The 70,640-nt window shown below is 47.6% G+C and overlaps 3 protein-coding genes across 8 annotated transcripts in view; 1 reads left to right on the top strand and 2 right to left on the bottom strand.

The window, feature by feature from the left end:
- CHMP4B (charged multivesicular body protein 4B) overlaps positions 1-13,064 on the bottom strand; it is a 24,857-nt gene extending 11,793 nt beyond the window's left edge. The window contains exon 1 of the mRNA XM_075901516.1: positions 12,792-13,064. Coding sequence (XP_075757631.1) covers positions 12,792-12,981 — 190 coding nt within the window. The 5' untranslated portion in view covers positions 12,982-13,064. The remainder of the gene's footprint in view (positions 1-12,791) is intronic.
- Positions 13,065-17,506: 4,442 nt separating this feature from the next.
- ZNF341 (zinc finger protein 341) lies at positions 17,507-52,407 on the bottom strand. Of its 5 annotated transcripts, XR_012896581.1 has the most exons (16): positions 52,297-52,407; positions 43,992-44,102; positions 42,203-42,390; positions 37,584-37,736; positions 36,595-36,834; positions 34,643-34,838; positions 34,183-34,267; positions 31,604-31,794; positions 30,146-30,339; positions 29,063-29,271; positions 26,835-26,931; positions 24,165-24,297; positions 22,589-22,700; positions 21,851-21,921; positions 19,628-20,465; positions 17,507-18,039 (listed from the first exon to the last, which is right to left on the bottom strand). XR_012896581.1 is itself a non-coding variant. In XM_075901512.1 (15 exons), the coding sequence occupies exons 1-15, from the start codon at positions 52,325-52,327 to the stop codon at positions 19,954-19,956; spliced, it is 2,523 nt and encodes an 840-aa protein (XP_075757627.1). In that variant the 5' UTR covers positions 52,328-52,407; the 3' UTR covers positions 19,436-19,953. The 5 variants fall into 5 exon arrangements, 4 of the variants coding, with proteins under 4 accessions (XP_075757627.1, XP_025040582.2, XP_075757628.1 ...); XM_075901512.1 differs by lacking the exon at positions 17,507-18,039 and having other exon boundaries at positions 19,436-20,465; XM_025184797.2 differs by lacking the exons at positions 17,507-18,039; positions 52,297-52,407 and adding an exon at positions 50,190-51,007 and having other exon boundaries at positions 19,436-20,465.
- A 3,899-nt stretch (positions 52,408-56,306) lies between these two features.
- PXMP4 (peroxisomal membrane protein 4) lies at positions 56,307-61,800 on the top strand. Of its 2 annotated transcripts, none has more exons than XM_006123323.3 (4): positions 56,307-56,530; positions 58,420-58,482; positions 59,351-59,549; positions 60,214-61,800. In XM_006123323.3, exons 1-4 carry the CDS (start codon positions 56,322-56,324, stop codon positions 60,475-60,477), a joined length of 735 nt encoding a protein of 244 aa, XP_006123385.3. In that variant the 5' UTR covers positions 56,307-56,321; the 3' UTR covers positions 60,478-61,800. The 2 variants fall into 2 exon arrangements, with proteins under 2 accessions (XP_006123385.3, XP_006123386.1); XM_006123324.3 differs by lacking the exon at positions 56,307-56,530 and adding an exon at positions 56,542-57,192.
- Positions 61,801-70,640: the final 8,840 nt, after the last annotated feature.

Genomic DNA, 70,640 nt, shown 5'->3' with positions numbered 1-70,640 from the left:
TACTGTGAATAGGAAAACCTGACTTAGCCAAACAATTAGCCTCATTTGCTGCCTATCACTTCTAACTCATGTCACAGTAACTGCACAGAGTTACAGGATATTAATACCAAGAAAGGAGACTATTTGTTAAATGAGTAAAAACTGGGTATAATCAGAAGCAATTAGAAAGAAGTCTGCAGATGAGAAAAAAAGTTTGTAACACGTCTATAGACCTTAACGTTAGGAGAGTTTTCTAAGGGAACTAATAGAAAAAGGCCTTTCTCTTGTGTGTGGTAAAACTAGATTTTCTAAAATACTAAAATGTTAACTGGTCTTTTCTGCTTCAAACTTCTAATTCTATGATTCACTCCCCACCAGTGACCATCCTCTACCTAACCAAAAAAGTGTTCCTCTTGTCCATTTTTAATACAGACTTCTAATCCGCAGCCCCCTTATGGTTCTATGAACTACCACTGATCATAAACAACTCAAGTTCTCCTACACGTCATGCCAGAGTGAGAATCCATGACATTTCAAACTCTGATCTGCCACATATTCCCAAGCCAACACTCCACTGTAAGCAAGAACGTCAAAATTAGCCCATTCAATCTCTAATACATATTTCTAGAGCCACAAAGGGAATTTAGTTGCCAACTGGATTAAGCAGCAGCTGAACGGGTTTTGCAGATCTAAGTTTTGGACTCAGGCACCAAAAATCTCATAATTCCTTGTCTTTCATTTTTAAGATGGTTCAGAAACTGCATCACTGGCAATTGTATGACTTGTAACTCTCTGAAATAATAGAGAAACCACACCATGAGTTTATGCATTTGTAGCCACAAGTATGTTGGTGAAACAGTGGTGACAAAGTCAATATATTTCGCCAGGGTTATCAAACGAGGGCATAGTAGATTAGCTCTCTTTTCCCAATAAAACAAAATGTCTGGTATATGGATATGATGCTAGTAGTTAGAACTGTAAATGCTAACCAATGTATCAGATATGAAAGCCAAGGATATGGGGCCAGTTAAGGTTGTTAACAGATCTTCACTTATGAATTTCCTTGATCTCAATTTTTCATTTTTTTAGAAAGCTGCTTTAGATTATTGTATTAAAATGTCAAGAAAAAAATGCTGGTCCCACAGCTACTTGTACCCCAAGGCTCAACCCTACAAATGCACCAGCAACACTCCACTACACCAATTCACCTTCAGGACTGGAACCCAATATGGCAACTAGACTAGACCGGAGATGACAGCTGTGTTAGAGGTTACCACCAAAGGATGAAAATTTAAAAGATTTTGATGATCTATGAAAGGGGAGGCTGGCGGGAGAGGAGTTTTGTTTTTTAATTTCCAAGTTTTTTCTTCAAACGTCAAGTCTTTTTTAAGGTTTATTACATCGGATAAAAGGAAGTGGTATTTATTTGGATGATTTTTTGACCAGTGTTGAAGGCCAACCAAAGTTATAGGAAGCCACACACCACCCATTCAGTTAAAAACTGCTTCTGAAAGGTTTTCAGTATACTCAGTGTACTGGTATGAGGCACTGCCATGCAGCCTCAACTGAGTTAACAAAATTTTGGGGCGGTAACAAATGAGCGTACTTGTGTTTGTGGCGGAGCAGAAAGGGGAGAAAGCTGAGATGAAATCTTTCAGATTTCCTTTACACATGACCCAAAGCAAGGCATGGTACAAAGCCAGTGTTTCCTCTTTACAGACTCTCTTTTACTTCAAGTGTGCTGAATCTATTCTAAGCTATTCCCACACAAAGTACCAAAAGTCCTTCAGGCAGAATAGCCCTAGTTCATACATGGCAGAGAGCTCCGACTTCAGTGAAAAACATTCATGTTAGGAATACAACTCTCTCTCTCTCTCATCTGAATGCCCTGTTTCACATGAGCACACCACAAAACTTCAAATCAAAAGAATAAGCTGTCATATATAAATTAAACCACGCCAGCACCAAAAACCCTAATTTCTCTCATTCTCACGTCTACCAGTGTCTTGGAAAGCTAGTCAGAAATATTTTGAAAAAATATCCTCTGGCAAATACCACACACAAAAATCTGCAGGGAATGGGAGAAAAAAAGAATACTGTTTACATGGGGAAAATTTCAGTTTAAAATGGGAAATTAGTCTTTATTACAACAATTGTTGTTGCAGCAAGCTTTTCATCTATTACATTCAGTGCTTTAGAATCACCACAATAATGCCTCCAAGGTATCTATTCAAGATGTTTTTGTCCAAGTTTACAGCTATTCTATATGAACTCAGCTACAATATTTAATTTGGAAGACTGATGAGAAGTTCTGCCATCTTTTTCTAGAGCCTATAGAACAGTCCTTGCTATCTGCATATTTTAAGATGTGAGGTGCTATTATAATACATAACGGTATTAAATTCAGTGAAGCCAAAATTTCCCCCACAAATCCACTACCATAACGTCATATAAATATTTAAATAACAGACTCCTATGAATTTTTCCTCTAGCATCTCATTATTTCACACACCCAAAATAAAGCAGAATGTTTATCCAAATATAAAAACAGCCATCTTTGTTCTTTATGAAGGCTGATATTACATTAGGCAGTTATGAGGGAGGCAGCCCTTGGGATCTGCATATTTAATTATGCCTTTGCTATTTCCAAGATAGTAATTACAGAGGCAGACAACATAACCTAATACCCAATTTTATTTCCCATGGAATTGCTTAAGCAAAAACAACTGTAACCATATTACATTTAAACAGTTATTCTCTACGCTAACCTGACAAATTTCTATATAACAAAAAATAATTGAAGCTAGACTAGCCACTAGTTCAGTTACCCAGAGAGAACACAGATTTACGTGTTCTCATCAAAGCACCAATTTCTTCCATCAGTCTCGATCTTTTAGGGGGAGAAGCTGTATATGTGGGGCTGCCAGGTGTCTGATTTTCAACTGGAACACCCAGTCAAAAGGAGATGCTGGTGGCTCCAGTCAGCCTGCTGACCAGGCTATTAAAGTCCAGTTGGTTGCCCACAAAAGAGGGCCCTGCCCAGGTCCTGGGAAGCTGCCAGCATCACTCCTAGGCAGGGGTGGCCACAAACACTGTGTTGCCCTCATCCTGAGCTCCCTCTCCGCAGCTCCCATGGGCAAGGAACTGTGGCCAATGTGAGCTGAGGGGGCAGCGCATGGAGCCACCTGGCTGTGCCTTCACCTAGGAACCAAAGGGAGATATTGCTGCTTCCAGGAGCTGCCTGAGGTCAGCGCTGCCTGGAGCCTGCACGCTAAACACTCTCCAGCACCCCAACCCTCTGACCCAGCCCTGAGCATCCTCCTGCACTCTGTGCCCCTTGGCACCAGCATGGCCCCCCTCCTATACCTCCAACCCATGCCAGTACTCACATCTAAGTGGGATCCCTCATCTCGTCCTGTACCCCCACTTGGAGCTGCCGCCCACACTCTAAACTCATCTCTGGCATCAGTCCAGAGCCTGCCCCCCCACCCCGAGCCCTCACCCTCTCCTACACACTTATCCCAGCCCAGGGAAAATAAGCGAGTGAGCGAGAGCAAAGGTCGGAGAAAGGGGGAATGGAGTGAGCAGGGCAGGGCCTCAGAAGGAGAGAGGCAGAGCAAGAAAGTTGTTTTCAGCAAATTGAAAGTGGGCAACGCTATGTATATAAGAAGCTCTTTGAGGTAGGGACCCGCTGTGTTTTCTGGGAAGTGCTTGGTACACGTGGGTTCTATAATATAGGTAATATTGACAGTTGCTTGCCAGATTTCAGTATGCAGAATAAAGACATTTTTATAGAGCGTCATGGTATATACTTGTGAGCACACAACTGCGTTAATACAGCCGCTAGCACCTGCAGACATTAATGCAAGATTAAACCGGTTTGTAAATCTAGCTGGTTTGGGAACCACATGCTGGAGCAGAGGGTGTGTCTATTAAGGACTACCCAGAGTGGTTTTGCTTCTGTGCAAAGAAAATTGATATTTGCATTTAACACAATGCTTCCGTCCCTCTGCATACAGAGGTTCTATGCACGGATGGACCCTGGGAACAGGCTTAGATAGATGCTCTAACACAAATGTGCTCAATCACATAGATAGCTCTGACAGATTTCCATATCCTCCTGCAGAAACAGACCCAGGCTGCTCTGGGCTGATAAAAGGAGACATGGCCACCAAGAGGTTTAGAACTTTGCTGTTTATACAAAAATAACAAAAATGGACTGAGGTCAAAGACTCATTCACAAGACCAGGATCTCTCTCCTCACTGAGGGTACGTCTACACTACAGCGCTAATTCGAACTAACTTAGTTAATTAGTTAATTCGAACTAAGCTAATTCGAGCTAACGCGTCTAGAACTAAAAACTAGTTTGAATTAGCGTTTTGCTAATTCGAACTAGCATGTCCACATTAAGTGGACCCTGAACAGGGCTTAAGGATGGCCGGAAGCAGTGCCGGCAGGGCATCAGAGGAGGACTTAGAGCGTGGAGATGCTGTCTCAGGCTAGCCGAAGGCTGTGCTTAAAGGGACCCGACCCCCACCCCGGACAGACAGTTCTCAGGGGTGCCGCGCTTGAAAACCAGTCCTGGCTTGGAGTGCCCACACTGGGCACATCACACCACTCGGCCATCAGACCGGCTGCACTTGCCGCAGGCTGCCATCTGGGAAGAGGGTGCAATTGGGGGGCTGCAGGAGAGCTTCCACCCCCAGAAGCCCACAGAGCCAGCCCAGTCCTCCCCATCGGGGGCTCGTGCCCCATTCCTCCCTCACCTCCTTCCACTTACCCTTCCCTAGCCCCTTTTCTTGATGTACAAAATAAAGGACAATTGTGTTCAAAAATGGAATCTGTCTTTATTGAACAAAACTGGGGGAGACTGGAAAAAGGAGGTGGGAGAGGGGAAGAGAAAGGCTGGGAGAGGGGAGGGCAACTAACATGATCAGGGGTTGGGAACAGGTCCCATATGAAGAGAGGCTAAAGAGACTGGGACTTTTCCGCTTAGAAAAGAGGAGACAGAGGGGGGACAGGATAGAGGTCTCTAAAAGCAGGAGTTGGGTGGAGAGGGTGCATACAGAAAAGTTCTTCATTAGTTCCCATAAAGAAGGACTAGAGGACACCAAAGGAAAGGAATGGGTAGCAGGCTTCAAACTAGTAACAGAAAGTTGTTCTTCACAAAGCAAAGAGTCAACCTGTGGAACTCCTTGCTGCAGGAGGCTGTGAAGGCTACAACTAGAACAGAGTTGAAAGGGAAGTGAGATCAAGTCATGGAGGTTGGGTCCATGGAGTGGTATTAGCCAGGGGGTAGGAGTGGTGTCCCTGCCCAAAGTTTGTGGAAGGCTGGAGAAGGATGGAACGAGACAAATGGCTTGGTCACTGTCTCCGGTCCATCCCCTCCAGGGTCCCTAGGGTTGGCCGCTGTCGGTAGACAGGCTACTGGGCTAGATGGACCTTTGGTCTGACCCAGGACGGCCATTGTAAGCTCAGGGCTCAGGGTCAGGGGTCTCAGTGGACCAACTTGATTTTCATGCACACCTGCTCCTGGGTGGCCAGGCTGGCAGCTCTCCTGCCCTAGACGGCCACTTTCCTGTGCCTAGTGCGGAGGTCGTGGACGAGGTCCACGATGTCTGCACTAGCCCAGGCGGGTGCCCGCCTCTTGCGGTCCCGGGCAAGCTCCCGGGAGCCGCCAGCCTGGTCCCGGGAAGAGGGAGAGGGCTGGGGGGGCATCGGGTGGCTGGCTCGATCCGTGCCAGGTGCAGGGTCTGCTGGCTGGGTGCTGGCAGGCTTGCACCTGGCACGGGCACCGTAGCCAGCCCGTGCCCCTTTAAGGGGTCCGGGGCCAGGAGGGGGGCATAGAGTTTACCTGGTGTTGGCCAGAGTGGCCACCAGGGAAACCTGGGAAGCCTTAGCCTCCCACTAGTTCGAATTAAGGGTCTACACAGCCCTTAATTCGAACTAGCTAGCTCGAACTAGGCTTAATCCTTGTAAAATGAGGTTTACCTAGTTCGAACTAAGCGCTCCGCTAGTTCGAATTAAATTCGAACTAGCGGAGCGCTAGTGTAGCGCCTATTAAAGTTAGTTCGAGCTAACGTCCGTTAGTTCGAACTAACTCTGTAGTGTAGACATACCCTGAGAGACTTAAACCAAAGAACAGCAAAAATAATCTAATGCTACATCACACAAGAATCACCATAAAGGACCATAGCAACAGTCCATCTACAACAGTACAGGTTGGACCTCTCTGGTCCAGCAGCCGTGGGACCCAGCCGGTTTCAAACAAGGGATTTTCCCAGACCAAGGAGGTCAACTCCAGTCCCTCAGATGATGGACTCCAAGCTCTCCACAGGTCCATCAGCAGACCCCGCCGGGCTCCCCACCTGGCTTCGCTGCTGCTGCACCGGGATCCTGCAGGTACCCAGACCATGGATGTTGCCGCCCCCCTTAGCCACATGTTTGTTCACCTCCTCAAAGAACTCTAGATTAATAAGTCATGATTTCCCATTACAGAAACCATATTGACTTTCCCTCAACAAATTATGTTCAATTTTTTATTCTTTACTATAGTTTCAACTAACTTTCCCGGTACCAACATTAGACGTACCGGTCTGTAATAGCCAGGATCACCTCTACAGCCCTATTTAACTATAGGCGTCATGTTAGCCATCTTTCGGTCACTAGTACAGAAGCTGATTTAAAGGTTACAAACTAGTTTGCAGAACTACTATTTCCCATTTGAGTTCTTTCAGAACAGTGCAGTTCAATAACCAACAGTTACTTCAGTCAGTAGCAGATTCTAGAGAAAAGTTTTATCGTCTCTAAAATTAATTATGCACCAACATGCTTACAAGATATTCTTAACCTTTGGCAGTTTGTGATTTGGCTTTGGACCTAACCCAGGAGGATATTGGTCCACTGTAAAGCTATCCTATATAATGGCAGATAGAATTCAACTAAATGTTTTTGTCATTCATAGTAAAATAGAAAAGAATTGGGTAAGTTCTTTGGTTCAGTAAAACTTTACAGCAGCAAGTGCCACTGGTTAATTATGCAGTTAAAAAAGCATTTGTTTTTTATCTGTTTAAAATCCGTTGCCTTTAATGTAACTGGCTGACTCCTTGCTCTTATTATGCTACACAGTCAACAGGAGCAATGACTTCCCTATGCCATTATTTTAACATGCCTGTTATCCTGTCACCTCTCCAAACTGAGAACACTAAGAGCCTGATTTTCACTCCCAAGGGCTCATCTACACTGTTCTCCCAGAGGGGAGGCAAAACCAATAAAAAGGAACTGGGGCAGAAGCAGCTAGATTTGCTCTGTCAGCTGCAATTGCTTGAAAGAACAGTAATTTTAAAAAAGGTCTTTAGCCCAAACGTCAGGCTTGTTAGTATATCACTCCTTCTTTCCTTTTCGGGGCCTTACACTGCAAGTACACTTGTTTCTTTAGTTTCCCACCTCTTGACAGAACTACAGTTTTAATAAGCATATGACTGGCTTCCCCTCCCGTCCCCTTGCAGCCACAGTGTCCTGGAGCTGGTGTGAAGTGAGACTATGAACTGCAGAGGCTCTTACTACATTTAAAATGCAGAGCCACAGCTGGGGTTAGCTCCTGGGTCCAGCACGAGCCGGGACTAAGCAGTCCCGGTTCATGCCACCCTGGGGAGCTACCCCTGCTGCACCTCCAGTTTAAATGTAGTATGAGCTGGGCTGCTGCATGCCCAGTTCCTATTACCTGCAGAGCCGCAGCGGGGATACCGAGCGCCCCTCCCCCCCCACTGACTAATTTAGGAGTTGATGGAAATTCCATTGACTACTCGATTAGCTGATTAACCGCAATTTAACATCCATAGTCAGGCCTCAAGAGTGCCGGGTCAGGGAGGTCCAGCCTGTACCACAAGACTGATAAGCATACAGTCGTACCCTCTCTGCAGCTGCCACCCCCACTCCTTCAATACAGGAACTGCCACAAGACGAGAAGATGGGAAAGGTTTCCATCAGGCTACCCTCCTCCACCATGGTTTGTAGTCTGAAGTCAATGCAACAGGCACTCCTCAGACATGCAGGTGCTTTTGAAAAATCCCACTTTAATTAGAGTTGTATTTGAAATATTTGGCCCACGTATAAGTTCACAAAAACGCTTTATTAACATAATAGAAGTCTGATATTTTGCAGCAATTTTTTTCAGTGAAAAAGAAAAGATTCTGATACAAACACAATTTGAGCCTCAGATGCTGCAAACATCTATTGCCCATTTATCTTTAAGTGGTGTTTCACTGTGCATGGAAGTTAGGGACCTGCTTTAGTGCCTGTCAACTCAGGGCCTTAGCATTTAATATTTTATTTTTTTAAGTACAGCAGTTTAAAAGGTACCTTATTAGAATTTTATGAAATGCCCTTATTGGTAGTATATTACAAGTGTTAAAGAAAACCTGGAAAACCCAAGAACATACAGGGTTCCACATACCCATAAATCCAATGTTGATATTTGAAGTGAAAATGTGTCAGGTTTGGCAACAGAAAACCTGTCTAAATTAAGTACTATGTAAAGTCTGGAATAAAATTCTGATATTTTAATACAGAAACAGACACTCTGTAAAGATGAGTACAAACGTGAATGTACAGGATACCCCCTCACCCGATCCTTCATGATTCTCTCTCTCTCCCCTTCTCTCCCTGCAGCTACATTCTTTATCACAGAAGACAGGCTGACATACTTGATACAAAAACTGAAAGACATGTGGTCCAGCAGAAACCAAAGGTATAACAGCTCTGCTCAGCAAGACTGAAGAGAAACTGAAATCCCAACCCACGCATTACTTTACTCTAGCATAACAACTTGAGCCAGTATCCTATCAGAAGCAGACATCCCATTAAAACAAAGGAAGGAAATTATATGGATATGGAAGGAAAACATTCTAGAAGCAACCTCAATAAGGGTGTATCAATTGTCATCCTTACAGAAAGAGGAATACTAAATGATTCATTTATGAAACTATTTATCCTATTTGCCTGACTCTTCTGGACAGATCCCGCTAGTTTCTATAATCCGCATAGTAAGACCCAGCACCAGAGTAACGTATACTTGAAAAACACGTGAAAATGAATAGTTTGCTATTCTATGGCTGCCTTCCACACAGATACTTAACAATCAGACAACTGAAGCCAAAGAGTACATTAATGTAGCTGTTTCAGCTCACATTTGAGCCCACACTCCTGCTGCTCACCTCACAGCCAAGAGACTGAATCATCAACAGAATCTCATTTCAAAGGCAGCAAGGACAAGTGTTAGAAATACAGTGGTGGTTCTGCTGATGTAAGCAGCCTGCTACATCAACCTAAGGGCACAGCTGAACTCATAAAGGGAGTTCAGTTGATGCAGTTAAGGTGACAATGTCTGTGTAGGGGTTGTCAATTATTGTTTCCCTCAAGATCCAGACTCTCACCCAGCTCCCCTCTCCTAATAGGCTGATTGGGCTGCCAGCTCCTCTCCTGCTTTGCTTGGGGCTGTTAGGTGGCCTTTTTCCCCAAACTGAGCACAGGATGCATAGGGCAGGCCACAGCCACCTGGCATTGCTGCTCACCCCTTCCAAATGTTCCACGTGCTCCCAGAGGAGATGAGAAGGGGAAGGAATGAGTATGGGCTGGGATCTGGGCAGCCAACAGGGTGTAAATGTGTGTGAGTACTTTTGAGCTCAGAGCCAGATGTACCGGGCGATACTTACCAGTAACTGGTTAACTGTCCAGAGCAGCCCCCACCTCCACTGCTGAGTGGGGGGTTCTGCCTGGCAGCCCCCTGTAGCAGGCCAGTTAACTGGTTAAACATATAGTTTAACCCATGAGTGGGCAATAATTTTTGATGGGGGGGCACTTCAAGATCTTGGAAAGTGGTTAAAGGCGACACTTCTCTATGGAAGGGGCGTGGGGTGCAGAAGGCATGAAGGTTGAATGCAGACAGCAGCTGGGAGTAAGGGATTGTGGCACCCTCCCAACTCCTTTTTGGGTCAGGACCCCCCCACAATTACAACACAACATGTAGCATACCTCACCCAGTGCATTCAATGCCCCCAAAACAACTATGTGGATGAAACCAGACTATCACCATGCTCTGGAAAGAATTCACACAGAAAAATAACAAAAACACCATGTCAGCTGAAGGTGACCTTAAGGATACTGGAATTTTGACTTCCTATAACACTCTGGAATCTAGTTACACACACCCCTTTTGTCCTATGACTGCAGGCCACTTCAGCTTGAATGGCCCCTCACAATGTGTGTTCACTTATTTTCAACAACGTGTTCCACCTTGCATTTAGCGATAACTCTGAGTACTTTTCCCAAAGAAGAGCTCTGCATAGCTCAGAGCTTGTCTCTCCACCAACAGAAGTTGGACCAATAAGAGATGTTGCCTTTACCTAAGACAACTGCTTTTATTAGCAGTTTAATTTCCTCTAGGAACATTTATCTGCAGTTTAAAATAGAAATATGCTAACATCTGTAAATGTATTGTTCTCCAAGAACACATAATCCCACTTAGCCAACGCCAAATTATAGCCACTTACATGCAAAGAAGTATTACAATGTACAGTGTCCCATTAGAATGTAATGTTAATCCAAAAGAAGCAACAGATATCTGCAACTGATTTTATTTAACCTGGATTTTTAAATCTGTTCTAAACTAGCAGGAACCTTTAAATGAGGCAGCTTTTGTACTTTTCAAGTTACTTAAGTTTCCTAGCTATAGGACACTGCCAGTAATTCATCCAAGCTCAAACTCTGCATTATCTTTCTTACATTCCAATAAGCTATCCTCTTACAAGGAAATGGAAGTCATTATTAAACCAGCCACGCTCACCCATCATGACATAATCATCATGTGATCAAGTGTATACTTTAGAACAACTTCCTAACATAAAACCTGCCCCTCCCTAATTGCCGTTACAGATGAAAATTTGCTAATTCAGAATAAGTTTTACACTTTCAGATTCTCCCCTCTCCCCCAAATCAGACAGAACAATGGCTAATTTATCTCCCCCTCCCTTAAACTCACATATGGGGGTCTTTTACGGCTTTATTTGTCTACTACAGCGTTATAAACTCCTAGTTACACAGCTATTAAAACAAGTCGCAAAGTGATCAATACCTATTCAAGGACATACATGGTGTCTTCTATCCCAGAATCTCTCCTCACAAGTGTAAAGTTTCACAATGTTCTCTTTAGGTCCTATCCCCATTTTTAAGACAGAAGCAAAAAGGAGAAGTTACTTGATCAGGATCATTCAACAAAAGAAAGTCAGAACCAGGACTAGAACCAAGGTCTGACAACCAGTCCCACAGCAAAACCAATAGATCATGCTGCCTATAATGTGTTTTACACCTACACTGTCCAAAAGGAACACTTACACTTTGAAAATGACAACTTTAGAGAACAGCAATCAGTGGTAGGCAACCATCCCCTGAGAGATTAGCAGAGCACCAACTGCTAGCAGCATGTGATACTACTGATGGTGTACATCTGCACATGCCTTGGTGTACAAAACGTATTCAGAACATGGATGGAAAAAATAGAGGGAACACTAGAGGTTATTCTCATTGCACAAAAGCGGAAGACAATTTTGTTTCATTCATTTCACCACAGGATAATGTTTGCAGAATCAAGTGCTGGGAGAGCCACTGCTTGCTGATACCTTGTGTCAGCAACAGGTCCTCTGTCAGAGTATAAGCCTAAATATTGGCCTAATATTGATGCACATATGGAATGCTAATTAAAATGTACTGAATGCAGAAAGTGCTGTCTGGCCCACGAAAGCTCATCACCTAATAAACTATCTTGTTAGTCTTTACAGTGCTACATAGTTCTGTCTTTTGTTTCTGCTGCAAACAATGTATAACTAACTTACACTGTACAGAGACTGGATCCAGAGAACTCAAGTTAGACTGTGGTATGTTTTGCTCTGTCTCCGGCCACTGATGATAGGGAAAACAACCAATATAAATGCAACTTAAACTGCAGCTTCACAACACTAAGCTAGGAACCTAGCCTTACAAGTCAAATACCTCAAATGGCTGCCCTGTCAGGTAAGTTACAGGAGCACTTCAACACCAATAGCTTGTGGAACCTAATCCTAGAACACACAAGCAAGCTAGATTATTCAAGGGTCCAAGATTCAAGTTAAAACTAAGTAAGAAAGCAACAAAGCTACTCTGGACTCCTTCCCTCCCCAATACAGATCCAAACACACTCCCACAGGCGCCCAGGGCTGTGGCACTGAGGAAGCAGAGGGCTGAGCCTTGGCCAGAAGGAAGGGCCGTTCTGGGCAGGGTGTCAAGCCATGCCTGGGACCTCGGGACCCAAGCGCCTCACCAGCCCAGCCCATCCCGCTCCACAGCCCGTCCTCACGGCCTGGGTGCTGAAGGAGAGCAGAGCACAGCCAAGGGTCGGGGCTGAAGGCCCAGAGCGGGGCTCGAAAGGAGAGGCAGAGAGAGCAGCCAGCCCGCCCCACGGCTCCACCCCGCTGCGCGGCGGGCCAACATCAGTCCCCCCCCGCGGACCCCCCCCCGCCCGGCCCCTCACCTCGCGGATCGGCCCCCCCCCCCCGCCCGGCCCCTCACCTCGCGGATCGGCCCCCCCCCCCGCCCGGCCCCTCACCTCGCGGATCGGCCCCCCCCCCCCCCGCCCGGCCCCTCACCTCGCGGATCGGCCCCCCCCCCCCCCGCCCGGCCCCTCACCTCGCGGATCGGCCCCCCCCGCCCGGCCCCTCACCTCGCGGATCGCCCCCCCCCGCCCGGCCCCTCACCCCACCCCGCGGATCGCCCCCCTCACCCCGCTTGTTCTTGGTGCCGTGCTTGCGGGCCGCCACCAGCTCCTGCTCGATCTTCTTCTCCAGGAACTCCTGCTTCTTGCTGAGCATCTCCTCGGTGTCGCGCAGCCGCTGGATGGCCTCCTGCGGGGACGGGCCCTTGCCGGCGCCCTTGCCGCCCGCCCCGAACAGCTTGCCCAGCATCCCCGCCATGGCCGGGCCGACACCTCGCTCGAGCCGCGCCTGACTCACCGCCGCGCCCGTCACCCCGCACCACGGCAACGGCGGCGCCCCGCCCCGCCACGTCGCCCCGCCCCGCCCCAGCCGAGCGGTGCATGCTGGGAGCGGTAGTCCTCCCGCCTGCAGGCAGCGGTGCATGCTGGGAGCGGTAGTCCCCCCCCTCGGCTCCCGCCTGCAGGCAGCGGTGCATGCTGGGAGTTAAAGTCTCCGGCTCAGCTTAGCCGAGAGAGCCGAGTTTCACCCACCATGACATCATCGTCACGTGATGAACCCGCCGTAGAAACCTCGTGACGTCAGCGGCAGAGTCATAGCGACCGTCACGGGACAGACGCTTTCGCCCCGGCCCTGGCCCGGCGGAGCCCCCCGTGGGCCGTAGGGTGGCCCGTGGCTGGGGGTCGGCAGCGGGCCAAGGGGGCTGGGACTTGCACAGCTGGGGGGGGCAGAGGGGTCTATTCAGACCAGACACCGGGCTGTGTCCGAACTGGCACTCCAGGAGAATGAGGCAGGGGCAGACTTGGCCTTGCCCCACTTCCTGGCCGGTGCATCCCTGCCAGGGCTGTCCCCTCACCACACACTGAACACGTCTCTGGAAGTTCTCCTCGTTTTTCACACCTGCTTTAGGTGGGGAAGGGGCAGGCAATTCTTCATAAACAAAAGTTTGTTTTCATTCTGATATTGCCATAGAAACAGCAAACATGCAAGAGTGAGACCACCTACATCTGTGCTGTTGGACAGCACAAGGGATTGGGGCTAAGTTAATACCATGGGAAACTTCCTAGAAATATGGCAGTGCTACAAAAAGTGGTCCAGGAAGATCTTTGTGAGTTACTATTGAATTAATTCCCAAAGATGGTGTTAGGGAACGTTGGTAGTAGAGGAGGGGACCATCCTTCACCTGTGACATAACACTGATACCCTGAGTATAATCATTTTTCAAGAGGGGGACTAACACCAGTTTTGTGATTTAATTTCAATTTTTCTGGGTCCTTCAACTCCCCTAACATTCATTATACATAGTACTATCAGTGCTTTACCTAAATTATATTATACTGCTAAACAGCGGCCATGTTCCACACTAGAGGCAGCTGCATTTCAATGACAGATGACACAATTCTTATGCAGAATTGACATTGCACTTTGTTTAGTGTCTTTGGGACAAAAGGCACACTATAAATAATATTTGCATCTGCCAGTGCTTACACACAATACAGTCATTAATCAGATCCTCGCCCTAGGCCTGTGAGGTAAGTATTGGCTCCATTTTGCAGATGGAAAGTTGACAAAATGGCTCATTCTCATACTTGCTAACCCCAGTGAAGTGTGAAGGCTCTGTTTAAGAAACTTGAGCATGGCCACATGCCAAATGATAGAACTGGAACTGACAGCATGTTGACTATAGCATTGTTTTCTTGTACTTTCCCTTCAGTCTGTGTGTAGCCATCTGTTATCGGCTCCTTTTACACTTAGACTGTAAGCTGCTGGAGACAGAGACCAGCTCTTTGTACAGCAACTAGCACAATGGGATCCAGGCCATGACTAGGGCTTTAAAATGCCATGGTTATGCACTGCTCTGTGCTCACCTACCTGCTCCTATGCATATCTGTAGAATATTATTCAAACTAAAGGCAATTATGGCTCTCACATTTTCCCTGTAGCTGCAGGAGACTTTTCTAAGCTAAGCCCTAGATCTCTTCCTGGCAGACCTATTTCAATGTCTGAGTTTAAACTTCAGGCAGCGGAGCTGGAGGCACATGAGAAACTTTTTTTAAAAATTACAAATCAATCATCTTTCAATAGGATTCATCCATATCTGCCTATTGAGGGATTCTCAACAGGACAGTACAGCAGCTTGAGAAACCAGCTGTCCTAGCTCCTGTTTGCAACTGTGCAGCCTGAGAGATGAGCCACACTGCCACTCCTGAGAGGCGCTGGGATCTCGTAGTCTCCACCAGCCATGATCAGAGCTTCCACGACAGAAGATCCACCATAAATACAGCTTGGTTTCTCTCTTGTTCCTAGACCGCTATAAACCCCATTCTCTTTTTTGGCATTCAGACTTTCCTTCTGGAATAGCAATCATGCCAGCTAGGTTGGGTGGGAGCTGGGACATGGAAGCCAGTGCTAGTTTTTGGATGTAAATGTAATAAGACCGCTTTCCAAAGCACAGTCAAGTGAAAAACAATGAAGACCCCTTCAGCCTCTGACTTTTCAAAATCATATTGCTTGAAGTCCTGTTTTTATTCTAAGATCTGGATTACTTTCAGCTACAGGCAGACTGGGCAAAATGCTTTTATCATCTCGTTGGACATGACAGGCTACCTAGATTGGAAGACCATCTCCTTGATGCCCTAATATACATAGGAAGAATGATGAGTAGTCCTGTGGCACCTTTGGGCATGCAAAATTATTTCAAAATAACTAAATCTGAAATAATTCCTGAATAACAAAATTGAACTAGCGTACCCCGCTATGGGGGAACCTCAAAATTAGTCTGAGGTAGGCTCCATTACTGTGGACACACTATCTCAACTTTACTCCCCAGAGCTTCCTGGAGCTCTATTTCTTTGAATGACTCTGGCAAATAGCATTAGCATGGACATGCCGCTGCTGCTATTTTGAAATAAGTGTTATTCCCCAAGGAAAGCAGTAGTACAGATTTCGAAATAACCATACCATTATTTCGAAACAACAGGCTTGGTAGTATGGATGCACCACTTGTTATTTCAAAATAAGGGGAGTAATTTCGAAATAACTCCCTAATATAGACCAGGACTTAGAGACTAACAAAAATATATCTAGTATCATGAGCTTTCGTGGGCAAAACCCACTTCATCCTATGATAAGCTGGAAAGGAATAAATGGGTCTACTGGGTTTCTGTTATTCCTCTCCAGTTCATCATCTAAAGCTCATAATATTAGATATAATTTTGTTAGTCTATAACTTGTTTTAGTCCTGTGGCACCATAGAAACTAACACGGCTCCCCCTATGAGAGGGGAAGAATGAGCCACTCACATACCAGTCTCAAACCATGGGTGACGGTAATGCTGCAGTAGGTGCTAGCAGCCACATAATTACATCCTGCAATTTGGGAAGGTAGAGACAGAAAGCAGGAGAAGTATATTTAGCAAACCATTTCCTGATGGTTGTTCTGCTATTTGCAATGCTGGGGATTTCAAACAAACATTTAGGCAAATAAAATAACCTCTGAAATGGATGAAAAGTTTCATACAAAATGCTTGAAGGCAGCAGAACAAAAGCAGCAGAAATACTGAAAAGGTGGTATGGGAGGACTACAGGAGGATGAAAGTGAGCAAAGGGGATGGGAAGCAGGAAACAGTTGGACAGGAGATGCATTAGACCAATGGTCCCCAACACGGTGCCTGCAGGTGCCTTGGTGCCTGCCGAGGCATTTATGTGCGCCCGCCTAGTGACCAGGGCTGGCCCGAGCCATTCTTGCGCCCCAGGCACCTGGCGCATGCACGGCCCTGTCCTCCCTCCCCCGGGCGCACAGCACATGTACGGCCCCGCCCCCGGGCGCCCGGCAGCCCCAAAATGTTGAGGACCACTGCATTAGACCGTGCAGTAGTCTGCCAAGGGAAGAGGTAGAAGTCACATCATCTTGTTACCCAGCCCTGGAGGGGCTGTGAGGGAACAACCTTGCCAGGGCTGCCCTGAGATGAACAAGATACCTGTGTTCTATCTCTGAGGCCTGTGCATTACTGCCTCTGGATTAGAAGAACATACCACAGGCGACAGGAAGGATATCTCTGAACCATGTGCTGTGAGCAAGCTGCTACACACAGGACAGGATGCTGGTCAGCCAGGTCACTGCATTATAGCATTATTACTACTGCTCTGGTTGCCAGAAACTTGTGCACAATTTCAGCACATTTTCTACAAGCTTTCTCATGTATAAGGCAAGAAGGGGACAGGGGAACCAGAGTTTCTGAACACTGGACATCCCCAAAATAAGACTGCAACACCCCACCCTTCCTATAGACAATGTAACAGTGATCAGCTCCAGGAAATGTAATATCTCAGGGTATGTCTACACTACCCTGCTAGTTTGAACTAGCGGGGTAATGTAGGCATACCGCAATTGCAAATGAAGCCCGGGATTTGAATTTCCCGGGCTTCATTTGCATAAGCGGGGCGCCGCCATTTTTAAATCCCCGCTCGTTCGAACCCCATGCCGCGCGGCTACACGCGGCACGGACTAGGTAGTTCGAACTAGGCTTCCTAGTTCGAACTACCGTTACTCCTCATTCCATGAGTATGGAGTAACGGTAGTTCGTACTAGGAAGCCTAATTCGAACTACCTAGTTCGTGCCGCGTGTAGCCGCGCGGCACGGGGTTCGAACGAGCGGGGATTTAAAAATGGCGGCGCCCCGCTTATGCAAATGAAGCCCGGGAAATTCAAATCCCGGGCTTCATTTGCAATTGCGGTATGCTTACATTACCCTCCTATTTCGAAATAGTAGGGTAGTGTAGACATACCCTCTGGTTCTTAAGTTCACAGCAGCACTAGCAAGGGTCAAGTCTTCCTGCTGGAAATGCTGACCATTGTCCAGTTCACTTTTACTCTGAATCCAGGGCCCAGCACAGAAAAGATACCCAAGAAGGAAGCTCCAGCACCACTGTAATTTACAATGGCATTAGACAAAGTAATGGAGAAGCCAGTGTTGGCACTAATCCCAAAGGAGGCCAGGTAGGAGGTGAGAGGGTGCTCTCATTCAAGTTGCCCCTTCTAATGATCAAGCAGCTGTTTCAGGCATGTGCCACTGTTGTCTGCACAAGAAGGCTGAAGTGTGGCTGGGCTACAGAAGATCCTCCAGCAGGTCAGAAAGGAAGGAGTCGCAGCTCTTGCTGCCCACATCCTACCTGCTCTATGGAGGCCAAACCGTCTGCTGCACTCTCCACGCGTCTCTCTTCAGCAGCACTAAATGAAGTTCATTTTAAATTAATGTTCCATGTAGGGTTGCCAGGTATCTGGTATTGATCCGGACTGTCCGGTATTTGTGTCTTCTGTCTGGTAAAAAAAAAAAAAAAAGCAGAAAATACCCGACATGTAAAATGTCCAGTATTTTCTGTTTTTCTTGGACGGAAGACTGCTTGAGACATTCTTTCCCTGCTGCATCTAGTGTGGATGGGGAAGCATGAGGATTTAAAGGGGCCAAGACATTTTTTCTGTGCAGTGGTTTTTTCTGTTTGGGGGGTTTTTGTTGCTCAACCATTTTTTTTCTGCCATGGTCGGTATTTTTTGTGAAACTATCTGGCAACTTATTTCCACCTGCATGCACGGAGCTTCTCTGTGTCAGGGAAAGATTGACTGGGGAGTCCCGCTGATGCCCATCAATCCCAATACACAGCATCTGACAGAGGGCTGGGAAAAGCTCTCGCCACATGGACTGAAGAGCTCCACTGGTGCAGGAGCAGGAGCCAGCGCAGGCACCTGAACATGGTCTCCCATGGCTGCATGGTAGGGCTGCGAATGTTTAACCGCTTAACTGGTGGTGGCTGGATCAACTCCCCACTAGTCCTGGGAAGGGAATTGCTTCAGCCTCAGGGGCGGGGGACCCGCCACAGACAGGGGCTGCTCTGGCCGGGCTACAGCAGCCTGTCTGGCGGGCCTGCGCTGGCCGAAGTATCCTCTGGCTACAGCAGACCCAGGTGCCCCGCAGCCCCTACCTGCAGCACATGGGGGGGGGGGGGGGGTGCTGCTTCAGCCCTCCCATTTAATCAGTTAACAGGTTAAACAATACTTAACCGGTTAACCAATTAAATGGGATTTTAATCCCCGTTAATCAGTTAAATGCTAGGTCAACATAACATTTAACCTGTTAACCAACTAGCGGGATCTCATGACTCCAGCCCCCAGCCTATGGGGCTCCTGCTTCCTCATGTGGTTTGGCCAGTTTGGCAACATCAGTGAATCTTGCGACTCTAACAGTTAGCGGGAAGGGAAAGGAAAGGTGCTGGGACAATTTTACAGTGGGGTGCTGAGAATCATTGAACCAAACTCTCACAGAAACCACTTCAAGCCATGGTCCGTATCCCGAGTTCCAGCACACGAGAGAAAGCGTGGAGAAGCCCGGGGTGGCATTAGACCAGCAGACAATCTGGCTTCAAGCCCGAGCTCTGCACTTCCTGTGTGAGCTGCGACAGGTCACTCACTCGCTATGCTGTGGTTCCCCGCTAGACAAGGGAAGAAATATTTAGCTGCCGTGAAGATTAACTCATTTGTGTCCATGGCATTTTGAGTCCCTTGGCTAAAGAGTGACACAGACTGTGGGAACAAAGCTGCAGATGCTGGTCACCCCAATTTCATGCAGACCAGCTGCAGCACCAAAGCCACTGTGTTTGCACACACACAGTATAGACAGTACAGCCTTTCTGCTAACGTAGAGATGAGAGAGAGAGATTGGCAGTTTCTATTAGGATTTTTATGAACAATGTTCCCTAAGGATATCAAGAGGAACTTGCTTCCAGTAGAAAGGACCATGTGTTTGCACTTGGACGTGTCCCTCCCCATATAAGGGGCAATATGCATTTTAAAATAAAAACATGAATGGGGCAGAGGGTGATTTGCAAAGCCTTCTGCTCACGGAAGCATTTACCATTTGCTCTGAAGATCTTCACCAGTCTTTCTATTCTGATTCAGGGCTCGTCATCACCCCTCCCCTGCACAGAAAAGTGCTGAACAGAGGCAAGAAAATGTAACCATTCCCCTCCAGGCAAGCTGGCCATCACTGGGTTCTATGCAGTCACGTACCCAGGTGGGTGGAGATGAAAGCCACTATCTCCATACCCAAGAGTTTTGGTCTCTGTATCACTGCGATCCAGACACTTTAGCCCATCTCGCCTTGAGTCTGGCAACACCAGAAGTGCACGAAGAAAATGTGGATCCCCTACCAGTCACCAAACACACAAAGGTCACATATCATCAGTCTGTAGTCTGAATGTAAACGGGCACAGCCAGCATTGCACATGGCACATCAGAACCAGTCTGCAACTCTGCCAGGGCAAGACTGGATGCAATGCTGCTGGGCTGACCAGGAACTACCAGGTCCGAATCTGCAGCTGCCGACCCACCAACCACGATGGACAGGACTGCATCTGACTCCTGAAACTGTTCTTTGTTGGGGTCACTCTCCCGGGGGTTCTCTCCCTCTGCACTGTCCTTCAGCTCTGCCAGTGCCAGCTGGCTGGGAAGAGGAAGGCCCACCTTCCGCCGAGCTCCCCGCTTTTTCTGGGCCTTCCTGATCTGCATCTCTTTGTCCTTGGGGGAGTTCAGCCGACACTTGTGGTCCTTCATGTACTTCTGACGCGTGAAGCCCTTGCTGCATGTGGGGCAGCGGTACTTGTAGTTCCCAGTGTGCGAGCGCTGGTGTTCCACCATGTGAGCCCGCCGACTGAAGGACTTGTTACAGTACTGGCACTTGTGGATCTTCATTCCTAAGTCGGGCCCAAGATGAGAAAAAGCTTAGTTTCTGGTCCCTACAGGGTGGGTGGACCCGTTAATCACACTGCAATGGGACTGGATGGCTGTACCTGCTCTTCAAAGCAGAGCCATTTTTTAACTATTGCTTGGACAAAAAAAGACAAAAATCCACACCCAAAGCACTTTTTTTGGTGCTGTTTTACTGCTTAGAATAATTAATCAACCTCCTCCCCCAAGAAAACAGATTTTTTTCATTTTCTATTTTTAAAAATGTGCGCACAAGCAGAGAATGTGTGTGGCAGGCTGGAGCCGGAAGTTATTTGGAACCCTAATTTCAGGTTTGTTCCTGCCCCTATAGGGAATTCTTAAAAGCTGAGTGATACACCATGAAAGCAGTTACAGGAAAGCACAGTGACAAGTGAAACGCGTGCTCTTAAACTTAAGATAGTTCTGGTTTAGGAACCATAAAGACAGTGAACTGATTTTTTGAAACTCTTTATTTTCATTGGAGGAACAAAGTGATGTCCCCCATCAATTGCATCTTCGGTGCATACTCCATCTCGCTGCTCTGCTCAGGGCTCTGCACATGACAGAGACAGGGGTGCTACTTGTCAGATAAGAACTGCAGAGCTCCTGGGAGTTTGTTTCTAAGAGTGTGGCTGGGGAACTTGGACAAACGCTCATCTGAATCCCAAGAGGTTACTTTTGACATAGCAACATTATTGGGTGTGAGGCAGACAGAACATTCTAGCTATTAATATGCAAATGAGCACACCTAATCTCCTGGCTTTGCTTCCGAATGCCTATACCCTAACCTGGCCACACTGTTTATTATTTATAGAGCTTCAAATGTGCATGGATCGGACACAGCTACAAACTGAACAAGGGCCAAGGGCTGATTGCAGAGTCAGTGAGTTATGCTATTAGTTTTACTGCACAGGGAACTTCTCATACCAGATTATGGAAAATCTCCTGTGGGAAGCGGTGGATGCCTCATCACTTAAGTGATAGCCAGACAAAGCAGGAGAGTATCCTTCAGGGAAGAATCCTGCAGTGTCAGGGGAACGGAGCGGATTGATTTCACAAGGGCTTTGGCATCTCTTGCTTCTATGGATTCTAGGACAATGTACTTAGGGGGTGGAATCAATGTAGACACGTGTTATCCAGCAACAGTGCTGAAAAGGATAAGAGTCCTATTTATCACAGCCATAAAGGGGGGCTAGCAGTCCACTCACTTGACAGTTCTTAGGCATCTTACCCCCTACTACTGCTCTATTTGGAAAATAAAGCCAGAGATGCCTGCTGGTCTCCTTCCTGTCCAACAGCACTTTGGTTGAACTGAAGCACCATTTTCATTCACAAATACGGGCAGCAAGGGAAAACCCACAGCGCCACTTACCCGAATGGGAGAGTATATGAGCTTTCAGCTTGTCTGGCCTGTTGAACTCTTTATTGCAGCCTGTGTGGTTTCTGTAAGAATAAACATCCATGTAACCAGACTGAATTGGTTGGGGGATGGTGAGGACAGAAAGAAGTACATACATTTGCTCAGACACCATCCCTTACCACCCACATGCCACAGAGAGCTCTGGGTGTCTCCACTGGGTGTCATGACAAGGGCCCTACAATTTCAGCCTCCCGACTGTGCTGCAATGTGGATGCACCTGGCTTCCACTGGAAAGTCACACAGAAGCAGCGTCAAAAGTGAAGGCAGAAGCAGCAGCAAAAGTGCCGCAAACTGAGTGGGTGGGGCAAGCCAGATCTCGGTCAAAGGTTGAAAGGCGTTTTGAAACCTTCCCAAGTGCCTCATGCCCTAGACAACTCCACCTCTGAGGGCAGAGCACATGGGATTTATTCACATTCAGCACACACCTTCAGGTGAAGGGACTGGGCAAGCAAATGACAGAGGCTGGGACTGGACCTCGGGACTTGCTGGTTCCCAGCTCCCTGCTCACAAGCACGACAGCATGGAGCCTCCCCAGAAAGCGGACAGTTGGTGCCACGTGGTAGGGACTGTCCATGCACTCGGGGAACCTATAAGAGCCCTTTCCCTGGGCAGATGAGGAAGATCAGTGGGATCTCAGGAACAACCAAAGGCAGCTCTGTGCCTGACTGTTAGGGGCCACTTGGTACATACGAGAAGGGACATTTGTACTTCTTGAAAGGCTCATGGATCAGCATGTGGCGCTTCAGCTTATCTTTCCGGTTGAAGGCTGCATCGCACACAGAGCACTTAAAGGGCTTTTCACCTGTGCAGGACAGAAGCACACAGTCAGGGACATACAGGCGGCATATGGCCCCAGAACTTCTCATTGTTCTAATAACACTTTAGTCCTTCCACTTGAACAGCAGCATCAGCCTCCACATTAGTGCTTGGTGATGTCCCCTGCTTTCCCAACAAGCTGGGTTACCCACTTCAGCCCAGGAACGTGACAGCCACGCCATGGAAAGGAATTTCCTCTAGCTACATCTCTCCCAGTAGCAAAAGCATGACCTGTTGCTGATGAAGCCAAGTCCCACCCTACCCCAGACGAGGGTACTTCAGGAGATCGCGCCTGGCCAGAATATTAACAGTGGGCTCCAGGGAGATGACTGTGTGAAAAGCCCAAAGGATAACACTCAGAGGAGGGAGCCCAGGTGACTATGGGTACGTCTAGACTATGCCTCTGGTGCCAGAGGCATGTAGATGAAGCTACCAGGCATAGGAAAATTAAGCGGCGATTTAAATAATCACCGCTTCATTTAAATTTACATGGCTGCCGCGCTGAGCCGATCAGCTGTTTGTTGGCTCAGCACAATAGTCTGGAGGCATACCTGGGTTGTCGACAAATGCCTTTGATGTCGACCCCTGTGCGTCCAGACTATCGCGCTGAGCCGACAAACAGCTGATCGGCTCAGCGCAGCAGCCATGTAAATTTAAATGAAGCGGCGATTATTTAAATCGCCGCTTCATTTTCCTATGCCTGGTAGCCTCATCTACATGCCTCTGGCGACAGAGGCATGTAGTCTAGACGTACCCTATAACGGATCTCCATTTCCCTCCCCAAAGGCAGGTCCGTCTGCCACTTCTGAAGACAACACAGCTTTTCCAACCTGCCAGCATCACTTGCCCCCCTGCTGTGATAAGGCAGGCAGCAGAATCACAGGAAAGCACCATCTTGCAGACCAATCAAAACAGAGGTAAGCCAGGAGAGGCGAATCATCTCCAGCCCGCCCCCAGGGACTACTGCTCCCCAAAGAGAGAGCCCTCCGTGCCCCCTAAGGCCCGAGCGTGACTGGAATGCCCTGATTCGGAAGGAGAACATGAGCCCGGGAAGTGGTGACACTTTCCCACTCCCACAACTATCTCTGAAGTTCCTCCCTGAAAGGCCCCATGCCAGCAACACTCAGTCAGGCCAATGGGTGGATGGCTACAGCTCCCACTGAATGCAGCTAGCCCCAGCAGGGCTGAGAAGGCAGGAAGGCAGCTGTGTGCTGCACTCCTGTTGCCCAGCTGGTACTGACCGGAGATCACCTCACTGTCTCAACAGCTAACACTGTCTCAGCAGCATGGTTCTACTCTGAACCGCAGCCGGCACCTATGGTTGTGCAATACACTACTTACTCCAGCCAGCACGCAATACTGACCCTTGCCCAATACCATCCGGACAGCTCTGTCCCTGGGGGATTCTTGAGAGAGAAAGGAGGCCCAAAGCAGCAGAGAGCATACGCACCGGAGTGGATGTGGGCATGCAGCTTGAGGTAGTGCTCCCGGCGGAAGAATTTCTTACAGATCTGGCACTTGAACTTGCCGCCGCCTCCGTGCGTGGGCATATGTCGCCGCAGGTACCTCTCACAGGGAAATACCTGTGAGCACGGAAAAGGAGGGGCCTGTAACAGGAGGGTTAGCCCCAGCCAGCTCTGTTCCGAGGCAGAGCCATTAAGGATACTGGGGCCCAGGAGTTTGCCAGGGGTCAGATATTGGGGGTTGCCGAAGACTGTCGGTGCAAACTATGCACAGCACCCTGAAGGGCCTGCCCAGATTGGGCATAGCATTAATCCCTCCATTTTAGAGACCCAGAGCCTGCTGGAGTATGTGTAACAAAATCCCATAACAAGGCTCTCTGCTCAGGAGAGGAGGCCTGTAGAACCCCAGGAGGAAGACACAAACACAGCTTTAAAACAGCTCCAGACGCTAACGCAGCACAGGCTGCAACCTCTGCAAACAGTGTTTGTAGCAAGAAGGAAATATCTGAGACGCTCGCTCTCTGCCCACTTCCTGGGGCTAGGACTGAGATCAGTTGTGTGACCAAAGTGCCCATTGCACTTCGTACTAACAGCATTGTCATCCCCGCCGAACCTCACCCATCACAGCACTTGGCCATTACAGGTAATATTTGTCACGCTGACATTAACACCACTTCATTTCACACACAGGGGAGCTAAAACCCACCAGTCCAATGGTCTGCTGATGACAATGCTACCAGTCCACATGAGAGCTAGGCAGAGAATCCTGGGCTTCTAGCGCCCATTGCTGCGCTCTAATTACTATGTTACATTGCTTCTGTGTGAGGCAATCTTAGCAACTCACAAACACAGAAGCAAAGAACATTGCTGTTTCAGGCATGTGCCACGTGTGTTTTCCTAGAGCAGCAGTCACAGGCTGCCATCCCTGCCACTTGGGAAGTCCCACATGATCAATGGGAGACAGAGAAGAGACAACCCTACATCTAGATGTAAAAATCAGCATGCTAACCCTGGCATGGGCACACCCTGGTGCAGATATACTTGTGTCCTTGGGGGCAACAGAGGATACGTAAAGAAAGATGGGTTACTAACCATGCAGGGACTGTGTTTCCCCTTCCCGAGCTACCTCAGTACAAAGTGGTCACTCCTCTGAGATTGTTCCTGCCCCCATTGCAAGATTTTCAGCTCTTTAGCTATAAACAGAGGAGCAAGTGTCCATATTTTAATCTAGATTTTCAGACAAAGTGTATTAGATTTCAACACCCACAATTCTGCCCCTCAGCCCCTGGGGGAGATGTGATCAGAACATTCCCAGCCAAAGGCTGCCCAGGTGTTTAGCTCCAGTCACACTATCAGGACAGGCTTATCCTGACAGCCTGCATCCAAACCAGAAGGAACAGTGGGAGGGGCACACCGAGCGTTATCTGAATGGGACAAGTGACAGTTTAGCGAGCTGTGGTGCTACAGGATGCGTCAGCCAGGCTCAGTTCCTCAGAGAGGGAACAGCCTAATAGTCACAGTGGGAACTGAAGGAGAAATCAAGGAAACCCCCAAACCGCCCTAAAGCTAGCCTCGCTCCTCTTGGCATCCCTGAGGGTATGTCTACATTACCCCGCTAGTTTGAACTAGCAGGGTAATGTAGGCATTCCGCACTTGCAAATGAAGCCCGGGATTTGAATTTCCCGGGCTTCATTTGCATAAGCCGGGAGCCGCCATTTTTAAAACCCCGCTGGTTCGAACCCCGTGCAGCGCGGCTACACGGGGCTCGAACTAGGTAGTTCGGACTAGGATTCCTATTCCGAACTACCGGTACACCTCAATCCATGGAATGAGGTGTACCGGTAGTTCGGAATAGGAATCCTAGTCCGAACTACCTAGTTCGAGCCCCGTGTAGCCGCGCTGCACGGGGTTCGAACCAGCGGGGTTTTAAAAATGGCGGCTCCCGGCTTATGCAAATGAAGCCCGGGAAATTCAAATCCCGGGCTTCATTTGCAAGTGCGGTATGCCTACATTACCCTCCTAGTTCGAACTAGGAGGGTAGTGTAGACATACCCTGACCCTGGGAGAGGAGGCAAGCCAGCCTGATGCCCCGTACTGCTGTGCTGTGAAAGGGTCAGATCCTGTGAGGTGCTGAGCGCCCTCTATTGTGAACAGATAACTGGGGTTCAGGATGCTCAGCCCTTTGCAGGGCTGGGGCTGAGGGCACAGAGTTCAGGGGATGTCAAGAAAAATCAGAGAAAAGTTAATTGATCAGAACACGACCTCCTTCCTTTCGAGAAGTTCTAGAGGACCTGCCAGTGTGTACTGAGGTAGGAAGTAGGGATGCGAAATCCCATTTAATTGGCTAACTGGTTAAGCATGTTGGTTAACCGATTAAAGGGGGGCGCCCAGCTGGGCTGGAGCAGTCTCCCGCAGCTGCTGAGCTGAACTCCTCCCCTCTCTGCTGCAGGCCTCCTGCTGGGCCGGAGCAGGAGTTGTTCCAGTCCCACAGGTTAACCTGAACCTGTAAGCCTCCCCCATTAAGGGTAAGGCATCCTGGCTAACAAGCTAACCCTTCCATCCCCTAGAGGGAAGGGAGAAGAAAGGGAGACAAATTCCCCACCCCACTCAGAAACCCAAACAGCTCTTCAGGGACATCTGCACAAAGCCCCACCCACCTTCTGGCAGTGAGGGCAGGGGAAGTTGTGAGTGGCTGTCTGCAGATGGTGCTCCAGCGCTTCTGGGGTGGAGTATTTATTTACACACTTGACACACCTGAATGAGGAGAGACAGGAGCAAGCATGTGAGAGAGAACTAGCCAGGGCAGTCATACCACACCCTCCCTCTGCAGCATTATTCTCCAAATACCTCCTCTATTCAGTTCTCCCAATGTTTGGTTAGAAAGAGTAACAAAATGCACAGCATTCTGGTTACAGAAATAACCTCCTTTCCAACCCCAATCCCATGAGTTTGCAAATCCAGATTTCCACTTGATAGTTTCTACTAATTTAAGAATCTTTTCCCTGCATCATTACAGAATGTGGGGGAAATCAAACCTTACCAGCACCCAGCTCTCATAGACAATAACTTGTCTCTTAGCTCCCGATGAATCCCAACCTCTCTAAAAGCACAAGGACGACTAAATATTACAAGTCTTTCCCAGGAGCAGCAGTCACATAATATAATGGCACCTAAATCGGTGTTCCCTGTAATATGAGCGCTTGGGCGGCCACTCAGGAGAGATTCTGGTGCCACCCACCTGATTGGCAGTGCACTCGCAGCTGGCAACATGTGTTTCTACTGTTGTGCACATCTGCACATGCCTTAGTGCACATAACAAAATGTGTTCCACACATGAATGGAAAAACTAGAGGGAACATTTACACATTTGTAGGGGCGGGCTGCCAGCAGCTGGTGCCCCAGGCAGAACGTGCAATCGGTGTCCCCGCCTCCACAGCCCTCAATGGCGTGACGTCATCATTGGGCGCCCCGTTTAACACGGCGCCCTAGACGACGGCTGAGTCGGCCTATACGCACGGGCCTCCTCTGCGCACTTGATACACCCAATCCAGGAAAATCTCCCAGATGTATTCCAGGAAGTCACTGTAATTCTTAATCTACTCCAGTGGTCATTGGGATCTACTGGTAGATCTTGGAGCCTCTGACAGGTGATCTTGACTAGTTTGGTCAAGAGGCTACCAAGTGCTGCCACTTCAGCTGCCCCTTCCTCCACTGCTGCGCCTCTCCTGCCCTTTCCTTGCAGCTGCCCCTCCCTGGGAGCCTCCTGCTTGCTGTGCAGAGCAGGGAAGGGAGAGGAGGGTGCTGATGTCAGGGTGCCCCTTCTCCTCCTGTATTCTATCCCCACAGAATGAGGGTGGGGGCACAACAGGGCTTGGGAGGGAGGGAGTTTGCTGGCTGCTTTTGAGAGTGATGAAGGGCCAGGGCAATGGTGAGCCTGCGTTAGCCCCACTGCACCACCGCCCAGGAGCCACCTGTGCCAAGCAGTGTCTAGCTGGAGCCAGCTCCGATCCCCTGTCCCAGTCGTGAACCCCCTCCTGCACCCAACCCCCTGCCCCAGGCTCAGCTCAGAGCTCCTCTCATACTCCAAACCCCTTAGTCCAGAGGTTCCCAGCTTTTTCCAGACGGGGACCCATTTTGACAATTCAGGGTGACCCAAGGCAATTCAAAAACGGAGGAAGGCGGGGGAGGGAGTGCTGTAACTAGCTAATTTTGCACCTGAGGCAGGACCATAAACTTATGCCCCCTCCGGTTTATATATTCATAGTAGTTATTTCATAAAAAAACTGAAAATACAATAATAATAAAATAACAACACAACATTTATTTGAGTTGTGGTGGGGGAAAGACACTCATCCCCAAACCGCTCCTCCTTCCCGCCCCCCCACACTCAGAGGCTGGAAGAGTCACACACAGGGGCTGGAGGAGTCACATGCAGGGGCTGGAGGGGCTGGGAGTCTCACAGTCAGGGGCCTGTGGGGCACACAACAAAGCCTACTACCGTTGAAGACGAGAATGAGACTGTTGTGGAATGGCCACGTTTGCCTGGACGCAGCTCCCATGCCCCCTGACTATTTGCTGTGATTAGTTCACCCAGGTAGCCACCTTGTGCTCCATGTGGAAATACAGGAAATTCCAACAGCCACATTTGCACCTTGGCCCTTAAACCCTCAGACTCACACAGTGTTTGGCCACAGTAGTGAGGCAGCAGGGCACCCAGCTATGCACCGAGGGTGCCCAGTGTAACTCCAGAGGCTGAAAAATGAGGTTCCCCATGCTTCCCTCCTGTCCTTTCAGCTCTTGTTCTGAGAGCACAGGCACAGCCTGAAACGCGAGGCTGTCACTGTCCTACCACGCCTGGTAACCACTGCTCTGATTGCTACCGTACTTGTACACGGCCACCTCCTTCTTGGGACTGTGCTGGGGCAGCAGGCTGTGGGAGTACTGGTGGACACCCAGTTCATACAGGGAGGGGAAGTCCTTGCTGCACAGGTGGCAGCGGTAGCTCAGCTCTTCCTGGTGGTTCTTGATATGTTCTAGAAAGGACTCCAGCTTCTGGAATGTCTGAGCGCAGCTTTTCACCACACACTTGTACACCTGGAGGAAGAGCCGGGGGTTATGGGAGGAAGGGAGAGCCACTAGAGCGATGCCATTGGGGATAAACACAGTGCAATGCCCCTACCAACAGCTGCCATACACTCCAGCAGGGGGTTGACACTCCAGTCCCTCTGTACTCACACAGCAGGAAACCCAGCTGTCTCCAAGCCCAGCAAGCCCAAATGGACTAGAGCCACACAGACACACTGCCAGATGGGGGCCAAATGAGGGGGAGCTCTTCTCCCAATAGGCAGCCAAGATTCGGGAGCATGCAGCCTCGACATTATCACAGCTGAGGCCAATGGGGACCCACAAGCAAAGCAACAGCTTCAACAGGTAAATCCAAACGCTCCTTACCCCACCCCATGAACACTGTAAACATCTAAATCTGTGGTCTTGGCCAGCAAGTGGGACATGCCAGAGAAAGGAGGCTAATAGGAATGGAAATAAGACCATGTGGTTCCATAAGCAGCTACTCCACAACTCGATGGCTGCTGGCCATTTTAAAAACGTTCTGGGTTTGATTTTTCCTGCTCTCCCTGGCTGCCAACTAGCCCACGTGTTGGCTTATTTCTTCCAACTGGGGCTCTGCGGGGAGCTGCTCTTTCCCAAGCAGGCTACCAAAGGAGAGCCAAGACGCACAGCGCAGCAGGCTTTCTGACACGAATGCACTTGATGACAAGAGCAAGAAGCACTGTAAAGACAGACATCTCCTTGTACCAGGGAGAACCTGCCTCAGAAGCTGCCAGGTTCATTCCACATCTACCTGACCCTCGCTGATAATTAGAACAAGGACACTCGGAGCAAACTAACATCTCGGTCTGATTAGCCACGAGGGCCCCACAAGCAGGCGTGTTCATAACATGTCACTCACCTGCTCGTTCTTGTGCTGTGTCATGTGCGACTTGAGCTGGAAGTAGGTGTTGAACTTGCTGGGGCAGAACTGGCACTGGTAAGAACTATCAATCAGGACCACCTGCTTGGCTTCCAGTTTGCCAGCCTCACTCTCTTCTGTCGGGACCACGGCCTGAGGCTGCCGGGGATTGTTCCTAGAGGCCTGGCTTAAGCCTGAAGGAACAGGCAGAGGCACATAGAGAAAGACAAATCAAAGTATCCTGGGGTCAGTTTCTGAACAGCTCTGACACATCCAGCTTTGATTCCCGGGCCAGCCTCTTGCTCCAATCCCAAGGGCCAGTTCTGTGGGCTAGACAACTCAATTCCCCAAACCTTTCCTTTACAGCAGATTATCAAGGGCCCCAATTATTCTGGCTGCCCTTCCATGACCCACTAGTCTTACCTGTCATGCTTTTAGCTGTGCGCCCGCCGTCTCATTGAAGAGAGCTCAACAGGTCCCTGACAATCTAAGGCCATGTTCACTCCTCCTTCAAGGAGGTCAGTGCAGGAGAGGAGAGGCAGCTAGCCAGTTATTCATCCCTGGTTCACTAGCTGCCTAGCTTCAGTGCACATTAGAGCAGCCCCAAGACTTCTGTAACTGTATATCCTACAGGACCATACACACCACTGAGAAAAACACAGCTGAGTCATGCTCCACTGCACCCTCCATGCCATGGTTTGGGGGGAGCCTGTATAAGTGTCAGCTCCACCACTAGACACCAGCTCAGAGCTCCTCCATACTAAGAGCATTCTGAATTGGCCTGGTTACGTTGACCATATATCCTGTTTTGGCCAGGGCAGGCCCTTTTTTAAGCCTTGTCCTGGCTGTCTTGACTTTCTGACAAAGGCAGGCATTTGTCCAGTTTACTCTTGTCAGCTTGATCAGTTGACAAGGAGCAAACGGGACAAATGGACACTTTTGGTAGAAAAGTGGGGGGATGGAGGAACATGCCAGAGGACATGGGGACTATGGCAAAGCTCAGGCGGTGGAGAGGCAGGGTTCAAGCAAGCAGCAACACCAGCCCCAGTTCCACACAGGGGACAGGCAGGACTTGGGCAAGCAGTGACACCAGCCCCATGAGGGGGAGGGCAGCCCCATGAGGGGGAGGGCAGCCTGGGCCAGACCCACACTGTGTTCTGTTTTCCCTTTAGGAGCTATGGTCACCCTAGGCCGGTCAGACCAGTCTTCACCACTGAAAGCAAACCCAAAGAGTCAGAGCCCATAGGATTACATTGGTCCACGTGTCTGAGCTCTGCATTAGTCTACTAGAGGTTGCTGAACACTCAGTTTCTAGAGGATGGCAGCACTGGCATTAACTCTAGAAGAAGCTACCATGAGAGGGTCATGGATGGGAAGGAGCTGGGGGAATGAGGAGTGTTCAGAGATCCTGGAAGTGATGTTCTGCCTTCTAGAAGACAACTGCCAAGGGCAGCACACCTGTGTTCTCCTCGTCCTCCTGCTGGTTGGGGTTCAATGCCATGACCTGTACCGTGATGGAATTGCGTGAGATGGTGCACCCGAGCCCTGGTGGCCACACCTTATGGGTCTGCATGTGCTTCTTCACATTGGACTTCTGCGCAAAGGCTCGGCCGCACACGATGCATTGGAATGGCTTCTCACCTGTGTGGCTGCAGGGCAGAGAGCAGCACATCAGTGGTGACACAGGACAGGAGCTAATGGCCTGCAAGCATGGGTCACAAGGGGCAGCTGTCCCACGAATGAACTAAATCTTGCTGCTTGGCAGATTAATCCCTGGGCATCTCCAGCAAAGGGCTAGAAACCTGATCAACTGACGCACTGGATTTCGTGGGCAAGAAGGAGAAACAGGCCTCTCATGGTGCAGGGGAAGTCTGGGGGTGGGAAGAAGCTATGCAAGGCAGTCTGAATGGTCATCATCATGTTTTTCCGTCTTTCCAATAAGACACTCAACCATCATTGTTTGGCTTAGAAAAAAACCCTTTCTTCTGCTCCAGCATCAGGGAGACTGGACTTTTTCTTGTCCCCACAATTCTGCCTCCAGCCTGGTGAAAGGGGAACCCCATCTTCTTCTCTCTCTTTCCCCAGCCCCAAATTACAGGGATGGAGATCTTTCTGCTCTCCCTAGGCCCAGAACCACTTCTGATGCTTGGTGGTTGTGATGATTCCCCTCCCCCCCATACTTTATGAAATTACCTTATAAATATAAATATGCATAAGTCAAAGATGCTTCATAACCTCATGCAACTTACCAGTCTGAATGTTACAGTTTGCTGGATCTGTATATCTTATTTGGGTGCATGTATCATTCTCATATGAAAAGTTAGAAATATGAAGTGTGAAATTGTTTGTGGTTTTACATTTTGAATGTAAGCCCGAACTGGTGCACCCAGAGCCCTTAATGACAGGGTGAGCAACTTGAAAACAGCTTTGTTTGTCCTTTAAGTCTAAGCAGTAGTTAGTCTTAGGAAGATATGTGACCATACTACCTGGTTGACCAGGTAATTTTCCATGGAAGGGGGGAGAGTAGAGAACAAAACATTCTGGCCCAGTGTTTCTCAACTTTTTTTTTTTTTGTATGAAGTACCCCTTTTAAAAAAAAAAAATTGTAAGTACCCCAATACATAGTTTTCAGACACAATTTTTTTTTCTACCATTGCAACACATTTGTTTAAACAACTTAATCACAGCCAGGCGGGTGATGAAGTTTTGGGGTGTAAAAGTACAAAAATAATAAAGCGCTGTAAAACTTAAAACAAAATTTCAGTTTTCTTCAAATGTCAGTTGTGTTGATGTACGCCCCATACTTCTCTCGAGTAGGGCTACTCCTACCACTGGCTGAGAAACACTGTTCTGGCCCAAGGAGAATCTGTATAAACAATGGGAAGGAGCTATCTGTTCTTTTGCCTCCCACTGGCCTGGGGAAGGGCCTGGCCCATTAAGATACATAAGAAACAAAGGAAACCCCCTACTCAGTAAACAATCATCTTTGACCTGAAGACTAGCCTGAAATAAGGACAAGCTCTTAGGGTAAAGAACTGCTTGTAATAGGTGTTCCAGTGAATTAGAACCAGCTATGCATTTTCATTTTAATTCTGTAATTTACTTTGCTCTGTCCATTTTCACTTGCAATCACTTAAATCCTACTCTTGCTCCACTCATCTGAAGAAGTAGGTTATGCCCACGAAAACTCATGATCCTATATATTTTTGTACTCTAAGGTACTACAGGACCACTCGTTTTTTAAGTTACAGACTAACACAGCTACCCCTCTGAGACTTTTAAATCCTACTGTTTCTACTTAATAAAGTCACCTATGTGTACTGTCAAGCCCAGTGTAAACAACTGTTACCTGGGGGAGCAATCAGTGTGCATATTCTCTATTTTGTTGATAAAGAGGTCATGACCTTTCTTCCTCATGATCTTTGTTTGAGTGAAACTTTTATTCAGAGAAAGACTGATTTACTGGGGGGGTTGATTCCTTTTGGGGGCAGGATTCCTGAGTGCTGTGCCTCAGAACTGCATTCTGCCAGAGCTGAAGGGTTCAGTGTCTGCCCTGCACTTTGGGAGACAGTAACCCCCACTTTGTGCCCTGTCTGGGGCAGACCAGAGAATCTGCCCCAGCAGGACAGGGTGGTGGGGAGCCCCAGAGAGCAGGAAGGTCAAGGCATAATCAGTACACCAGGGAATAGTTCCAAGGGGTTATCTGTGACCGCACCCCGCCACAGTGGTCCCCACAAAAGGGGCCCCAGGATAGACATGGAATTTAAATGACTCCTGCTAACTGCTCATCAAGCTTTTAAATCTTTGCTCAGAGGCTGAGACTAGAACTGGATTTCTGCTCCCAAGGGCGCAGGGCAGCTGGAAAGATGAAGGTGCTCAGGCAGCCAAGTAATAGGCACTATAGACGTTCTCTTCAGCCAGTGAGCAGAGGACTCCAGAAACAGCTCAGACTCAAAAAGAAGATGCAATTTCCTATGCAAGCAACAACCCACCCCCCTCGGCCATCCCTGTGGATCTGGTTAGCAGCTCACCATTACCTTCTGATATGCTGCTGCAAGTCAAAGTTCTTGGTGAAGGCCTTGTCACAATAAGTGCACTTCAGTTTAGGGGATTTCGGTTTCCCTGAAACAGAAAGATGTACAATGGGAATTAGCTCTCTCACTTCAGCTGCATTCAGGACCAAAGAACATTTGATGGGATATGGCTGACCACAAGAGTTTGTCCCTCAGGACAATAATAGCTGCCAGTCCTACCATATATGCCCAATATGGAGGATGATAGACTAGTACAGGAAAATGGCAATCTAACAGCTTGGGTGTGTCTATGTTTCAAATTGCTCTCTCTCCTGGTGTGAGTATGGTACTGCTTGTGCAGCATTGTAAGAGTACACTGCTATCCATTTGTTAACAACGTCTCAAGAGCTTCCAGTCTAAAAGTGCAATGCAATGGAGACAGTGGGCTAGGGGTTCGAGCAGGGCTGGCCAGAAGGTGACCTACCTTCTTGCAGCCCACTGTCGTTTTTGGACTGCCTGTTTTTGGAGGTCGAGGTGGAATCAAAACTGGCCACGTTTCCTCCGGCCACAGTGGTCAAAGGAGCAGCAGTGCTAGTGCTTTTGGGTTTGAAGCCCTGCTTCCCTGGGCTGTACACTGGAGGGGAGGGATACACAGGACTTTCCACGCACTGGCTTGGCACCTGGAATAATGCAATCACCAATGAGAATTTACTTACTAATTCTGTGCCACGTGCAGCCACCTCCCCCGCATCACTTCTGACACGTCTAACAGGAGAAGTTGCCATACCAGATCATTAGTCCATCTAATCCAGGCTTCTGCCTAGCTGGACCAAACCTCTGCTCCATTAATCTCTCTCTAACAAAAATGGAGGCTAAACCAATGCACGGGGCAGCTCAGACTGAACCTTGCCATGAATTAGCAAGAGCATAAACTCTCAAAACAAAGAGCTAGCTTGTCTCCAGGTAACTCCTGAGCTGATCACCCTCCGCCTGGTTTGGATTCAAACCAGTGACCTGGAGGCATAAAGCTCTATCGCCGGCTACCAAGCCCATGGAGATTCTGAAGGAAGTTCTGCTGAGCAGATTCATTACACACAGGGACAATGTTACTGGTGAGGTGAAACGAGTTGTTAGTAAAGCAGACCGAGTCATCAGTGTGTTGTAACACAGTTTGAAACCTTTTCTAAAACGTGCCCTGCAAAAGTGATGTCAACCCATATACAGGTTGGACCTCTCTGGTCCGGCATCATCAGGACCTGTCCAGTCCCGAACAAGAGAATCAGCCGGACAAGAGGAGGTCTCCTGCCACCGGCCCCCACGCCAGTCACCTGCTGCTGGCAGACTGCCCCAGCAGGCAACTCTGCCTCACCTTGCCCCCACCCCAACCTGGCTGGGCTGCTTGCCCAGCTACTGCTGGCTCCCTGGGCTACACAGGCTACAGCTCCTGCCACAGGGCTCCAATTCCTGTGCAGCTGGGAGCAGCCATGGAGCTGAGGATCCAACCCTGGCCCCGCGCAGCCCCAGACTAGCCCCATGCAGCCAGGGGAAGCCGTGGGGCTCCAGCCCTGACCCCACACAGCCAGGGGGGAAGCTATGGGGTTCCGGCCCTGGCCCGCACAACCAGTCCTGCACTGCCCCCAGCCAGGCTGCCCACTTTTACATCCTGCCTGGTTGGCTCTCCTGCCCTTAGGCTCCAGGAGCATCCGTGGTCCTGCTGGACCACAGATCTTGCCTAACTAGAGAGTCCCAGATTTTGGAGGTACAACTTGAACATCGATAACTCAACTCCACACCAACTGAAAAGGGCATCTAGAGAAGTCTGGTGTGTCCTCTCCTATCACATACGCTACAGTTCCATTTCAAGGTCCCAAGTAACATGGCTGCGACCATCTCCCCTGACAGACTACTTAGCTGCCTGATGAATCCCTACATTAGGGTATTTTTTTCTGATCTTCAGACTAGCTTTCCTATGCTAAGTTTCAGCCCACTACTCTTAACACGATCCCTTTGTGACATCTCTGCCTTCCCTGCTTGTATCTCTTCCAGTTCTCACAGGCAGTTGTAGGAAATTCCCCCACCCCTTAATCACATCGACATGTGTTTAGCTCTTTTAATCTCTCCTCATAAATCAATCTCTCCAGCCCCTTACTCCTTTCTCACTTTCTCCTCATTCTCTTCAGCTTGTTGACATTTTCCTATCATTACTTCCCACAGAGGAAATACTCGCTGATTGCAAGACAAGGTAACACATCTTTCCCTGACACTATGACAAACTGCATTTCTAAGCCAGCTGACTCACAAGAAGCATCTTCTCCACAGCTTGTGATATGGGCTTGCAGGAGGCTTAAGTGTCATGTACCGGTCTGAAGGCAGAGCAGCATCTGAGGAACAACCCCTGGCCATGGTTGCAGAACAAGGCCAGGGACATTGCTTTACCTCTATGGGCGGATAGGGCTGCATTCCCAGCGTCTGTATCTCCACGGTTCCATTTCCTGCTATGGGAGCAGGTGTGCTGTACACTTCCACCACCCGGCTACCGCCGGTGCTGGGCTGTCCTGGTGCTCCCAAGCTCTGGGCGGGAGGAGGGGGAGGCTGAGGTGGGGGAGGTGGAGGAGGCGGCGGTGGGGGTGGGGGCTGGGAAAGGTACCCAGCTCCAGTGTGCATACTCAGGCTGCTCTGAAAACCGGAACAAGAGACAGAAAAGACACTAAAAACACAACACAGGTCCAGCAACCTCCAGATGGAGCTGCAGAAGCCTCACTCATGACATTTATATTTCATTGTCAGATAAGCAAAGCAAACTCTGGGCACAATGCACTTTTTAAACAGATGTGGGCACCTTACTAAATACAGTATCTAGTCTCTAAGGAAGGAATGAGCAATCGAACCACTATATACCATGCAGGGATCAGACTGAGTGGGTATGCAACAGCTCACTGTACTGCCACGTTTCCTAGTCAATAGTCCTCATGTGCTCTAGAATTCAAGCATTTGCTTCTTTTCTTTGTAGCCTTGGGTAAGAGGAAAATCCTTAGACTAAAGAGAGGTTAATGAGTGCAGAGACAATTGCCCAAGTCTGCAGACAGCATTAAACAACAGCTCTGAGAGAGGTGTCCCGCTGATTTCCCTGCTCGCTACATGGTCCCTGGTGGTTACACATTATATCATGAGGAATCACAGCGCACAAGAAAGAAGCAGGGAGGATCGCACTATGAAGCTCAGCACAACCTGCTGTGAAAGGCGGTGTGAGTGAGCAGATCCTGATGTAGGCTCATCACTCCTCCCCGCACCTGAGCTCTGCTGTTAGTTTGGAGAAGGTGCCCACACACCAGCATCAAAGCAGCTCTCTGAATTGTGCAGCCAGAACTCTTGGCTCACTCTGCCCCCTGGGGACTCAGTTTGCTTGGAAAGCGCATTCCCCTTACCTGCACAGAAGGCTGCACCGTGGGCATTGGTTGGTCCAAGGACGTGAAAGCAGACATGGCTGACATCAGCACCTCATCGCTGACTAAGATATTCCCCTGCACAAGTGTCTGGATCAGCGGAGATGGGGGAACCGTGATGTACGTGGAAATTTGCTGAAAGAAGAAAAAACAGTGTTGAGGCTTGTGACCAGCACTGGCAATAGGAGAGGGCTGGGGAAGCAGCTGCGGCATTTAGCAGCCAATTAAGGCCCAGGTATAAATAGAGGCTCCTCGAGAGATGGGGAGCAAACACTCCTGCTCCAGCTGTGGAGCAGGAAGGACCTGGCTGCTGGTACGCCTAGAGCGGGTACTTGAAACAGAGAAGTACTAAGGAAAGGCAGGCAGAGCTGGGGAGCTCTGGCCAGCCAAACTCCCAGGCTGAGGCCTTGCTCTCAAGGCCTGAGGGTACTAGGGAGGCAGCCAGGGCAGCAGAAGGCAACAGATCCACCCCCTTGCCAATGAGGATTGGCCATTTCAGACTGCAGTTTGTCCCTGGGGTAGGGGCTAGATGAAGACTGGCGGGGGGAGACACTGAGGCAGGATGGGCATAGGGGATTTTGGAGTCCCTGGGAGGGGAGGACCCCAAAGTGCAGGGGCACTGCCACAGGACAGTATTGCAGGGAAGGGCACAGTGATCCGGGAGGGACTCGGGGCCTGCAGCAACTCAGACACGGGTCAACAGGGGGTGCGCCAATGCTAATGAGCTAATTCCCGAGGAGACCAGCGCATGGCTCAATGCTACAACAAGAAAAGTACGTTTGGCCAATGGACAGGACAAATCTCTGAAAGGGCCAGAAACACAACAAGGGTGTGCTCTTTGCTAACCCGAGTCTGCTATCTCTGGTTCTCTTCGGTCAATTGGACACTACTATTTGTACCTTCACCTCTGAATCTATCCCACCATCCTGTAACAAACAGGAACCACACTGGCACTTTTCACAAAAGCAAGGGCTAGGCCTTCCAAAGTTCTACTTCAAAAATAATTATTTTGGGGCAGGTCTCTGGCCTGTGCTGAACAGGAGCCACACTAGATGATCCCAGTGGTATCATAGATTCTATGGATGAAGCAACCCTGGAAGAGGCTCACACGACTGGAGATGAGATAGGGAGCTGGCTACTGGTTTACAATTCAAAGCACATTTGCTGAATAGTGTAAGTAGGTGATGTGGAGAATTCAGAAAGGCCAGAGAGCAGATGGCCAGGAAGACAGTACTTCCTTCTCACCCCTAGAGTTATTCCCCTCAGGTCACAGTTGGGATACACAGGGAGTGACAGCATGGGGGAAGATTGTGCTCACACTGTCCCAGTTCTGTGGTTAAAGGGAGGACTGATGCCTCCAAAGTCAGAGGAGGCTTTCCAAAGTACTACATTCACTTTAAGAGGCAAACACTTTTTAAATTACTGTAGAGTTCCATCTGTTTGGTTGATTTGAAGCACAGGAAGTGTGCTGAGTGGATCAGCGGACACAGGAGAATAGCTGCATGGATGCAATTCTTGCTTATGGAAGGTTCTGGGGAGGGGGAAGATTCTGTTTGTTTAATTCCAGCAAGGATCTTCTCCCCAGACAGGACACAGCAGGGCTGTGTGTGAAGCCTGGGAGCTGAAGGAACCAGGAGCAGATCCAGAAATGAGGATCCAGCACCCTTCTCACCATGTATGGGAGCCAGATGGTGGGAGTGAGGCTTGCTCCCACCACCATGTGCAGAAAGCAGCAGCTTATTGTGTAGGAGCAGGCAGGCTGAACAAACCCACAATATCCAGCTAGAACCAACATTCATAAAAGGAATCCTAGAACAAGTGGACACATGGATGAACTGAGGGGAACAAAAGAATAGCAGAGGCATATACAGTAAAACCTGTGTTATCCAGCATGCTCAGGGATTAGGGCATTCTGGTTATCTAAAAATTTCAGTTATCTGAGGGCCCCATCAATCTAGGAAAAACCAATGGACGATAATAGTAAAACTCAAGTTTTTAATATTGATAGTTTTGTAGCATGAGGCAGTTGGTCTCACATTTCTATTTTGAGTTAAAGATGATTAGTATTTCTTAAATAAAAAATTGTTAAGCCAATCATGGTGAACCAAACCAAGCCTGTGCGCCTGAAGATGTGACAGTATTGTGGCCAGGGGCAATGCCGGTTAACAAAGCTTTCTGGTTAACAGAGTGCTGGATAACAAAGGTTTCACTGTATGGGGAAAAATCAGAAAGGCTAAGGCACAAAATGAGTTACACCTAACAAAGGACATAAAAGGGAATAAGAGGTTTTTTAACTATATTAGGGGCAAGGAGAAAATGAAGGCAAGGGAACATCCTCTACTCAGGGGGAAGAAGAGCTAATAACTGATGAGGTCAAGATGACTGAGGTGTTCAATGGTTATTTTGCCTGTTTTCACTAAAAAGGTTAACGGTGACCACATATGCCACATAATTAATACCAACAAGGGGAAAGGAACATGAACCAAAAGAGGGAATCAACAATTTAAAGAATATTTTGATAAATTAGATGTGATCCAGGCAGCAGAGCCTGAGGAAATTCATTCTAGGGTGCTTAAGTAACTAGCAAAAGTAATCTCAGAACTACTAGCAATGGTCTTTGAGTATTCCAGGAGGATGGGTGAGGTCCCAGAGGCCCGTAAAAGCACAAACATAGTACCCATATTTGAAAAGGGAGGCCAAAAGGTCCTGGGGAATCATAAACCAGTTGGCCTAACTTCAATATCAGGGAAGATGGAGGAAAAAATGACTAAACATTCCATTGGTAAGCACCTACAGGAAAAAAAGGTTATAAAGAAGAGCCAGCACTCAAGAACAAATCCTTCCAACCAATGTAATTACCTGCCTTGACAGGGTTACTGGCCAAGTGGCTGGGGGGAAGCAGACAACATTCTATATCTTGATTCTGGTAAGGATTTTGACACAGCTCTACATGACATTCGCATAAGCAAATTAGGGAAATACGATCTAGATGAATTTATAAAGTGAGTGAAAACTGGATAAAAAAGCAGGTGATTCACTGTCAAACTTGTAGGACATATCTGTTGGGGTCCCCACAGGGGGTCAACCTTCGGTCTGACCCTATTCAATATTTTCATTACTGACAGGATTGTGGAGTGGAAAGTATGCTTATAACATCTGTAGATGAACCTAGATGCAAAGTGTGGCATTTACTGTTGCGGACAGGATAAGAATTCAAAAGGAGCAGATAAATTAAACATTGGTCTGAAATCAATTAAATGAAATTCAATAAAGACACAGCAAACTATTTCTTAAGTAGGAAAAATCAAATGCACAGCTACAAAATGGGATGTAACTGGCAAGGTGGTCATAATGCTGAAAGGATCTGGCAGGTTTAGTGGTTCACACATTCAGTATGAGTCAATAATATGATGAAGTTGCTAAAAAGGCTAACAACATTCTGGGGAATATAAGACATAAATAGTAACTATCCAGCTGTACTTGGTTCTGCTAAGATCTTAGCTGGAGAGTACTGTGTCCAATTCTGGGTGCCACATTTTAGGAAAGCCATGGGCAAATTGGAGAGAGCCAAGAGGAGAGCAACAAGACCAATAAAAGGTTTAGAAAACCTGACCTATGAGAAAAGGTTAAAAAAAGTGAGGGTGTTAAATCTTGAAGAAGGAAAATGAAGGAGGTACCAGATGATAACAGTCTTCGAAAACATTAAGTGCTGTTATAAAAGAACTACAGGTTGGACTTCCCTCGTCCAACACCCTCGGGACCTGACTGATCCCAAACGAGGGGATTTGCGGACCTGTGGAGGTCCCTTCCATCATGGCCCGTGCTGCCCCTGACAAGAGCTCCAGCCCAGCGCCACTGGTGCCTGCCTAGGCTGGAGCTCCGTGGCTGCCACTGATGTCAGAATGCCATGGCTAGGACTGGAATTCCACGGCTGCCACTTCTGGCCAAAGCTCAACAGCTGCGGCTGCTGGCCAGAGCTCTGTGACTGCTGCTGCCGGCCCCTCGCTACAGCCCAGCCATGGGGGCCAGAACTTCCTCCTGCGTCGCCCGCCCCACTGCACTCCGCCCTCCCAACACCAGAATGTTGGCTGAGTTGCCACATCCCCCACTGCTCCTACCCCATGGCCCAACCTCCTTATATATGGCCTCTGTGGTCCAGGAACATCCATGGCAGATCATGGGTGTTGCCAGACCAGAGAGTTCCGGTTAAGGGAGGTACAACCTGTATGAGCAATTGTCTTCTGTGTGCACTAAAGGCTGGACAAGAATAATTGATTTAATCTGCAGCAAGGCAATTTTAAGTTAGATAACAGGAAAATCAATTTAACTGTACAGGTAATGAAGCTCTGGAATAGGTTTCCAAAGGAAGCTGTGAAATCCCCATTGCTGGAGGCTTTTCAGAAGAGCTTTTCTTGGTCCTGCCTTAGTGTAAGTAGGGACTAGAAAGGAGCAGCTCTTGGTGACCTCTCAAGGAACCTTCCAGCTCTATCTTTCTGTGATTCCATAATAAGAGATCAAACTCTTTATTGAACCGTTGCTCAAGAGCAGACACCTTTCTTGCCCTCCAAAGTCAGAGACCCCCACGCATGCTGTATAGCTACCTGTCGACTGGCACTCGGAGCCTGCTGCACAGACGTGATGGATGGAGTGTACACACTGTTGGTAGCCAATGAGACAGTGGCCAGCGAAGGGGTGTTTCCCTGGCATTGCTCCCTCTTGTGGGTCATGAACGCTGGCAGCGAGTTGAACTGCTTCTTACACTTCCCACACAGGAACACATCCTCATCATCTGCAATCAGAAGGGCATGGATCATTGCTCTTCCTCCTCCAACAACGAAGTGACCTTCAGCTACAGTTAGGCTATGTTCACACTCGCGGCTTCTTGCCGGAGTAATACGCAAATGAGGCTAAGCGTAGAATATCGCCGAGCCTCATTAGCGTACCTAATGAGCCACCATTTTTTTCAGAAGAGGCTCTTGCGCAAGAAGGAGTGTCTACACTGCTCCTTCTTGCGCGCGAAAAACCCTCTTGCGTAATGCCGTTACACCTATTACTTTTCAGGAAGAACGGCATTACGCAAGAGGGTTTTTCTTGCGCAAGAAGGGGCAGTGTAGACACTCCTTCTTGCGCAAGAGCCTCTTCTGAAAAAAATGGTGGCTCATTAGGTATGCAAATGAGGCTCGGCAATATTCCACACTTAGCCTCATTTGCATATTACTCGCGCAAGAAGCCGTGAGTGTAGACATAGCCTTCGGGTCACAAAGGGGACAGTACAAAGGGAGCCTTCCTGCTGTTAGCCCTGCAGAGCTGTCAGAGTTAGGAGAGTGAACTGCATTGTTCTGCCTTGTGCAGCTTTAGCTATTTTGTCAGCTGAGCTCTAGCTATGGAAAGTCTTACTGAGGATGAGAAATAACTAACTAAACTTTGCATTCCCCTAGCTCCTTCCATTTGAGTACATCAGGCTCACATGGATCAGTCTGGGTTCAGCCTTTAGGCCATGGGTTCGCAAACTGGGGGGCAGGTGAAGAAATTCCAGGGAGGGCACAAGGCACACAGTTCCCCTCCCCCTTTCCCTCCCCCGCCCGGTCAATCCCCCCTTAAGTTTTGCTGTTATTTGTTTTTTGACCCCGGTCAGTTCCTTTTTTTTTTACTCAACAAGGTTTTTTGCTATGGTGGGGGGGCATGAGGGTTTCTCAAAAATCAAAAAGGAGGGCGTGCTGCCAAAAAGTTTGGGAACCGCGGCTTTAGACAGAACAATGAGCTGTAATGCTTGGAGAAGGGAGAGATCGATTACCAAGCGTTCACTTGTGCGCATTGGGGGAAAGGTCACACAACAATTCTGCATTGCCCAAGTGAGCCCTGATGAAACACTGGCTGGCCTATGGCTTCCAGTTCTGGAGAGGGAGCTCTAGAGACGTGTATTGCCGATAAAGGGCTGAAGCGAAAAGCCAGAGTTTCGTAAGAATCTAAGCCAGCAATTACTATGAGCTGCTCACCTAAATGATATGCTCACTCAAATAACTGAGTGACCCTTGCTGCAGCAATGGGCATTTCATTTGTACCATCCAAAAAGTGCCCTCCCCCACCTTCATGTCTTTACCAAAGTGCATGGCATGGACCCGTTTCTGAGACCAACCACAACTCACCCTCTCTTCCCCCGGACAACTAGACCAAGTCTGTGACAGGTGGCACACAGGGCATCCCTTTCTCCCCTTACATTCTGCCTTGTTTAGCTAAACATGCCAAGGGCCCTGTGGAATTAACACACAGCAGTGACTCTCCCCCAACAGACAACTGTTCTGCCAAATCATTTCTGACGTCACTCAGACAGGGGGTGCCAGTCTGCAAGAGTCTCTTTCTGCTTGCACATGCAATGAAAGAGGGGCTCACCCATGGGCTGGATGTTGGCCGAGGTGTTGACATTTTGAGCAGATGGATCTGTAACCGCCCCTTGGCCATCCAGCAGGGACTGAACAGCCAGCACTGTCTGATTATCCATTCCTGAAAGGGAGACAGAAGCCAGAATTAACAGGCAAGCATACCCCTACCTTACAGCATCCTAGCAGGCTCTCCAGAAGGAGAACTAACTCTGAAACTTCACTCTCCACTATCCAGATGTATCCTACAGTAATTTAAGGAACACTGCAGTTTGAATTTGTCATGCTTTGATGAATAAAGATGATACAGAGAGATTAATAGTTTAAAAATCACCCCTTTGGGGCAGTTTCTTCACCCCTTTCACAAGGAATCTAAACCACTCTGGGAATGGTTGCAAAGACATAAGGAATTATCACCGAGAAGGAGTCTGCTTTCCTCCTGCATGCAAGGGTTTTACTCTACTGCAGTACAACTTTACTCTGAGAGCAGTGCCAACAGGGGCTACCAGTCCTTCTCCTGGGTAGACTGATTCGCTGCAGGCTCTGTAGTATAAAGCTTATATATAAAGTTTTATACTAATGAGCCCGCAATATATCTAACCATGTAATTGCTATGCTTGTTAGAGGTTACAGTTAACTTTTGCAATTACTTTTTACATCCTTACTAAGAACTCACTGCTCCTGCATCACCCATATGAAGCTAGTGAAAATATACTCAAGTAACAGAACCACTAAGTAACACTGCTTATACCTTAACTGAGTAACCTGATCAGTCTGCCAGTAATCCATCTGATTTCTCAACATCCTTGCCTTTTGTTTATTAACCTTGCTTTGTTGTGTCTTATCTGAGCACTCTGAACTCATCTGGTTCTCAATCCCACACACATTTACTGACATAGTTACGCATATGGGTAGCTCTATTAGCATCAATGGCCTTACTCACAGGCTGTGTCTACATTGGCACGATCCTTTTGCGCAAAAACTTGCTGCCTGTCTACATTGGCTGTGAGTTCTTGCGCAAGAACACTGATGTTCTAATGTATGAAATCAGGGCTTCTTGCACAAGAACTATGATGCTCCCACTCAGGAATAAGCCCTTTTGCACAACTGTTCTTGCGCAAGGGGCCAGTGTAGACAGGCAACATGAATTTCTTGCGCAAGAAAGCCCTATGGTTAAAATGGTCATGAAAGCTTTCTTGCGCAAGAGAGTGTCTACACTGGCAAGGATGCTCTTGAGCAAAAGCACATCTCTTGCGCAAAGGCACATGCCAGTGTAGACGCTCTCTTGTGGAAGAGTTTTCATAGACGTAGTCATATAGTTTCAATCACCAAATTGCAGGATTAGGAACTTATATTGTAAGCTCTGGCGAGCAGGGGCTGTTTCTTTACTTGTTTCTGTAAAGGACCCATCACATTCCATAGCACTACAACAACACCTCTAATACCTGCCCCAAATGGGAGTATGGGGATGTTTTTTCTAAACAATTATTTTAACTGTTAAATAGGAGATGAGATCACCTAGCTCCAGCCCCTTGCCCCAGAATCTGGTTTTGAGGCATGCTGTTTTACTCATCACATCAGGAAGCAGATAGGAGTCCCTGGAAGTTCTGCCATGATTCTGTGTGTACAACGAGACATGGCTTCTCTTCCCCCATTTCCTACTTTAAGAAACCAGCTTGTAGGGAGTGGCACAGAATCCCCCCAGAATCCAAGGGCTGTTGCTGTGTATCTAGGTGGGATGCAGGGTGAAGAATCTTCTACACCTGCTGGGCAAACAGCACAGCTGGAGGCTGAGCAATTTACTTCAGAATCAGAAGTATCCCTATGAATAATGGTGAGAAGGGTAGGTGGAGAGCCTTTCCCTTCCTCACTCCCCAGACAGGAGCATATCTGTAAATCATGCCAGATGCACCTCTTATCAGTGCCAGATGCTGTCTTCTCCCCTTCTACATCAGATGCACATAGGAGGAAAGACTGTGAGAATACATGGTTCTGCAGCCCCAGGGAAGGGAGAGAAGAGCAGCTGTTATACAAATCATGCTCCTTTACATGGACTGATTCTGGAATACTCTAGAGCAGCGGTTCTCAAAGTGTGTGGTCCATGGACCACTACGGGTCCATGACCATCCTGCAGATGGGTCATGGATTCAAGGCATGCCCCACAACCTAGGAGCCTGCGCTCCTTTCCATACTGAATACTGCAGGAACATGCATATTTTGTTTTGATTTTGTTTATTTGTTTTTTTAATTCCAAGAGAAACTGTTATTTTAAAATACACACATATATTTACAATTGCTCCCCTGCAGTATTTTCAAGGGAATCACTGCAGACTCCTGCATCAGATCCAGAAAATGAAACTGACAAATTTATTGTAATGTCCAAATGGAAACAAGCAAGCAGCAGGAATAGTGAGGAGAGAATGTGATACCTAGCATGCTATTTTAATAGTTTATGGTAATAATTAAAACTTTAAATTACTGAAGCTCAAGAATTAAAAAGAACCAATTTGTGTTAATACAGTCAAACCTCTTTAACCCAGCAACCCTGGGAAACAAGGTTTGCCAGATTAAAGCTTTTGTCTGGCCAGGGAGAGAATGAGGGGAATGGGGATAGAGTTCTTACCTGGTGCTCCACATCCCCCACCACTCCCAAGCAGTGCCCCCTGCCACTATGGGACAGCAGGGCAAGCCTCTAGCAAAGCGTGTTGCTGCTCTGCTATTCCCCAGCAGGAGGGGAAGGGGTATGGCAGTGTGCAGAGCCACTTCTGACTCTGCTTGCCAGGGTCCATGCCACAAGTGTTCCCAAATTAGGGACATCCAAAATACAGTGGCTATAGCATAATAATGCCAGGAGTGCCAAACTCAGCATGTGAAGGGGGCCAGGCTACATTTTTAACAGGGCTGTCGATTAATTGCCATTAACTCACATGATGAACTCAGTTTTTAAAAGTATGATTAAGTTGTGATTAATTGCCATGTTAATTGTACTGTTAAATGATAGACTACCAATTCAAATTTATTATTTGTTTTTCTACATTTTCAATTACAACACAGCACTGTACTAAGTTTATATTTTTATTACAAATATTTGCTCTATAAAAATTATAATAGTATTTTTCAATTCACTTCATATAAATACTGTACTGCAATCTCTTTATCATGAAAATTAAATTTACAAATTTAAATTTTGTTACATAACTGCACTCAAAACAATGTAAAATTTTAGCACTTGGAAGTCCACTCAGTCCTACTTCATGTTCAGCCAATCAATACGACAAACAAGTTTATTTACGTATATGGGAGATAACGCTACTCATTCTTTATTTGCAATGTCACCTGAAAGTGAGATCAGCTGTTTGCATGGCACTTTTGTAACAGGTATTGCAAAATCTGAGAGGAATCAGGTATGAATCATGCTTTCAGAAGTCTTAAAAGAGCAACATTCCAATATGGAAACTATAGAACCCACATCATCTTCAGCCTCTGTTGGTAGCATCTGACTCAGATGATGAAAATGAACATGTGTTAGTCCACACTGCTTTGGATTGTTATCAAGCCAAACCCATCATCAGCATGGACACATCATAGTTGAAACATGAAGGGACAGATGAATCTTTAAGCACATCTGGCACATAAATATCTTAGGATGTTCTTGCACAAGAAGCCCGCAGTGTAGACACAAACTTAGGCTATGTCTACATTGCAGTTGCTTTTGCGCAAAATCTTGACACCTGTCTACACTGGCCGCGAGTACTTGTGCAAGAACACTGATGTTCTAATGCATAAAATCAGTGCTTCTTGCGCAAATACTCTGACGCTCCCGCTCAGGGATAAGCCCTCTTGTGCAACTGTTCTTGTGGAAGAGGCCAATGTAGACAGGAAACATCAATTTCTTGTGCAAGAAAGCCCGATGTTTAAAATGGCCATCAGAGATTTCTTGCGCAAGAGAGAAGCTACACTGGCACGGATGCTCTTGTGCAAAAGCACATCTTTTGTGCAAAGGCACATGCCAGTGTAGACGCTCTCTTAGTCAAATACTCTAACACAAAAACTCTTGCATTAAAGAGTATTTGCGCAAAATCTTGCCAATATAGACGTAGCTCTAGGCTGTGTCTAGACTGGCAAGTTTTTCCGCAAAATCATCTGCTTTTGCGGAAAAACTTGCCAGCTGTCTACACTGGCCGCTTGAATTTCTGCAAGAACACTAACAATCTCATGTAAGATCGTCAGTGTTCTTGCGGAACACTGTTCTTGCTCCCGTTCTGGCAAAAGCCCTCTTGCGGAAATCATTTGCGCAAGAGGGCCAGTGTAGACAGCACAGTACTGTTTTGCGCAAAAAAACCCTGATGACTAAAATGGCGATCGGGGCCTTTTTGCGCAAAAGCGCGTCTAGATTGGCACGGACGCTTTTCCAGAAAAAGTGCTTTTGCTGAAAAGCGTCCGTGCCAATCTAGATGCTCTTTTCTGAAAATGCTTTTAACGGAAAACTTTTCCGTTAAAAGCATTTGCGGAAAATCATGCCAGTCTAGACGTAGCCCTAGTGTATAATGCCAGCACTGAGGCCAGGTCTACACTGACAGAAAAAAAGGATGCAAGATGCACAACCCCAGCTACATGAGTTAAGTAGCTGGAGTTGACATACTTTGCACCAAGTTTCTGGGATCCCAAAGCAGGTGGTCAACCGGAGAAATGCTCCCATCAACTTCCCCATCAGTACGAGCGCTGATGGGGGTGCCCTCAGCATTTGATTTAAACCTGCTAAATCAAAACCCAGAAGATTGATTGCCAGAGCATCAATCCTCCAGCATGTGGAGACGTGGCCTGAGCTAAGTACTTCACTGATGGATGTGAAGATACATCTTTTCCCCAAGGTTGAAAGCCACTGTTCTAGGCCAGTGGTTCCCAACCTTTATTATGCTATGGACTGGCAAACGTTTGCCAGACCAGTAACATTTTATTTGCATATTTCCACATTAATTATGCAAGTATGCAAATAAAATGTTACCAGTCCACCTAGCCCAACTCAGCCCCTTGCCCCAGTGTCTAACACCCTTTGACCCCCCCTCCTATGCCCCATGTCCTTTGACCCTTAACCTCTGACCCCTACAGTCCACACCAAAACCCTCTTGCCCCGTGACTTTACCATGCCCTCGCCCATAATCCCTTTGCCCCCATGCCCACACTCATCAGAGCAAGGCTGACCCCTCCAGGGAGCGTGGCCGTTACTGCCACATGGGCAGGGACAGCAGCCCTCCTCCTTCGTGCCTCCTTCTTCCTAAGAGCATCTTGCACCTCTATGGGTAGAGGGGGAGCGTGGACCCTGTCTGTTTGCCACTATGGGGGGGGAGGGGAGGGAGGGAGATGCTTCCTGCTCCACTGCCTCAGCCCCAGCGCTACTGCCAGCAAAAGCGGCTGCATGAGCAGGAGCCCTGGAGAGGCATATATTGTTCCACCTCAGCCTCAGTACTGCCACCTGCAAAAGTGGCTGAGTGGGCAGGAGGAGGAGAAAGAACTGCAGAGCTCTGGGGAGGCACTTCCTACTCTACCTCCTCCTGCCACCACTAGCAAAAGCGGTGGCGAGGTCGGGGGAGCAGTCATTGGTGGCATGCACACCTCCCTCCTTCGTGCCCCCTCCTTCCCCACACGTGGAGTGGGGAGGAGAGAGGAAAGCACTTCCTCCTACGCCTCCTGAGCTACCACAGATGCCAGAGTGAGCCGCCAGGAACAGCCAGCTCAAGCACCAGCAACCGGGCCACAAACCGGCAGTTGGGAACCGCTGTTCTGGACTACTGTATCCCTTTGAGTTATTTGACTTGCATACTCACTTTAAAAATTACTTGCCTACAAAATCACACATAAAAATACAAAGTGTGCAGCACACTACTACAGAAAAATTGCTAACACATTTTTACCATACATTCATAAAATAAATCAATTAGAATATAAATATTGTGCTGTACTTACATTCAGTATATAGTACTTAGAACAGTATAAACAAGTCATTGGATGAAATTTTTGTTTGCACTGACTTTGCTAGCCCTATTTATGTAACTTGTTGTCAAACAAAGCAAATATTTATGAGATGATGTACCCCAGAAGATCTCTGCATACCCCCAGAGATACATGAACCCCTGGTTGACAACCATTGGACTGAGAAGAATGGTCTTTCTGGCCATGAATCTAGTAGCTATCCCATCCCTCCATTACGAACCTGATCCACGCTGCCACTTACAGCTCAGAATGAACCAGTGTCACAGAGTGCTGAATAAAAGATCCACATTTATTATTGAGGAGCTGAAAGGGAACTGGCTCCCGACTTGCAGGGAGAGGGGACGGACATCTCCAGGGAGTATGTCCTGCTCCCTGAGCCCTAGTAGTGAGAGTGGGGTGAAGTCTCATTGGAGAGAAGAACTTCCCTGAGGAAGGTACTGGGTCAATCAGAAGAAGGGGCAGGACGACTCCCCTGGGCCCTGCAGGCTGGGTCCCTCAGGGGACTTGGAAACAGGGGAGGGGTTCCCTAGGACATACAGGAACAGGATCTCCCTGGGATGTCCCACAGCAAGAAAGGGTCTTCCTAGCCCTGCGCTCTCCCACATAGGGATATGGGGGGAGGGGGAATTCCCAGAGGAGGCCACTGCTCTAATTGGGCATGGTCTCTGTAAGAGTTCCCAGAAGGGCATTGCTCCAGGCTAACTCGGTCTGGCTGGAGGGGGGAAAGGGGTCACTGACAGGCTGAGTCTCTGGAGGGGGCTCTCCGGGGGTGGGCACTGCACCGGGCAAGCTCTCTACAGGGACTGGTTTCCAGGGGGGAGCACTACTCTGGGCGGGCCAGGTCGGGGGAGGGGGGAGATAGGGTGCTGTTCCAGGTGGGCAGGGTCTATGGGAGGGGGCTGCTGCTGCACCTCCTGGCAGGCATGGGTCTGAGGGGAGAGTCTATTGCTAATCCCACCGGGATTGCTGCTGCTCCTCGGGGAGGACCGGGTCTATGCGGGGGTCCCCTGTGAAGGCCGGGTCTCTTGTGGGGGGGGGGGGGCGGCGGGTGTTGCTCCAGGTAGGAGGGGGTCTCTGGGGGAGGGAGAGGCTGCTCCAGCCGGGCCTTCTGGGAAAGGGGGGGAGATTTGCTCTGGCCGGGTCTGAGGGGGGGGGTGCTCGGGCTGGGTCTGAGGGGGGGGGCGCTGCGGCCGGGCCGGGTCTGGGGGGGGGTGCTCGGGCCGGGTCTGAGGGGGGGGGGCGCTGCGGCCGGGCCGGGTCTGAGGGGGGGGGTGCTCGGGCCGGGTCTGGGTGGGAGGGGCGCTCCGGCCGGGTCTGAGGGGGGGGGCGCTGCGGCAGGGCCGGGTCTGAGGGGGGGGGTGCTCGGGCTGGGTCTGAGGGGGGGGGCGCTGCAGCCGGGCCGGGTCTGGGGGGGGGGGCTCCGGCCGGGCCGGGTCTGAGGGGGGGGGGCTCCGGCCGGGCCGGGTCTGAGGGGGGGGGGGCTCCGGCCGGGTCTAAGGGGGGGGGCTCCGGGCGGGCCGGGTCTGAGGGGGGGGGGGCGCGGTCCGGCCGGGCCGGGTCTGAGGGGGGGGCGCTCCGGCCGGGTCTGAGGGGGGGGGGCTCCGGCCGGGTTTGAGGGGGGGGGGCTCCGGCCGGGCCGGGTCTGAGGGGGGGGGCTCCGGCCGGGCCGGGTCTGAGGGGGGGGGGGCGCTCCGGCCGGGTCTGAGGGGGGGGGCTCCGGGCGGGCCGGGTCTGAGGGGGGGGGGGCGCGGTCCGGCCGGGCCGGGTCTGAGGGGGGGGCGCTCCGGCCGGGTCTGAGGGGGGGGGCTCCGGGCGGGCCGGGTCTGGGGGGGGGGGCTGCGGCCGGGCCGGGTCTGAGGGGAGGGCTCCGGGCGGGCCGGGTCTGGGGGGGGGGGGCCCCGGCCGGGCCGGGTCTGGGGGGGGGGGGCTCCGGCCGGGCCGGGTCTGGGGGGGGGGGGGGCTCCGGGCGGGCCGGGTCTGAGGGGGGGGGGGCTCCGGCCGGGCCGGGTCTGGGGGGGGCTCCGGCCGGGCCGAGCGGATCGCTCTGGGAGGGCCGGGTGTCTCGAGCGGGTTCCCCTGGCGACGCGGGGGGGAGGGGTTGCTCCGGGCGGCTGCGGGGGGAGGGTGGCCCTGCCTCCTGCCTCTGTGCGCGGCTGTTCCAGGAACCCTCCCCCGGCCGGGCTGCCTGGGGCGGCCCCGCGGCCGCCGAGCCCCTGTGCAGTGGAGGGAGGGGAGACGCCCCGCGCGGAAGAGCCGCGGGCCTGCCTGGCGCTGCGGCGCCCCCGGGAGGTGTCGGCTCGCGCCCGCCCGGCCCCGCCGCCCGCTACCTTCCAGCGCCTCGAATATCGCCTGCGCCATCTTGGAGCCGCGGCGGCCGGGCCCGAGCCCCCTGCATGGGCATTGTGGGAAGGGAGGCGCCGCCGGCCGCCAGGGGGAGCTGCGCGCGGGTGGGCTGGCTGGGCGGGGAGTGGGGGTAGAGCCCGTGGGGGGGACTGTCCCCGTGGGGGGTAGAGTCCCCGTGGGGGTAGAGCCCGTGGGGGGTATGGGCTGTCCCCGTGGGGGGGTAGAGTCCCCGTGGGGGGGCTGTCCCCGTGGGGGGTAGAGTCCCCGTGGGGGGGTAGAGCCCGTGGGGGGGGTGGGCTGTCCCTGTGGGGGGTAGAGCCCGTGGGGGATGGGCTGTCCCCGTGGGGGGTAGAGCCCGTGCGGGGGATGGGCTGTAGAGCCGTGGGGGGGGGGGGGGGCTGTCCCTGTGGGGGTAGAGCCCGTGGGGGATGGGCTGTCCCCGTAGGGGGTAAAGCACCTGTGGGGGATGGGCTGTCCCTATGGGGGGGGGGTAAAGCCCCTGTGGGGGATGGGCTGTCCCTATGGGGGTAAAGTCCCTGCAGAGGGGGGGGATCCAGCTGTGGTTTAAAGGTCCTATGGGGGATGGGGTGTCTTATAGAGAAGTCCTTATTGGGGCGGTAGCATATCTGTATGTGGGTACATATGGCGTGCAGGGACGGAATTGCCAACAGTATAGCTGAGCAGGGCAGGGCAGTGGTGTTTCATCTGGGAATGGTCACACTCACAGAACTCTAGGGATGTTTATTGAACAGAAGTTCACAAATTGCCCTAGATGTGACTATAGCATCAGAATGCAGATCTCTGAGCTGGAGTGAGCACCAAAGTTTGTATTAGTATTGGGGTTATAATACAGAACATCCACCTAGAGAACACAAAAGCTCCAGAATTGCAACTTTTTAAAAGCTGATTGGAAGAATAAAAACTAAGTGGTTCATGTTGAAAACAGTTGAGAATGACACCTCCGTATGAATTGGTACCAGATACATACAAGGATGCAAATACATGTGGGGACATTTCCTCATCTGCCAAAGTTGGTGCTTCCTCTAATTTAACATTCCTTGATTAAGTATTCCATGCCAGCAGCACAGCCCTAAATCCTAACTTGCCTCCTTGAAATTGGTTTATTCTTTTTAGCTTGTGTGCTGGTCTAACTACAGAAGCACAAGTTACAACTCCACAGATACAACAAAGAAGAATAAGAGATTTAGAGTCCTTTTTGTGTGTGGAAAAATGAAGCATCTCTCCACAAACTCGCAGCACTTTTTAAGCATGAATTTGCTTTGAATGTACATATGACTCTGCGAATTAGAGTTATAATTAATTAGAAACTTGGTCCTTTAAGAAAGTTAGCATTTCATCAGTCTTTTCTTTGGGTCAGAATGTTAAAGATATTTAGGTGCCTAAAAATGCACTGGGATTTTTCAAAAGCAGCTAGAGCTCTAACTCTCAAAATCAAAAATGCCATTAGGTGCCTATATGCATCTTTAAGCACCAAAATGTATTTTTAAAGCTAACCCTTTTTCCTGAATGATCTTTTAAATGGAGTAAGAGACTTTAAAGGGTTCCATATGGTTAAACATAACAGATCTTGTGCATAGGCTATATTTGAGGAAATTGGGATATAAATAAGGTAAGGGTGGGAGCCACAAATGTGCTTAAATGCCTGAGTCCTGTTGTTAGGCACAACTGCAATCCACAGAACTCCCACTCATTGCTCTCTAATCCTGTAGGTGCCTAAATGTGTGTTCTGTCTACATTTGTGCAGTAAAAAACCCTCAATGCAGATGTTTCAGCCCCTGAGCATGCACACTGTAGCCCCATTCTCAAGATCCCACCCTAAATGATTAGTAATTGTATCTAATAACTCAGGTATTTAATTGGGGTCACTGTGATATCTCTAGACTATCTCAACCATTTCTCTAAAGTTAATTGACATTTAACAAATCTATTGGTAATGACTCAGTGGTAGGAATGAGACTGGACATGTGTCAAAAGTTCTCAGTGGTAGATTAAGACTTAGCTTCTATGGCTGCATACTAGCCCGGGTATCAATGTTTGAAATAAGAGCTATTGTGCCCTCTAGTGATATAAGGGGAACTACAGGGCATTAATCATAAATATGGTTAGGTGCCTAAAAATGTAGGTAGGCATCTAATTAAATTTATCAAATTTACCTAGAGCTCTAACTCACAAAAATTAACGGAAGTTAGACCCCTAGGTAACTTTGAAAATTCCATTAGGTGCCTATCTGCATGTTTATGCACCATGCAACTGGCCACTTGCTATTCTGCTGAGGGCTTCCTCATGCAAGACTCTGTAACTTTTTGTCCTCTAATTGCATGTGTACACAAGGCAGTTAGAAGAGAGTTAGGAAAGAGGTGTGGACTTTTCTGATTCTACTTAGTGATGGAGACTAAGTCGATCACAACAGTTCACAGAGGACTATCAGCACCTGTCATAATGGGAGATCAGACTAAAGGCAGAGTTATAACTGGCCGAGTTGATTTAGTTGGAATTGGTCCTGCCTAGAGCAGGGGGGGCTGGACTTGATGACCTTCTGAGGTCTCTTCCAGTTCTATGATTCTATGATAATAACAACTTGTTTGATTGTATCAACACAAGCAAGACCAAAATATGTTATAACATAGCTAAGGGTAGGGTAATATCATGCATGTAGCACTGATTAAAAGTGGTAACATCTGTGATGTAATGGGGCCTAATCATAAAATGTTCCCCTACAGGTTTATGTGTGTTTCCATTTCTAATATCTAATTTGTGTCCATTTCTCATATTATTGGATGTATGGAAAAGCTTCCATATGAAGACAAACTGTAATGACTGTTTAGAGATGATATGAGTGAGAGGATGATACATGACAAAAGATATACACAATAACAAAGGGCGTAATAAAGGTAAATAAAGCATTTCAATTACACTTTTACCTACAGGATAAAGAGTTATTCAATAAAACTAGGTTTTTAGGATTAGCGTTTTATTGGTAACTATGGTAAATATTATTTCACTGTACGTACACACACAGATTTAAAAAATATTCCTATTGATAATTTAGTTAGGAAAAATAATAAAAATGCTGCTTGAGAACTTAGAGTCCCACCTTAATGTGCATGGAACATGTTTTAATATCAATATTAGCACAGCTGACTTAAGAATATGTATATATTTTGCCCCATGATGTTGACAATTGAACAGTTTATATAAAACGTTTAACTTTTTGAATATCAGCATTTACTGTCATTGTCTGCCCTCTCCATAGTTTCCTACAACTTTGAAATGTAAATAGATTTTAAAAAATCAAAACCAATACTTATGCAGTTACAAAATTAACCTGAAATATGCTTTAAAATAAACGTTGCTATCTCTCAAAATTATAAAAATGCTCAAATTCTGCCAAGCCTAGAAAAAAAAGGAGTAAAAAAAGATAAAAAACCTTTTAAACACAATACACAACTAACCTGTGGGACTCCTTGCCACTGAAAACAGTAGTTCATAGATTTTTTTTAAAAGGACTAGACATGCAATGAGAGTTATACTGAAGAGATTAGAGAGCATAGTTTTCTGTTAGAAGGAAGATAAAGTTACATCCCACCACAAAGCCATCACTAAACGGCAGAGGTTAGGAAGAGACTTTCCTTGGGCAGGTTATTCCATTCATGCCCAGCACAGGGTTTCGTGCCGGTCCCGAGCAAGTGACACTTGGCGAGGCGAGGCACTGCAGCCAGTGGCCCCGCAGTAGCTGTGCCGCGCTGTAGGGACTGAACTCTGAGCATCATCCCCCGGGCAGCCAAAGAGCGCCCCCTCGCAGCAGCCCCCATTGGAAGAGGTCGCTTCTGCTCTGGCCAATAGCCGCAAATCTGGCGGGCGGTGCCGAAGCCCTGTGACCTTTCCCAATAGGCAGACCACTCTTGAGAACGTGCCTTGAAGGGGCAGGGCGCAATCTCCCATTAGTCGCGAGTTTTGATGGATGGGTAAGGCAGCCTATGGGCGTGCGATGTGCTCTGTGCAGCTGCGGAACCTTGCCCTGGCCTTCGCTGTCCGCCCGGACTGTTTGCAGCGGTGCCACCGGACCCCGGGCGGGCGGGCGGCCATGGGGGCCCAGGGCGTGCTCCGCGCCGTGCTCCGCACCGTCAACTCCCTGCTGCAGCAGCGCAGATACCGCGCCGCGCTGGCCGTGCTCAAGGGCTTCCGCAACGGAGCGGTGTAAGCCGGGCTGCCGGGCCGCCTGCGGGGGCTCCTCGCCTTCTCCGGGCCCGCGCTGTGCCGGGGGTCCCCCCCAGCCCCCCTCTTCGAGCCGCCCTGTCCCCACCCCCGGGCCAGGCGGGGGAGGGGCTTTCCTTCGGGGCCGGGCCCATGATGTTCCTTGTGCTGCCCCTCTCCCCAGCAGGCTGCGGAGAGAAAGCCCCCCTGGGAGCAGCCTGTCGCTTGTTTTAGGGGGCTCGTTAAAGCTTGCTCCAGCAAGGGGTGGATCGCAGATCCAGAGGAAATATTGTAAATCCAGCTGTCTCTGTGGGGTCCGCTTCAAGCACAGTCTTACCAAAACTGTTGCTCCCAGGTTACGATACTTACCCCACTTTTTTCAGGCTATTTTAAGAGTTGTATTCTGCTATCTGTTGTCTCATCCCATGTGGATAGTGACTTCGGACCTTGGCCTGCTTATGTTGCAATTTGATGCCACTGTCTCCTGCATAGTGTGTTGTGACACTGTGAAGTGACAAGTTGCTCTGGATCTGATGGCAATTTTTTAAAAAAAAGTGACCTCCTGGACTGATTGGGAAAGGGATGCAGCTGACAGTCCAGTTGTCTTTGCTTGACAGAAAGTGCCTAAAGCAAATTAGACTCTCTGATATTTCCAAACTTGCTGTGTGAGTTGCTACTTTTTTAACATACCCATAAACCAGCCCTTTGATTCAAAGTACCAGCATGTATTGTCAGTGTAGTGCTTACTGTGGGCTAAGTGCTTTACAGATAAGTAGGGCAATTCTCTTAGCCCCATACAAAATAATTTACAGTCTGTGTCTTAGTTGATACCTTTCAGAGACGCTCTAGATGCATTCAATTGAGTTGTGACTAAAAACCATACATTGTATAGTTGTTTAAAAAATGCTAAAGAAGAAGGCTTTATTTCTAAAGGGGAGGGGGGTCAGACCTGTTGCCATTGACTTGAGTGGGAGCAGAACTAGGCCTTTTATCTTTATTTGAGGAAGAAAACATATTTAGGTCTAGGGATGTTAAAAATCAATTAATTGAATAATCAAGTAACCTCATGAATTTGTATCGGTTAGTTGACTGTTCTATAGTCCCCAGAGGCGGGGTCAGCAGCCACTGTATCAGAGGCAGCTGTGTAGGGTGCCTGGCAGGAGCTGGTCCATGAAGGGAGCCAGTTTAAAAAACAGCTCCCCTTGTGGACCAGCTGCCTGTTGCCCTGTGCTGCTGCCTCTGAAAAAGCGGCAGCAGCGTGAGGTGGCAGCAACCCCATCTAAGGGTGATCTGAGCTCCTGAACCTGGCGTGAGCTGGAACTGAGCTGGGCTACCTGCCCGCCTGGCTCCTAATGCACTTTAAATGCAGAGCCACAGCAGGGTAGGTTCTATACTCTGCAGGAGCCAGAATTGAGCCAGGCTGCTGGCCAGCCTGCTAAAAAATTTACTAGTAAGGATGGGAGGAAGGAAATGCATGTAGTCTATAGCATTAACCTAGAAGCTTTTGCTTATCGGTTAATTGACTACACTATTACATCCCTACTTTTGTCTTGTCTGAACAGTGCCAGTAAAACACACCCAAAGGCACTGCGAAGTGCACTAATGTGTTGTGTTCTGAAGGCCTTGTGTGATTCTGCTGGTGCACTCTAAAAGGCACTTGGTTTATGTTAATGAGCTAGATGTTAGAGTGCAACACTTTACAAATCACACCACCCTGGTTCTTTGATCGAATTATCAGGTGATGTGTTGAAATGGACTTCAACTGATTAGCCAATGACTTGTGGTTTATTCCACTATAATATAAGGATTAAAAGATCAATAGTTGATTACAGTAATTTAAAAAAAATACATGCAAACATTGTATGTATGCATATCATCATTTTCTTTTGCAGCTATGGAGCAAAGATCCGGGCTCCCCATGCTCTGGTGATGACCTTTCTCTTCAAGAGTGGAAGGTACACACATTACTCTTCCTTTCTGGCCTTCTCTGTAATGAAGAGTGCATGCTTCAGCCAGCTATTTTTTAAAAGTGAACCTTTTGCAAACACCAGGCATGTTCAGGTCAAATGACATGAACATTTAGTTATGTTGTCATAACTAAATGGGAAAATCCCACAGCAATGTAACTTTTTAAAAATACAAAGGACAAGCAGAATGCAGCCTGTTTGAGGCTCAGGAAGCTGATCCAGCTAGGCCTTGGTTATGCAAGGAGAACTACCATTTTCCCCTGCTGGGCTTATCTTGTTTCAAGCAGTGTTAAACTCCACCTGTGCAAATTGTATAGATGAGGAAAGCCAATGGATGGTTGTACTGGTGCAGCTGCTCCAATGGTTGACTGTCCATTTCTGGAATGATGGTAAATCAGGGTAAAAGGAGACTTAGACTGGATTCTGATCAGTGACCTAGCAGTGAAATGAGCCATCCTCACATATTTGTTTTTGTTTAGCTCACTGGTCCTGCTGGATGTTCCTGGACCAGAGAGCCCAGGGCCAGGAGCGTAGTCGCAGAAGGGCTGGCAGCATCCTGTGTGGGGTAGTGGACTGGAGAGTTGGTAGCAAGGGACCTCCCCTGGCCCAGCAAAACCGGTCCCAAGAGTGACAGACCTGTATTTGTATTACAGTAGTGCCTATGACCTAACAAACAATAGGCCTCATTGTACCAAGTGCTGTACATAGATTTGTAGATTGTTCCTGACCCAAAAAACTTAGCCTAGGTAGACCAGGCATGCGTCAGGAGGGAGAAGGGGATGCAACATACCAGCAGAATGAGCAGTGTTATGACAGTGTTATTGCTTTACTAATGCTTGTTTGTTCCTTTGCTCAGTTTAAGAGAGAAACTGAAAGCGATTGCTCAGGCCACATATACTCATTCCCGAAACCTGGCGTATTTTGTGTTCACTTACAAGGGGCTGATGGCACTGCAGTCTCGACTACAGGGAAAGAACTTTCAGTTGCACTCCTTCCTGGCAGCCTGTGTTGGGGGCTGGTTAGTGTTTGGTGAAAATAATCATATCAACAGCCAGGTAAACAAACATGTTTGTGGAGTTTTATCTTTCTGACCTTGCCATAAAAAGACAATCAACAACTACATGTTGTGTAGCTGCTGGTTTGACTAGGATTTAAACAAACTAAAAAAGACTGATACTGTAAGCTGTGCTTTTCATAGTTAGCTCATTTACTGTCAAAGCCTAAAGGAGAACTGTTTGCATCAGAGGGTAGTGCACACAGCACTGGGAGCCAGATGACCTACCTTGTATTCCCAGTTCTGCCACTGACTCACTGGTTAGCCATGGGGAAGTCACACAGGCCTTTTCCACACACAAACTTGCACTGGAGTTACTGAAGTTGTGGTGTGAAACCACACAACTGCTGCAAAACTCTTTGGACTCACTTAGTTTGATTTAAACCTGCTACAGCTGCCAACACAACTGATTTTCCAAGTGGTAGCATGTTGCACCGGATGAAATCTATTGCTCAGCAGAACTAGAGTGCCAATAAGCAAACCAGGAAAATAATCATGTTGGGAGGATACAAACGTACTTCAGTGTTGAAGGCAATTTAATTAGGTAGTGAATTATGGTCCAATATTAATCTTTTCTGTGTCTTTAACTTCTAAACTGCTTGATTAGGTCAGGTTTGCTAGCCATGTTACTGGACTGTAATTCCTTGGGTTTTCTCTTTATGTAGATAAACATGTACCTGCTGTCTCGTATTCTGTTTGGCTTGTCACGACTGGCAGTGGAGAAGGGTTATATCCCAGAACCCAAGCAGGACCCTTTCCCAATCTTTGCTGCTGTGACTTGGGGGATTGTTCTGTGGCTCTTTGAATATCATCGGCACACTCTCCAACCCTCTCTGCAATCTTCCATGACTTACCTGTACGACGACAGTAATGTATGGCATGACATTTCTGACTTCCTCATTTATAATAAAAGCAGTGCTCAAAAGTAATTTGCTAATCCCCAGCAATATTTGAATAATGGCACACATTCCCGCAACAAGGGGTGGGGGTGGGGGAGAAGAATTCTCTACTGTCCTTGATTTACATGTTTTTATTATTAGCACCTGTCAGACAAGATTCCCTCTTGTATTTTGCCAAAATGTAGCGATCTTTTCTTGGCTCTCTATTGGCCATACATACACTCCACAGAAACCTGTCCCAGTGCCACAACGAGAGTGCAAGGTTCTCAGATTAATTTGGATTAAAAAAAGCTTTTTCTGCAAGAGACCTTATTTTCCCTACACTGTGAGGGTGCATCTACACAGCACAGTTATTTCGAAATAACTTCTGTTATTTCAGAATAACAGTGCAAATGTCTACACAGCAATTCTGTTATTTCCAAATAATTTTTAAATGATGAATGGCTTCTTTTGAAATTGTTATTCCACGAGGAATAACATTTATTCTGAAATGGCTATTTTGGAATAGCAGTAGTGTGGATGCTCCCCAGGGCTATTCAAAGCAATTACTCCCCAGTTCCTCGTGGGCTATAAATCGAGGTAGTACGTCCTGCCTTGGACTAATTTTGAGGCTTCCCTGTAGTGTAGATGTGCTATTTCAAATTAAAATATTTTGGAGTATTTCTTCTGGAACAGCTTATTCCAAAATACGTGCACAGTATAGGTGCACCCTAAGAGTTATTTATTTTTTAAGAAACTAAATGCGCTGATTTTAAACACTGACGGCTCAAAAATCAAGTGTGAATATAGTTTATATGATGTAGAAACAAAATATGGTGAAGGGAACTAATAGAATGCTCGTGACCTCTCAAGATCACTGTTAGCTTTAGAAAGAAAGGTTATTTCTAACCATACCCCTCTGTCTTGAGTGTTTGTGATCTGATAAATGTATTTATATTCTGCTGTGAAATCAAAGTCATTTCAGAAGAAGGTCTTGATCTCCATGAAGTATTGGAAATCTAGACTAAAATTAATGCATTTTTTTCAGTGAGTTTTCTGTATAGTTTTCCCCCCTGAAGATAACAGTATATTTGAATTTAAAATCATTGGGCTTCTTTGGGATAAGAATGGTACCTGGTGTTCTGAATAACCATTTATGCTCAGTCTTGTCATTCCAAATGCAGGATATTTCACTGAGTATTCTCCCTATTTAATTACTAGCAAGTTAAAATGTCTAAACTTTTTTGAAAGGACATTAGTTTATTTTTAATGTTAAACACATACATGTTTATACAAAATATGATGAAGCTTGTGACCTGCACTCAAATACGATGATGATGGGAGCTTTATAAATAAAAGAAATGATTAACTATTCTAATGAGGTTTCTTATTCAGGGAAAAGATGTAGTGTGTTCTTTATGCATTTTCTCAGCCCCAGCCTTTGTCTGCACTGCAAATAAAACAATCTAGCTACACTAATATTTAAACACAATTGTAGCAAGCACGGTTTTACTCCTGGTACAGTTGAGATGTTGGATTAAAATATAGTTGGTTCTTCCTTTTTTAATGGTATAGTGTAATTACATTTAACATTATTAAAGTAGCCATTTTATCACATAGCAATGTATGTTACTGGGGCTGTAGCAAAGTTTTCATTAGGTAGATAAGAAAGACACCTTCGGTTTAATCAGAGTAAATAGGACTATAAATCTAGACATGCTGATTATAGAGTCATAATCTATTGATAGGTTTAAGCATCTATAAAGCTTTTGTAAGCTGTTACTCTTAAAATGTGACACCATAGTTGTTTTGGTTATGTCCAAAGAATTACTGCTGCAGAAAAATATTCCAAATGGTTTGTGTGGGCATTTTAGAGATGATTGATTAAGCTGCCTGTGCTTACCATTTCTCCTCTATCTCTGGAAGGTGAGAACACCATTTCTGTAATACATAAGGCACTATTGCTAATGATTCATGTGCTGTAAATGATCCCTATTTCTTCCTGTCAGGACTTGGTGCACTCACTTTTCTTCCTGAGCTGCTCTTGTACCTTCAAGTACCTTGTCTGAGTCCAACTGTCAGTGCATCCTCTCTGCTTCTCCATCCAGGCCATGTTTCCTTATCTCCCTGATACATTTGTTCACCATGATGCTTTGCAGTCATTTGCCTACAAGTGTGCCCCCAAATTCCATCCGTCACATCTTTAGGGTACCAGTGAAATGGGACATATGCTAGATATCTTCAGACTGAGTTAGTTGGTAGTGAAACTTGATCATTCAGGCTGTATGCCTGGTCTGTTTTCCTTGTTGCTTTAATCCCTTTTATTATCTTCTTTGTTGTTTTATTTTTCTCTGTCCACATGACATCAACTGATCCACTTCTCTAGTTTAATTATGCAGTGACTTACAATGTAACCTAGCTACCCTTCAGGACTTTAGCCCAATTTGACTGATTCCATTTGCTTAGAGACTGACTTTTTGTTATGAACCTTGGACTATGACTTCCATACAGTGGAGACAGCTGATCAAATCTCCTGTAATAAGATTTTACAAGTGAGAGATTAAAGAGTTTGAGCCCATCTTGTGCAAATCCATGGTGTTACCTTTCCCTCCTGAGCCCTGTAAGGAAGATTCATCAATGTAAATTAAAGCTGGTATTGATCTTGGCCAAAAGGTTAATATGTCACACTAGACCTAATTTGAAAACACTCCTTTAATTGTTCAAACTATTATAACAAATGCTGAAAACTTGAGTTGAACCAGTGGTCATCAGTGTTTCAAATGATTTATGCATTTATAATTTGCAAAAAGACTAATTTTGATTCATTTTTGTATAAAATATATCATTTGAAGTTTCAGGGTTTATTTTCATTTCTCATATTACAGACACTTTTTTTGCTTCTTTAGAATCGCTATTGTAATCTACATGGGTGACGTCTTTGCATTGCTCATGTTTTGTCAGCAGAATGCTGTACTTGAAGTGTAATTTTAAAAGTGCCTTTTGATAATGTTCAACTTAGTGTAGAAAAAAAGATTGCAGAGTTTGCTAATTTCTTGTGGGATAGTGTCTTTGACAAGATTTCAGAAGACCACTTTCAAATCTATTACCTGACAGCTATGATAAAATTGACAAAAATCTTCTGAAAAAAGTCAGGTTTATAAACTAATATTAGTTGCCTCATTAATTACATTCACTTGTATAACAAAATACAAAGACAGCCAACTGCACGAACTATGTGTTGATAGAAGTTGTAACTTCTTGATTGTGTAAGACAGTAGCATCTTACACTTGGTATTCTTTAAAATTTTTAAACTAAACTAAAACCAAAACTACCTGATTTAAATAAAAACCCTACCCGTAATCTAATTATCTGTAGGAGAGAATGCAGGCAGAAGCCCAGCAGCAGAGTAAGGGCTACCCTGTTTACTATACCCAATATAGCATGTATGATTACCTGCCCTATGGACAGGTGGCGTATGTGTGCAATCAATGCAAGGAGCTCCTGGCCCTCAGAGACCATGTACGGTACGGGCTTTGGAGGCCAGGGTGGCTGAATTGGAGGAGCTAAGGGAGGCCAAGAGGTATGTAGACGAGGCTTTCCAGGACACTGTAAAACTGTCCCACCTCAAGTCAGACAGCCTCTGTGCTGTTAAGGAGGGTGAAAGGCTCAGGGAAGGACAACAGTCAACTGGAGCAGAGGGAAATGATCCCATAGATGGGATCCTCCTTCCAGATGATGTTGTATCCTCTTGCACTGAGCATTCCTCTCTGGGGGAGGGAACTCCAGTCATTAGGAAAAGGCAGGTGTTAGTAATGGGAGATTCGATCATTAGAAACAGATAGTTGGGTTTGTGATTACCGGGAGAACCATATGGTGACTTGCGTGCCTGGTGCGAAGGTTGTGGATCTCTCAAGGCATCTAGATAGCCTTATGTGTAGTGCTGGGGAGGAGCTGGTGGTCATGGTAATGTAGGTACCAATAACATAGGGAAGGGTAGGAAAGAGGTTCTGGATGCCAAATTTAGGCTGCTAGGAAAGAGATTGAAATCCAGGACCTCTGTGGTGGTGTTCTCTGAAATGCTTCAGGGATGGTGTAGGTGGAGCTTGGTCCTGCCTTGAGGGCGGGGGGCTGGACTCGATGACCTCTTGAGGTCCCTTCCAGTCCTATTATTCTATGATTCTATGATTCTATGTGCAGGGCCAGGTAGGCCAGGAGAACTTCAGAGATTCAGTGCATGGATGAGACGACAGTACAGAAACTTATTAGGAACTGGGGAAACTTTTGGGATAGGGGGAGCCTATGCAGAATGGATGGGCTCCACCTAAACCACAATGGAACCAGACACTGGCACTTAACATTAAAAAGGTCATAGAGCAGTTTTTAAATTAAGGACTGAGGGAAAGCCAACAGGTATGGAGGAGCACATAGATCAGACAGAGCCATCTCTTAGGGGAGGGTCTATTAATAGAGATTTTCTATGTTCAAGTAAGGAGGAGAGAATGGAATATGATAAAGTGTGGGTAAGATCAGATGGAAAACAATCACATGAAAAAGAGTCTAACACTTCAAGATATGGCAGACAGATAAATAGTGACAAATTATTAAAGTGCTTATACACAAACGCTAGAAGTCTAAGTAATAAGATGGGTGAACTAGAGTGCCTTGTATTAAAGAAGGATATTTATACAATAGGCATCACAGAAACTTGGTGGAAGGAGGACAATCAATGGGGGACAGTCATACCAGGGTACAAAATATATCGGAAGGACAGAACAGGTCATGCTGGTGGGGGAGTGGCATTATACATGAAAAAATGTAGAATCAAATGACATAATCTTAAATGAGCCAAAATGCTCCATAGAATCTCTATGGGTAGTAATTCCATACTCTAATAATAAAAATATCACAGTAGGGATATATTATTGACTACCTGAGCAGGATAGTGATAGTGACTATGAAATGCTAAGGGAGATTAGAGAGGCTATTAAAATAAAAAACTCAATAATAGTAGAGGATTTCAACTATCCTCATATTGATAGGGTACATGTCACCTCAAGATGGGATGCAGAGTTAAAATTTCTTAATACCTTAAATGAGCAGCTGGTTCTGGAACCCACACGGGGAGAGGCTATTCTTGCTTTAGTCCAAAGTGGAGCGCAGGATCTGGTTCAAGAGGTAAATATAACTATACTGCTTGGAAATAGTGACCATAATGTAATAAAATGTAACATCCCTGTGGTGGGAAAAACACCTCAGCAGCCCAACTATGTGGCATTTAACTTCAGAAAGGGGAACTACACAAAAACAAAGAGGTAAGTTAAACAGAAATTAAAAGGTACAACGACAAGAGTAAAATCCCTGCAAGCTGCATGGAAACTTTTTGAGACACCACAATAGAGGCCCAACTTAAATGTATATCCCAAATTAAAAAAGCACAGTAAGAGAAACAAAAAAGTACCACCATGGCTTAACAACCAAGTAAAAGGAGCAGTGAGAGAGAAAAAGATTTCCAGGAAGCCTTTGCTAAAGTCCCTCACAAAAGGCTCTGAAGTAAAGTAAGTTGTAGCATAAGAGGGAAGGTCCTCCTGTGGATTGATAACTCGTTAAAAGACAGGAAACAAAGGGTAGGAATAAATAGTAAGTTTTCAGAATGGAGAGAGGTAGCTAATGGTGTTCCCCAAGGGTCTGCCCTGGGACCAATCCTGTTTATAAATGATCTGGAGCAAGGAGTAAACAGTGAGTTGGCAAAATTTGCAGATGATACTAAACTGCTCCAGGTAGTTACGAACAAGAGGCTGTGAAGAGCTTCAAAAAGATGTCACAAAACTAAGTGATTGGGCAACTAAGTGGCGAATGGAATGGAATGTTGATAAATGTAAAGTAATGCACACTGGAAAAAATAAACCCAATTATACATACAATATGAGTGGGACTAATTTTAGCTATAACTACTTGAGAGATCTTGGAGTCATTGCGGATAGTTCTCTGAAAACATCCACTCAATATACAGCGGCAGTCAAAAAAGCAACAATGTTAGGAATCATGAAAAAAGGGATAGAAAATAAAACAGAACATATAAAAGCATGGTATGTCCACATCTTGAATACTGCATACAGATGTGGTCAACTCTTCTCAAAAAAGATATATTGGCATTGGAAAAGGTTCAGAAAAGGGCAACAAAATGATTAGAAGTTTGGAACAGGTCCCATAGGAAGAGAGATTAAAAAGACTTGGACTTTTCATCTTAGATAAGAGGAGACTAAGGGGGGATGTAATAGAGGTCTGTGAAGTCATGACCAATGTAGAAAAAGTGACTTAAGGAAAAGTTGTTTACTTGCTCCATAACCTAAGATATAGGAGACACCAAATGAAATTAATAGGTAGCAGGTTTAAAACAAACAAAAGGAAGTTTTTCTTCACACAGTGCATGGTCAGCCTGTGGAACTCCTTGCCAGAAGAGGTTGTGAAAACCAGGACTTTTAACGAGGTTCAAGAAAGAGCTAGATAGATTCATGGAGGTTAGGTCTATCAATGGCTATTAGCCAGGATGGGTAGGAATGATGTCCTTAGTCTTTGTCAGAGGCTGGGAATGGGCGATGGGAGAGGGATTACTTGATAATTCCCTGTTCTGTTCACTCCCTCTGGGGCATCTGGCATTGGACACTGTTGGCAGACAGGATACTGGGCTAGATGGACCTTTGATCTGACCCAGTATGGCTGTTTTTATGTTCTCAGTGAAAAGCCATGCTTATTTCCCCTAAAAAATATGAACTAAATTTCTGTTGGTGATAATTGTATCTGGTCTTAAAGCTCTGTAGTTAGCTACAAAACACCTTTCAGGGAATTGCTTCTTGCTGTTGTTCACCTGGTTGTTTTTTGCTTAGGCATTATCTCCATCTTTTTCATGACTGTGGAACTAAACTCTTGTCAGAATTCTAGCATCATTCCTTCTCCTCATGAATCACTGACCTCGCTTTGATAGTGAAGCATATCTAGGTCAGACGCTGGTTCACAGAGCCAGCTGCTGCCATCAGAAACCAAACTAGAATCTCACCACAAGTAACAAGTTCTACAGATTGGTGGCCATTAGCTGTGTTTTTTAAAGATGGTTGTTTTCCTGCTGTGTGTCGATAGAACATTAGTCTGCAAGTCACTCCCTTTCCCAGGGAAATAATTGGAACAATTCTTCATTGGTACCAGCACACGTCACTCTTATGCCCATCTATCTGGCTGTAGTGAAGCCCTTATGCCACTGATGAGGCAGAACAATACTAGTGTGTAATAGGGAAGTGAACTAGAAGTAATGTGTCTGTCCATCGGCAGACTTGTGAATGTAATGTATGTATTCCACTCTCTCCCCCAATGTATTGTCTGGACAATTCTCTTTGTGTTCTTTTCATTAGCATTAAAACCAAATAGCAAAAAAAGAGAGAGTTGTGAAGCCATCTGTAGAACAGCCATCTCGTCCACCCAAGAGGGGCACGCCATTTTTCCAGCACCAATCTCTAAATCAAAACAGACACGAAAACAATTCATGTTTATCTCAGCCCAAAGTTGGATTGTTGCTTCTAACCAGTGGCAGAACTCTGTGAGGGGCTAAGTATCTCCTCGTGTCACTCACTGCAATGTCAGGGAAGGCTCAGCACTGTGGGATGAGGTCTTGGTTTGCCAGGACTCTCCTGCTGCCACACAGCTTTATCTCTGAGGTTTCAGTGTGCAGAGGATTTTTTCAGTGTGTACTTCACAGGCCAGGCTTTCTGTGAAGAATGCTTCCATCGACCTAGCCACTTCTTGCACAGAGAGCTAATGGTTCTGTAGTGACGGAAAAACCACTTCAGTGTAGGCTGTGTCTACACTGCAAGGTTATGCCAGTATAATTACAGCACTGAGGTTATGCCAATATAGCCCCATAGTGTAGGCATGGCCTTAGGATTGCAGAGGGATGTCTTCAGGGGTTATATAAATATGTGAGTACGGGAGAAATCTAAATGGGTTCAGGATATCTGAGTAACGTTATGGCACTGACAACTTATCTGGTCCTTGGACTGTACAGTACGTAGGGCAGCAGGGCAAATCTATGCTTGTCAGTTGTCACTTTAAATCTTTTCACTTTAGATTCAGGAGAGAATCTGAGAGGTGCTTACGAACATTGCAGTTGTTGTAACAGGCTGTGTGCATAGCATGTTGATAAACCCCCACCAGTTAATGTCTGTCCAAATACTAAATGTATATGTACTGGGCCAGATCTTCCGGAATGGCCAAAGAACACAGGGCGGTGTGCAAAGAGGCCTGATGATAGCGCAGCATGACTTTCTACCTCCATGGTAGAGCAGATCCTCAGACTTCAGCCATATTGCAAAGTCCATAAGAGACCAAAACACAAACCCAGACTCAGCAGCCATGTGTTCTCTTTTCTGCAGCAATGCCCTCTTTCAACTCTGCCCTGCCCAAGAATCACCTGACATTCGAGTGATCCTTTCAGGCCAAGTAAGCAACCTTGGTGGGACGCTTACATGGGTAGCGCGTGAAAGCCAAGCAGCCCCCTCAGTCCTGAGGGTTTGGCTCATTGTCTCTGGAGTTAAGACCACTTACTGTCAGCTCCCTTTGTGGAAATTCCCTCCCAGGAGAAGAAATGCCTGTACTCCAGATGCATTTGTACTGACTCGGTACAAATGTGATCCTTAATATCAATCATTCAACTGTTTGCTATTTGCCCTTTGAAAAGCTCTTCCTGGATCAGGCTGGCCTTGATCTCAGTGGAGTCTATGCTATTTCTAATATTGATTTTGAAGTACAGCCAGCAAAAGAGCAGCACTTTCTGTGAATTTAATACACATGATTATGTGGGTTTTATAATTAAAATCAGTGTTCTGTGGCTTCAGAGACTTTTGTTGTCAATTTTCTACATTTGTATGGATGACTTATAACATGGGCACAAGGGGGAGGGGCTCTAACAGACACTATAAGAAAATTGTTTCTATGCTTTTAATTCTAGCTGTCTATTTTAATTTACAATTATTGTATGGGGGACTGACATACTGAAACCCTGGCTGTCATATAGAACGTATGAAGCACATAATTGCATATGATGTATTTTAGTTAGGCCCTCTAAGCAGTGTATGAGAGAGTCTTGCTTGCTTGTAAAACAAGGCCATTATGGTAAAGAGAGAATGGCAGTTAGTGGACCGGGAGCCATAAAACACCTTTTCCAGTTGCAGGCTTTTGTACATTTCAAAGGGAGAGGCGCAGCAGTTGGGAACCTACTTCAGTCCCCGTTCGCGCTATTTCCTCCACTGTGTCCCTGCCTCCCTGTGGAGACGGTGCTGGGGGGACCCAGCTTGTAAGCCAGCTCCCCTCAGCACCAACTCCTGCTCCCCTTACTTGGTGCCTCTGATACAGAGACAGCAAGGGGGTGGTGGGAGCAACTAGTTGAGCAGTGACTCAGCTAGCCAATGGCTTATCAGGTAGTATACTATTCCCTAATCTGGACCTGCCCCAACTGGGAGACATGCACCCCTCTCCCAGCTGTGACCGCTGGAGTTGCAGCAGCCATGGAGAGGTGCTTCTCACCTGGCCCCAAGCTGGTGCAGTTAGGGCTGGGGCTGTCCTCTTTTCCCTGGGGCAGCCTGCACACTGAACCCCTCCTCCCCAGCTCAGAGCAGTAATTTAAATGAAGCATGGACACTTTTGGTTTTTGGAAAATAAATTGAAAAATTGAGTTAAGGACCCAAGCAATGCCGGGTAAATCTTCTAGTTAATAAAATGTCATTGTCCATCTGTTAAATTCTTGTGTTCAGTGATTGGAATTGGTATTGCTTTAGATGCTGATCTCGGCAGGCATGAAGTCAAAGAGGTGTGGGTGATCAGCACCTCGAAGGGGTAAGACCCTGGCTGGCTTGCTACTGTTACCGTGGTGCTTCACAGCCCAACCCAGGCAACCCTCAGGCAGGAGCTGCTTTGGCCTCCAGAGCAGCCTCTATCTGCAGCAGGCCCAGGCACCCCTGCTTGCAGCAGGGAGGCTGCAGGCAGGAGCTGCTCTGGCCCAGCTGGAGCCTCCCCCTGCCTACCACCTTGAATCAGTTAACTGGTTAGCCAATATGTTTAACCCATTAACCAATTAAATGGGATTTTACATTCCCACTACAAAGTCATTCTCAGTCTCTGCTCCAATGCCACCTAAGTTCCTTTGGGGATATGGGCCTCAGCTGCCCAC

Source organism: Pelodiscus sinensis, chromosome 18, assembly GCF_049634645.1.
Source record: "Pelodiscus sinensis isolate JC-2024 chromosome 18, ASM4963464v1, whole genome shotgun sequence".
NCBI classification, from domain to species: domain Eukaryota; kingdom Metazoa; phylum Chordata; order Testudines; family Trionychidae; genus Pelodiscus; species Pelodiscus sinensis.
The sequence above is the reverse complement of the archived record's forward strand: the minus strand, read 5'-3'. Positions and strand labels throughout refer to the sequence as shown.

What these genes read in the sequence shown, in the direction of transcription:
- PXMP4 (XM_006123323.3), top strand. Translation starts at nt 56,322, where the DNA reads ATGTGCTCTGTGCAGCTGCGGAACCTTGCCCTGGCCTTCGCTGTCCGC. An exon ending in GGCTTCCGCAACGGAGCGGT is followed by an intron (nt 56,531 to 58,419) that starts GTAAGCCGGGCT and finishes TTTCTTTTGCAG; the next exon opens with CTATGGAGCAAAGATCCGGG. An exon ending in TTTCTCTTCAAGAGTGGAAG is followed by an intron (nt 58,483 to 59,350) that starts GTACACACATTA and finishes TCCTTTGCTCAG; the next exon opens with TTTAAGAGAGAAACTGAAAG.
- ZNF341 (XM_075901512.1), bottom strand. Translation starts at nt 52,327, where the DNA reads ATGGCGCAGGCGATATTCGAGGCGCTGGAAG. An exon ending in GATATTCGAGGCGCTGGAAG is followed by an intron (nt 44,103 to 52,296) that starts GTAGCGGGCGGC and finishes TCTCCCTTTCAG; the next exon opens with GAATGGATAATCAGACAGTG. An exon ending in AAGTACAAATGTCCCTTCTC is followed by an intron (nt 21,922 to 22,588) that starts GTATGTACCAAG and finishes TTATTCTTACAG; the next exon opens with AAACCACACAGGCTGCAATA.